The sequence below is a fragment of the Pelecanus crispus genome, chromosome 2, assembly GCF_030463565.1.
Source record: "Pelecanus crispus isolate bPelCri1 chromosome 2, bPelCri1.pri, whole genome shotgun sequence".
Lineage (NCBI taxonomy): Eukaryota > Metazoa > Chordata > Aves > Pelecaniformes > Pelecanidae > Pelecanus > Pelecanus crispus.
The window spans coordinates 120,749,012-120,820,840 of NC_134644.1; the positions used below are offsets into that span (position 1 = coordinate 120,749,012).

Below are 71,829 nucleotides of genomic sequence, written 5' to 3' on the forward strand. Positions count from 1 at the left end.
TTTTTGTTAAAAAAAGTTTTTACTCATGTAGGACTGATCTCTGGGCAGTTTCATAGATAACTGAACAAGCAGGAGACAAAGATGTTTATTTACATTTGGTCTTGCTACTAGAAGAAAGGCTTGGGGAAGGATGTGTACTGTCATGCACATGCACTAAATACATATACATATTACAAAATGCACAAACTATACTCCAGAAAGGAAAGCGTAACTCTTTTCTCAGTTAGCAACCTTAAAGTTAACAAAACCCACTACTTATTTTCAAGTAGTAGTATTTCAAGTTGTCAGTATGCTCTGCATTTGTGCTGTCATGCCATTCCATCTTCAAGTCCACTCTGGCTTGTTATTTTAACAGGTTAACTGTACTCATCTTACTAATATTCCTAGAAGAGCACAAATGATTTGATTATAAAGAAAAAAAGAAATGAAGTTGTTCCACAGTTGTCTTGTCACAGATGTTTGTAATGTGTAATATATTGCAAAGAGGAAGTGTAAGCAAAGCCTTTTTTAAGAAAATGCAAATATGTTTTTTAATTCTTTAATGTATTTGTGTCAATAAAACAAAGGAAGTTCATAAACATTTCCTTACACTTAAAGCCTGTTTCAGTGCTAAACACAGGAAGTACCCATCCTTTTAGAAGGCACCATACCAGAGCTTCAGAAATGCAAAATTTTCATCTTCACCTTTTTGGTAATTACAGACTTTCAGCCTTCTTTTTATAACTGCCTAGAATTCCGGTCAAGATTGACAATAGATCTTCAGACATAAATTCTTCATAGTCTCTGTCAATTTTCGCATTCTGTTCATCAAGATATTTCTAGATAAGAGTTACAGAAAGTTTGTTAGAACTATCATGGTCTCTACTGTACTGGTTCTGCTAAAACATTTTAAGCAGTCATTGCACAGGTTAAGTGATTTCAGTTAAACACTTCTCTGAAAGATGTCTACCAGACACAGATTAAACCTGACAGGATGTTACTGCTGAAATTTAATCATTAATTCTGATTATTTATACCAAAGGTTTTGTCAACAAGTTTATTTAACTAGAATCCACAGATTCAGTGCAGCAGCCCTAAATAACTGATACTTTATTGGAAAGAGTAAGTTCTAATTTAACTGTAGTTGCAAATGTCTCTAGAAAGATTTAATTCCAAATATCAAATTTTAGCTTACCTCTATAGATACTACATGAGTAGCTATCACTTCTAGAAGACGATTCAGGTTATCACCAGCTTTCCGGCTCTCTTCTGTTGTTGTTTGCATAACAACTTGATATCTAAAAAGTAAAGACACTCAAAGTCACATCTGTAATTATAAAATTCCTGACATCTAAACAAGTCTGATATATTGTCATGTTTAGCCATAATTTTTTCTATTAGTATTAACTTGAACCAAGTTAGATTTGTATATTAATACTCAAAAGGAAAAAGGACTGTATTGTGCTAACTAGTAAGAAACAAAGTACCTTCAGTCAGAATAGTCCTTCCAGACTTTAGGATGTAAAATGTAGTTGTCACATAAGTTTGGAAACAAACTAATTTCCTTACTACAACCGTCTACATGAAAAATTTTACATGGAAAACAGGAGTTCTGATACAGCAGACAAATATTTTGGCAAAATAAGTGTCAAGGAGAAACATCTTTCAATTGTGAATTTGTGAAATTAATATACCAAGACGGACACCCACTCAGCAAAGAATTTTACATTAGGATTCAAGAAAATGTCTTTATTCTTAACACACATAAACCCCAAAATAAACTACACAAACAACTTGAAGTTATGGGCCTTACTGTCGTTGAAGATCATGCAATTCATTTGTGGCTTCACTGAGACCTTCATTGACACCACTCTCAAGTAATTGCTTATGCTTCTCTAACAATTCCAGTTCATTTGCACATTTTTGCTCTTCTTCTTCTGCCTCCTGTAAAGATAAGCAAGGAGGAAAAAAATAAATAAATTGCATAACTCAGAAATAATTAGGATTTTTTTCCCTCCTTTATATTACCTGATTACATCCTGATACTTGAATTCAAAAAAATCACACAAGTCAGTCCAAACTCAGAACTAAAAAAACACAAGGACATCCCCCCTCAACCTAGTTTCAGGTATTTTCTGTATCATCATCCACCCAAAACTAGCCTAGCCTTCCCTTTATTTCTCTAACCATATTTCAAGGCCTGTGTTGCAGTTATTTTCCCTTCAAAGTTCATCTCAAAAAGTGTTATTTACATACTTTAAATAGCTTAGAAATGGAACATCACGAACAACTGTTTCTAGGTTAAAAAAATAAAATCACATTTGAGTAAGAAAATTGCTTTTCCTTTTTGTGTCTGAAAATTGAGTACAAAATGTAAGTAATCATCTCTCCAAGGAGAATGACACTGTTGACACTACACTTAGCACAATTAAATGCACAAAACCCAACTAAATTCTGCCATCAACTAAATATGCAATTCTGCTAAATTACTGAAACATCATCCTTCAAAACTATTTTTAGTACTGAAGTCTTATGGATAGCATTTTAAAAATTACACAAGAAATTACAAGACTATGTCTTACTATAACCATCCAGTTGCAACTGAGTATTTTATTAGCTCACCTTAAGAGAAAAGCATATGCAACAGCAGAGATGAAAAGCTAAGTTTCAGGTGGTTTTGAAAGCAATAAACTAAACGAATTGTCTTCAGCCACCTAAGCAGGTATTAGCAATGAAAGAACCATGTTTCATGGTTATAGCAGAGAAGTTTGGATTTGAAAGAGCAGATATGATAAACACTAGCTTAGTTCAAAGAGCATTTTTCTCCTGCACACCACAGCCCCACCAAAGCCATGCTGTTACAGAAGCTGGGAGGTACTGAAGCAGCCACTTAGTTGTTAACTGAGAGGGCTATGTTTTGTTGCTAAACTAGAAGTAAGGAAAAGTACAGGGACTGCTCCCCCACCGGGTACGAAAAACAAAGCAAGCAACAATTTTATTTCATTAAAACATTTAATGTGCTTTTAGTCAAATAATTTTTGCTTAGTTTTTAATAAAGTGTTTAAACATGTTTACTAAAAATTGTAAGTGTACTTATTACATACAATCCGAATAGACAAGGCAGATTCTGTTAACTCTAAAAATCTCCTTCAAGCACATGGTTTGAGACATCCTCAGGTCAGGAGATGATTGCCACTGCTTTTATTACTCGATGTAGTAGCTTATGATTTACAGGATCTGCTAAAGTATGATGCCAGATTCTCTTATAAGAAAGTGAAAACTGACTCACTTAAGGTAGCACTCAAATATTTCTGAAATGAGTGAGAGAATCCTGCAAGAGGAATGGAAGGAGACAAGGGAAAACATCCAAACAAAAGCACAAACCAAAAACTTATGTATGAATACAAAGAATAAGGATATCGTTAAGGACAAATTGTCATCAACATATAACAGATTCTACCTTAAGCTTCTGATGGTAAAGATCATCCAGCTTTTCAGCTTCTTCTTTCAGCATTTTCACACTGCTTTTCTTGTCCACTACCATTACATTCACCTAGAATGAAAACACGACCAAGGAAATGTCATTCAAAAAGAATTCCAACATATAAATCCATACCATCACACACAACACGTGGTAGCCCAGAAATAAACTGAGCCAGGCTGGGATGGCATTAACTTTCTTCACAGCAGCCTCTATGGTGCTTTGTTTTGGATAAACGTCTAAAACAGTGTTGGTAACACGCCAATATTTGACTGTTGCTGAATAGTGCTTGCACAGCATCAAGGCTTTCTCTCCCTCTCATGGCCCCTCAGTGAGTAGGGTAGGAATGGGCAAGAGGTTGGGAAGACACATAGCGAGGACAGCTGACCAAAATTGGCCAAAAGGATATTCCATACCATATACTGTCATGCTGAGCAATAAAAACTGAGGTAGGGGAAGAAGAATGGGGAAATAAAATTCTCCTTCTTCCAATCCATCCTGAACCCAATACTGCTAAAAATCTTTCTGATAACAACTTGTCAGTGATGGTAAGCCACACAACAGACTGGAATGGACAACTTATTAAAAACAAATCTTTTGAATGTTTATGGTCAAATATATGTAAGCTGCACAATCTTCAATGCAGGGAATACCCATTATTTCAACCAACAGGAGATCCTAATTCTCACAATAACTTTTAGGTTCCATTGTAATTAAAGCAATATTCTCACAGCTTTCCTCCCTGCCCACCCCCCCAAAAAACCCAACCCAACAAAAAAACCCCGACAAAACCAACCCAAACAAGAAATCAACCCACCACACTTCACGCATGCAAAAGGTCAAATGAGACCAGCAGATAACATTTGGTGTCTTAGTCCTAATCTTCATTAACCAACACACCTGTTCCAAAGTATCTTCCAAAGTCATCTTCCGTTGAGTGGCTTTCCTAATTTCTTCCTCAGTCTGGTTTATGATCTCCATAAGGGGAGCCTGTAATACACACCCAAGAAGATCTGGCTAATGCAATTTGTTAGTTTGAAATAAGATGTACCCCAGTACATCTTTTCCATCTCCTGTTTTTATTTAGGCTGCTGTACTCTCTAATAGCAAATTTTCTTCCTATACTTCAATAGTTATGGTAATGCATCACACAAGCTTCTCAGTGAAGTTTCATGGAGAGGTTAAGAGACACCTTTCCAACATTTCCAAAGAAACACATTTTTTGTAAGTAGTAACAGAAACATTCAGTGTTGACTCTACTTACCTTGATCTGAGTTCTGTATTTGACTAGGCAATTTGGTCCTGCCTCAGGATTAAACTGAATCTCAAAGTCGTGGCCTTTGGAATTCTCAGCACTTACTGGAATTAATTTCAGCTTTCGAGCCAGTTTATGATACTCTGCCAGTTGCATTTCAATCTGTTCAGAGGAGAAAAGAGCAAAAGTTGTAGTAGAAATACAAGTGAAAAGCTCTGCAAAAAGTATTCATATAGTACTTTAAATAGGTTTCTGAGTTGCTCTGTACAAACATGATTCCATGTTACGCCACAGTATAGAAGAGTTGGATGTATTGACAGTCCAGCAGTTTGCATTGTTTGGATTAAGTGTTGTTTTATGATTTTTTCAGACTTTGCTCTGCAGGGTTTCTCAGCATATTTGGGTGAGACTGAATGGTTTCACCTGTGGTTTTCCCTACTCATCTGCCATTTTTTTCCTGCCTCAACTTTTTGAGGATCAGTTGATAGAGAAGAAAAAACACGCTTGGAATTAACACTAGTAACTAAAATAATGATTGGTCATCATGTTGATATGCCTTCTCTCATTGGTTTTGACAGGAAGTGACACACAGCCACACATTCTAATAACAAACTTCAACTTGAGCATACCTCTAGACGAAGCTTATGAAATGCTCTATGTTCCAATTAATGAGTGCCATGCAAACACCAAACATAAGTATTTTTTTCCAGTTTTATGTGCTTCATTCTTGCACAGTATGAGGAATTTAAGTTAATACCAAGTGCTTGATAAAGGGTAACCCTGCCAAATGTGAAACATATTTGAAACTTTTTTAAATGCCACCACTTACAGGACTGCATCTTTTCATTCTGTTTGAGGGAACCGAATGTGGCCCTTAAAATGTTAGAACTGCCACATAAGGGACCAATCTAGCCCTAAATGCATGCAGAAATATTGATACAAAGCACTAGTGGTGCACTAATTCCTTGCTATGAAATCTTAACATTAGCCTGAAATTGCTTGTGTTATCAAAGGAATTTCAAGCTAGTGTTATCAAAGCTTTTGATGCTATAACAGTGAGAGCTGACAGTGGTGCATATTCTAGCTATGTCCCTTATGATGCAGGAAAAATTGAAAAGAATACATTTCCATCATTTCCATTATGCTCAAAACAGAAAAGGGGCAAAAAAAGAGAAACATTTTTCAGAGGGATTATAAACAGAAGCCATTCTTGTCACTTTAGCCTGTTAAGACATATCTATGCTGTTGTTAGGTTATTTAGGAAAGAAGTTCACAATAGTGTAAGTCCCAAGTTTAAGCTTGCATGGTGAGAACTGACAGCCACCTCCCAGTGTAGTAGGGTTTTCACATACCGCCTCTTTATTCCTAGCATATTTTAGTTCTTCATTCCATAGCTGATGTTCTTCTGCTTCCACTTCCTTAGTCAGCTTGTTAATGGTTTGCTGCAACTCATTTCTCTCATGATTTATTCTCTCAATGTCCGCAACTGAGTACTTTTGGTTATCAAAGATGTGCTGGAGCCGGGCATTTTCCTGCTTCATTGCTTCTACTTCCATTTCTAAGTTCACAAAACATTTGTGAAATGGATGTAAAATACCAGCCTATATAGTTAAACCTAATCTCTCTGTATTTTTATAACTAAATAGTAGCTGTATTTCATTACTCTAGTGTACTAACATCTATCAGCCAAAAAATCTCTTTACTAGCAATCCATTCTGGAAAATTATTTGTAGCGTCATCATACACCAAGTATCTCACTCTGTCCTGAGGCTGAGAATTACAATTATTTTAAACCTATTTCTAGCTTCACTATCCCGTTTGTGACCCAGGCCTTCTTACCCACTGTCTCAACTTCCTCATTAACACCTTCCAGTTTTTGATCAAGGATGGCTATATGAGATTCCAGATTAGCCAAATAAGCCTGGTATTTCTGGACATCTGCTTGAAGAGACGATTTCAGGTTTCGTAGGGATACTCTACGATCCTAGTAAACGGATGGAAAGAACAACCATTATTATATTAATCTAAAATAATGACCTTACTTTCCAGACAAGACAATAGAGTAGTTGGTCAACTTCAATAGTATAAATATAAAATTAAAAAACTTTAATAACAAAAAAGGATGAAAAGATGGTTTGTACCTTAATTCTTGCATTTTAGCATTTAGTCTTTGATTTGCATTGGGTATTGCATTAAGAAAGTTCTTACTACACGTAATTCACAAGTATAATAATACACAAAGGGCAGATAAAACTAAGGGCAAGGAAAGCTGGGAATACAAGCAGCACATTTTGCACAGTAGGCAGGAATCTCAATTTGCCAGCTGCACAGCTACTAAACCATTTTTAAACTCATGATGTACTAAAAGCAGAATCCATCTTTTCAAACAAAATATTTTCCCCAAAATATATTGTTACACCACTGAATCCCATGCTCTCATCCCCTAAGTAGTTCTCATACCAACACTGTTGGAAAAGATAATGTTGAAGTTCAGAGAAAAAAGTGGTTCAAGTGTTTTAATATTTCAGCTAACGCAAGATCTCTATACCTGAAAAGATCTGCACAATATCAAACAAATATCGACTGAAGACTCCACAATAAATGACTTTTACTATAATTGTATAGGGTCTGTAATAACCTCGCCTAATTAAAATCTCAGAGCACTGAAAATAATTTTTTATTTGTTGTAATGTATCATCAGTACCTTCATTTAATAATGAAAATAATGGCCAATAATAGAAAATTCAACTCCACCATATAAACAAGCATAGACATAATTTACTAACCGGCTCGCTTTCCTTTTCTTTTTCTAGTCTTGCAATCTCTTCATGAAGTCTTTTGTTGTCAGCTGCTAAACCTTCTATCTGGAATTCATCTATATTAAATAAATCCTCTGAGCAGGGGCGGGGAGAGGGGCAGAAAAAGGGGGTGGTGGTTACAAATTAATCTCACTGAATATCATCACCTAATCTGAATATCTGTACTTTAGCTTCAGCACAGTAAATACCCATTATCTGGAAAGTTATTTTAAACTAAAAAAACCAACCCAAAACAACCAAACGCACCCATCAAAAAAACCCTTTAATTACAAAGCAAATCAGCAAAACCCCCAAAACAAACACAAGAAGAAATAAGTTTTTCAGTCCTCATGTCATAACAGAGCTCAAAATCACTCCTGTGAGGTCAGAGTTTCCAAACTCTCATACAGCCCACACTATAGAATAGTGGTTCTTAGTTAAGTTTCATCTGTTCCAGCTTCACAAGGTAGTGTGATTTGTATACTCCTTTCTCATCCACATACTTCCTTGCCTCTCGAGACATCTTTTTCCCTTACTTCCCTCAGTCTTTGCCAAACAATAGTATGATTTCTTCTTCCTACTAATATCTAGTAACAGTCTGGTAGCTTATGTTTCCTCTCCAACTGATGGCTCCAGCTTGTAACAGAAATTTCCTTAGTCTGGTTTTTCACAGGAGGGCACAGAGATCCAAGAACTATTTTTCCTCCTTGTTCTTGTATTCTGCTTATACTTCTGTAGGCGATGAAATGAATGAGTCAAAAATTAATAATTTTCCATCTCCCTGAAGACAAACACAGGTGCATGCTGAATCATGTAAGGGAACCTTCACAACAGAGTTTGGAACTCTTGGAGAGCATTTTCAGAGCTTTTAGAAGTTGAACTTTTTTACTCATCAGATGTGCATCCTCTGGTAATATTTTTGGTTTTTTAGTTGTTAACTTTGTCAGACAGAAACAAGAATCATCTGCATAGATGGAATTTGCATCTGAACAACTGTATACTGCTTCTCTGTCACAAAGCCATTGAAAACAATAGGATTACACAGGTACAGCTGACAGCAGAGCATGACCCATCTGTCTGTAACTAACAATGCATAAAAAGAAGAGAATTAAGTCAAAGTAACTGAGAGGTACTTGGGAATTTCAGGCTCCCTTACCTCAGATTGCTTTCACTTGTAAACTGAGCAAAACTGATGCTAGGAGAAAAACAAACAGTTACACAATTAAATACTTAATTAAAACATGAAAACTTACTTAATTTTGACTGCACTTCTGCATCCAATTCTTCAAAAGTATCTCTGCCTTTCATGAAGAGCTCATAGCACTTCACAGAGTAGTCCATGAAAAGCTGAAAACAATTTAAAAAGTTTTCATTTCAATGATTCAAAAAAATTTCAAAAGATTTCATTTCAATGATTGTTAGGCGAATGGTTGGACTTGATGATCTTAAAGGTCTTTTCCAACCTAAACGATTCTATGATTCAAAGGGCTGTAAAATATCGAGATAGTCTAAATCTACTCAACCAATGAAAGTAAACAGACACCAAAAATATCCTTCACTGGTTTGACTGCACTTCTGTAAAAATGAACTGTTTTCTTCCCCTTAAAGATAGAATGTCAACAGATTATATCCAGGCAGAAGGAGGCATCTAGAATTCACATTAAGAAAGGCCTGGAAATACTGGATACATTTTTCCGAGATACCTAACAAGGATAGTAGATACAACATTTAAGAATTTATTATCTTGAAGCACATAGAATCATTTAGGTTAGAAAAGATCTTTAAGATCACTGAGTCCAACCATAAACCTGGCACTGCCAGGTCCACCACTAAACCGTGTCCCTCAGCACCACATCTACATGTCATTTAATACCTCCAGGGATGGTGACTCCACCACTTCCCTGGGCAGCCTGCACCAAAAGGGTTATCAAGCATTGGACAAGAAGTTTTTCCGAATACCCATTTTAAACCTCCCCTGGCACAACTCTAGGCTATTTCCTCTTGTCCTATCACTTGTTACTTGGGAGAGGAGACCAACACCCACCTCACTACAACCTCCTTTCAGGTAGCTGTAGAGAGCTATAAGGTCTCCCCTCAGCCTCCTCTTCTCCAGGCTAAACAACCCCAGTTCCCTCAGCCGCTCCTCATAAGGCCTGTGCTCCAGACCCTTCACCAGCTTTGTTGCCCTTCTCTGCACATGCTCCAGCACGTCAATGTCTTTCTTGTATTGAGGGGCCCAACACTGGACACAGTATTCCAGGTGCAGCCTCACCAGTGCCGAGTACAGGGGAACAATCACCTCCCTGCTCCTGCTGGCCACACTATTCCTGATACAAGCCAGGATGCTGTTGGCCTTCTTGGCCACCTGGGCACACTGCTGGCTCATGTTCAGCCGGCTCTTGACCAACACCCCCAGGTCCTTTTTGGCCAGGCAGCTCCCCAAGCCTGTAGCATAATATGATCTTCTCAGGCTAGTTTATGGAACCTGTAGGTCTGTTAACAGACCTCTTCAGTAAATATGACCACTATATTTCAGATGTGCAAATGTCAGAGAACTGATCTAGAATTAAAAAGAAGTTATCTAAAAAGAATTTACTGGAGACTTTAAATTACAGATCTTTCAGAAGCAATTACACCAGTATTGTAAATTTTGTTTCGACATACGTGCATATGTATCGGTGCACAAGCACGCATTTAATTTAAAAGTATTTTTACTTGTTAACTGTCAGGTTTGTAACCGCAGTCCAAAATTCTGATTTAATTTTATTTTTGGAATCTGATTTTGGAATTTGATTTTTGATGTTCTGGCACATACAACCCCTTCCAAACATCTGCTGTGAGTTAACACTGAGTTAAATCTGAATAGTACTAATAATTTATAATAAATTAGAAAGAAAGCAAGCTGCTGGATTTAAGTACCTGAATTACACTGCCACCCTATTCTGTGGCTAGGAAATTAAACATTATGACCAATTTTTAAAAGGTAAGCCGAGTCGATATCAGTAGGAGCAACCACATTTATAATTGAGTCACCATCTTTACACTCTTAACCTTAGAAGACTCCAGTGCTAAAGAGAAATATACCTGAGACCCTACTAAGACTATTAATAAACAGCATTCTCCACAAAGGAGAATAGAAACAGTAGCAGCTCAGAGAATAAGGCATTTCAATTTAATATCCAGTCTTCACCAATAGACTGGCCATGATGCCTGCTCAGGAAACTGGTTGATCAGGCTTCTTATATAATGTTACTATATTTCCTAGAGAACTATGTGAATATAAAACTGAACAGAATATATAAATACAGTTAAAATTGTTGTGTCATATTTTTAAATTGTGTTGTTACAGAATATGGCAAAATTCAGTCGAACAATTCTGATAATAATTTACTTTTCATGGTACCTTATTATGCACAATTCCATCATCTGTCTCTCCTCCCCAGTTCTGTCCATCATCAAATGATGGTGCATTTTCCCTCATGGCAGCATACAACTGAAAGGCACAGGTGTACATACAAAGAGTAAGTGTGAAGATCATTAGTTTTCATATTAGTTTCATGTTCATGACAAGAAGCAGAGTAACATTGGATTAGGATTTCAGCAAGCAGGGTGTAATGGTGCTGCTTCAGAATGTGATCAATCACATCAGAGTAATAAGCCTGTGTTCAATTGCCTAAAAGCAGAGATGAAGCACCATTAACTGAACATTCAACACTGCCAAACTGCCTTGCTAAGCCAAATGTGTCTTTTCAGCATGAAGGATGGGATTTTCATGCGAGCCCAATTCAGCAGTGGTGAACTTCTGTCAGATTCCAAATTTTGCTCAGACCTGAGCTGGCAGAAGAGTTACCACTATTAAAAAAAACAAACAAAACACCCTACTCAAACACAAAACACCCCACTCTATACAACAATCACAGGACACTTGAATAATTGCTATTGAACATTCCATCCTTAGGCTTCAAATTTAGGAGAAGATTGCAGATGTCACAAGAAGATCTGCATTGAAGATACATGATTATACCCATTAATGTTTCACATTTTTATGTGTAAGTCATCATTTTTCCAAATTTATCCAGTGTACACAGTAAAAAAAATTATCATAATATAACATTAAAAACTCAGTTTAAAATTTACTAAAAGTAAGGCTAAGGGCTAGCTCCCAGATGGCAGGTAAGAACACTTATCTTTTTCTTTACATAAATGTCAAATAAAGAGATTTTTAGAAAGCAGTTAAGATATCTGTATTGAAACTAACATTCCAGCCTGAAAAGTGGAAAAATTTGGCTTAAAGAAGACAAATGCTACCTTGACACAATCAATTAACCAAACCAAGGCTGTCACAATCTGAGGCCACGTGTGTGGTGCTCCCACTGTGTACATGGAACTTTTTGACAAAGGAAAAGGGTACCTACAATGCAAAAGAAAATACATTTTAACAGTTGTGGCAAACAGTGATGAAAACAAACCAGCACATTTTTACATGTAGATCAAGGCACTGAAGGAAGAACAAACTCAACTGTACATCAAAGGGAGATAGGCTGTGTTCTTACAGCACTGTTTTATTCAATTATCATGGCTTTCTCATTTTGCAGCTCATAGAATATCTCAAGTTGGAAGGCACCCATAAGGATCACAGAGTCCAACTCCCGGCTCCTCACAGGACTACCTCAAACTAAATCATATGACTAAGAGCATCATCTAGATGCTCCTTGAATTCCGACAGGCTTGGTGCCCTGACCACTTCCCTGGGGAGCCTGTTCCAGTGACCATCCACCCTCTCAGTGAACAGCCTTTTCCTAATGTCCAATCTGAACTTCCCCTGACACAGCTTCATTCCATTTTCTCATGTCACAGGATTGTTTAGGTTGGAAAAGACCTTTAAGATCATTAAATCCAACCATTAACCTAATACTGCCAAGTCCACCACTAAACCATGTCCCGAAGCACCACATCTACGTGTCTTAAATACCTCCAGGGATGCTGAAGTGTCATATCACTGGTCACCAGAGAGAGGAGATCACCACCTCCTCCTCTGCTGCTGCCCTTGAGGAAGGTGTAGACTCTGATGAGGTCATCCCTCAGACTTCTCTTCCCCAAGCTGAACATACCAAGTAACCTCACCCGCTCCTCAAAAGTCTTGCCCTTGAGGCCTTTCACCATCTTGGTCACCCTCCTCTGGATGCACTCTAATAGTTTGATGTCCTTCTTATACTGAGCTGCCCAAAACTGCACACAGTACTCAAGGTGGGGGCCGCACCAGTGCGGTGTAGAATGGGACAATCACCTCTCTTGACCAGCTAGCTATTGAAGAAATGGACTTTTTTTGCATACCCAAAGATTAAAAACAATTAAGGCCTCATACAAAAAAGTGTAAGCTATTCCTTCATATACTCCTTAGCCCCTTCCTGTTCAGCTTAGTGTGTTGCCTTGGTCTTGGTAGCGGCCAGATCCATCTTTCTCCTTCTGAAGCTACTATGGGAGAAGAGATGGGAACTGCAGTACTAAGGAAAAAGGAGTGGGTGCCCTGTGAACATGAGGTGATTCATGATGAGACAAAGACCTCAAAGGAAAGGCAACAAACGCAAAGGAGGGAGTAATAGTCCAATGGATGATGTTTAGACTTCCAAACTGGGTGTGCAAGCCTGAAAGATTTCCTAACATATGAAAACAAACTGATGCACAGGAGTCCTGTTCTTTGAGGGCAAGATTCTTGCTTCAAATGCACTTTGAAAACAGAAAAGCAGCTGACAATCAGCTTAATGTCATGCAATTACAGAAAATTATTTCAGAACAGCTGCATGTAAAGTATTAATATTACCTATAAATACAGAACACAGAAAGGCTATACTGCTGATTACAGATATCCTCTCAAAATCTTCTACAAAATCAAGGAACACAGAAGTGTAGATTTTATTCCATCTTTAGATGGACAGCTGCCCAAAGTTATTTTAAGAACCTAGGACAAGAAGCTACCGATAAACTGACAGTTCTAAATAAGCACTCATGAGCCATTCAGCCTGAATGAACCATTTTTTAAAATGAATTATTTAGGTCCATTTTCTAACTCTCAAGAGACAACTTAAAGCAAGTTCTCAAAATAAGTCTTTTTATCCAGGATTACACTCTTGGTGCAGCAAAGCCTCTTCAGAGCAACTGCCTTTTCAACATTTCAGCTAGGTCAGCAGTTTCAAATGCTACAGGTTAAAAGAAAATTTTATTAAAATACTGAGAAATGAACAGAACAGACTTATACCTACACCTAAGGAGCCCTGGCATTTGACACCATCATGGGCTCAAATCTACAGAAGTAAAATACACTTCACTTTTTTTTTTTTTTAAATGAGACTGAAATTTCACCATTATCAACAGGCAGAGGATTTTCTTTCTTGGAAAGTGTTGGTGCATTAATGATTCCAAACACTTACTGAACAAGATTAGAAATAAACCACACAGCTACTTGGTGGGGTTTTTTCACCTCAGCAGTCATTTTTATTATTTCCACCCCCTGCTTTGAAAGCAGAATGAGAGAAGTTACAGGAAAAATTATTTTTGACTAAATGAACCAGATCCAACATTCTGAAATTGTATTTCAGTTCTTGGATTTTAAACAGAATGAACCAGAAGAGTCTGTCAAAAACACTTGTGTCTGTCTTTCAAAGTTTAATACAAATAAAGATAATTAATTAGATTTTACATTACAAATCAAGCTTCCAAGAGCCTATAGTTCTGCAAGTTCAAATATAAAGTGTACAGCAGAGTCTGAGAATCAGAGAGTAAACTTAGAGCTAAACAAAAGTGAAACAAAATAATAACATTGTAGTTTCAGAGACTCATCTGAAAAAAGCAGCTTATCTGTTCTCCCCAGCTATCATGCAGAATTCTTAGCTTTTAACTTTCTAGCTGTATCTTATCTATTTAGCACAACACACTAAAAATAATGATCTTACCCAAGCTCTTTAAAAACTCTGGGAATTTCCTCTTCAAATTTTGAGTCAGGCAGTTCGTAAGAAGGGCAGAGGAATCCATAGATAAAAGTGAAGATTTTCAAAAAGTCCTTAACCGATGGAGACTGTAGTGATTTCACAGAAACATTATGGGCGTAACCATTCTCAACAAGAAACTGAGGAAGAGAAACATGGCATATTAGTCACTAAATAAAATCTAAAGTTGAAACCATGAAAAATAAATATTTTGATTAGTATCTTTTATGCCTAATAAAATACATTTAGAATAAGTTAATAAGCTACCTCACAAAGCTGCTTGATACATTGTTGGATGAATGCCTTGTCATGAAGCGGCCTGGGATCCTTGATCTTTTCTGTACCGAACACACCATACTGACTGTTGCGTGAACCTCCAGCTCCACTAGCTCTAAGAACAAAAAATAAATACAGTTCTTGTGACAATACATATAAAGAAGAACTCTCTTAATGTTGAAGTCATGACAATTGATACTTTTATGTTTCTTTTGCATTTGTTATGCAAAGGGATGCCTGAAGGTTTCTCTTTATCTAGGATGATTCGAAAAACAACATCAACCTGGAAGCCATGATGCACACATACAACAGATGCATCCTAGATGCATGTTTTCTTCAGTTTATTGAAAGAAATAAAGTTTTATGGAGCAGAAAAATACCCCAAAGACAAAGAAACAAAATGATGTAGGTGATTGAAAATAAAGGCTAAAATCTTTAAGGAGTATTTAAAAGGCATAGATCCCTGCGACAGTGCGGTCCTATGAAAGATGATAACTGCAAGACATCAGAACACAGAACTAAGCTGAAAGATTATAGAATTTTGGAAGGTTTGCATCTTAGAGAGAAGAAGAAACTAAGGCAGAGTGTACTGGAGATACCATTCTTCCTTAAATAGGCAAATGTATTGAGGAGCTCTTAAGGTCTGCAATGCATATCATTCCCAAGAGGAAGAATAGCTCTCAAAGCAATTCCTACTCCACAGCATTATTGTTTAGTGATCAAAGAGTGGAGGAAGGTAGACCTGAAGGTCTGCTGGCCTCAGATCCATTATTCCCTACAATGAAAATCTGTCAAGAGAAAAAAATTACAAAGTTATGTGGGACTTATTTTTTTAATTTACAGTACAGAGATCTAAAGCTATCAATACCTCTTCCCAAAGAAGCTGACTTTCCTTTCTGAAGTTCCAGGTGTAGGTTTGCTCATGCTCAGCTTACCAAACGTACCTCTGTCCTTCCTGAAGGATAGGGAGAAGGCTTAAAGTGATTATTTCTACCATTTCCTCTTTTGCTCATGTAAGAAAACTATGAACACATGCATATAAGCCTAAGCATCTTCAGCATAGCAGCATCTTAGAAAAGTCAACTGATTTTAATGCATTATTTGTCCATTATCAAAACTACTTCTGGAAGAAGATTTATAAGTATACGTTTTATACAGACACACACCCAGCCACCTTTTAAGAAATATGTAAGAAAAAGTGTTACAATTAGAAATGCATCACAGGTATACAAATAGATTAAAGAAAGGTTTTTTCAGAATTGGAGCACTTGTGCAAATATCCTTGGCTGCAGGGAGTTTTCACTGCTCCCTTTTTTTTATTCCTCCCCAGTTGCTACTTACACACTCAAGTACACTACAGTAAATCTCTTCAGAGTTAGTTTTAAATACCTATTCTTAGCAAGATGATAAGCAACACTTACATCTGAGGTGTTTGAAGACCCATTTTGTTGTTGTCCTGCACTCTCAGTGCCATCATAGATTGCCGACCACTGCTTCCGGCAATACTTGAGCTTCGTCTCATTGTGACTAAACTGTAAATCACAATCTGTCAGTATTGGAAAATCCAAGATCTAAAGGTATTTGCTTTTTTAAACACCACAATGTCTTTCTAAAGGGTCAGAATAAGCAAGTAGAACTGTACTTCAGACCAATCAGCATGACAAACCGTTTACAAAACTATTGGGTCCTCTTAAAAAAAAAAAAAAGTAATTCAGACTCCAGAACTACATAGCAGCAGCCACAGCCGTTCAAATTAACTATTTTATTAATGAAAGTGCCAGTGCTTGTTCCAAACCTACTATTTTGCCGTTATTTATATCTGGTCATTTCTAACCTACAGGTTCCAAAAGCAAAACAGCTTAAGAAGTTTTTCAGTCCAATCAGCTGGGAGGAAGGCCACACTAACATGACCATTGTTTCTAGCACTTCAGCCATCCATCTGTTCCTTAGCCACTAATTCTGAGCCTGCTTATTGATTTTGCAAATGATCTCACAGTATCATAGCACAATAACTGGAAAGCCTATTCTGGGATAATATTATGGCTATCTTCAACCTACAAACACAAAATATAAATCAAATTGGAAGTATTGAACTGTCCCCACAGTGGTATTAAGTGGGATTTTGAGGTAAAAAGAATTAACTCTGCAAAAAATGCCAACTTTTGCCCTCTACAAAGGATCTATTTTATTTGTGGTGTGGGCCCTAATAACTGAATTACAACCAATCAAAAAAACTTCATTATAAACATTATAAAACACATTATCAATATATATTGCATTTCACAATCACACTCCTAGTTCCACTTCTCCCAAACCACAACAGAAGTTTAGCTTAGGCCCACTTCATAGGGCATCTTATCCGTGACCTCATTTTCTCTGGGCAAGAAGCTGCATTCTTCTATGACTTTACCGGGGATCCACCGCAGACAGAGCAAAACGTTTTCATAAACATACCAAATGACTAGTTCAAGAGCACAGTGTGCTAGAGTCAACGCGCCGGCAGAAAAAAACAAAGGCAGGAGCCCGGCAGAACTGGGCACAGCTACATCTACTTACATTAACGGCGCGTTTAAACCCTACCAAAGGCAAACAGAGGAGCCAGCGGCACTTACATGCCAACACCAACAGCCCGACACTCCGCAGCACCGTCGGGCCGGGCCCGGGCCCAGCCCCCTCACAGCCCCGGTTTTGCCCCGGTGCGCGGCCAAGGGCTCCCCCGGGGGCGGGCGGGGCAGCGCCTGCCGCCCGCCTCGCAGACTCCAGCCCCGGGGCGGCTGCCGCCCGGCCCCGTCGGCGGAGAAGGCCCACGCCACGGAGAGACCCGTCCCAACAGCCCAGCCGTTACCGTTAACGGCGCCGACTCCTTCCTCTCAATTTCAAATCCGCCCGCCGACAACGTCACTGCGCGCCGCAGCGCGCTACGTCACGGGGGAGCGGCGAAGCAGCAGAATAAGGAGGGCAGGGACGCGGAGGGCGCGTCGTCACTTCCGCTTGCCTGGCTGCTCATCCACAAACTGCCTGATTCCCCCGGAAGCTCTTAGGAGAAAAGGTTGTGGCCCTACAACAAGATGGCGGCGCTCATGGGGGCCGGGGCAGCGGCGGTAAGTGTGTCAGGTGCTGCTGTGCTATGGCGAGCCCTGGCGCTGTTCTCTGTCCGCAGCGAGGGGCAGGGGCGGAGGGCAGCCCCCTCCCTATCCACCCCCCGTAACGGCTGGGAACGGCCGTGCCGAGCCCCGCGCCCAGGCTTCAGCAGCACCTCCGCTCCGGGTTTGTGCCCGCCGCGGCGGTGAGGAGGCCGCTGCGCCGTCAGGCCGCGCTTCCCGCCGAGCGGCGGTGGGACATGGCGGGGCGGGGGGGAGAAGTGGTTCTGGGGGAAAACCCGAGCTCCCAGGCCCTGTGTGCGGGCGCTGGGGCCTGGCCTCTGCTGCCCTGGTGCCGCGGCTGCCCCTGCGCCCCTGCGGCTGCTCCCGAGTGCTGTCATACGAAGTCTTGGTTTATATAATTGCTGTGTCATAATGCTATTTTCTAACTTATTAAAAGAGTCATCTTAGAGTAAATCTATACTGTAGAAAACTATAGGAACTTATTTAAAACTGGCTTTACTATAAAAAAAAGTGAAATAGGGATGAAACAGAAGTCACAATGGGGATACCGGCTGAAGTCAGAAGTTTCTACGGTGTGTCCCGTGTCCATGTGGAAATGTCTGTCAGAAGACAGGTGCTACTCTATTGTAATTCTGAAAAGTGAACTCTTAAAAAAATTCCCACAGGATGAGTTTGCTTCAGGAAGTGCGGATCGTTACCGGCTGCAGTTTCAGGGAGTTGATTTTTCTTCCTGAAAAGGGAAGCTGTGATGTCTGTGGTACATCAGCTGACAGCAGGGTGGCTTGTGGATCATCTTTCTTTCATCAACCAGTGTGGCTATGAGATCCGTGACTCCTTTGCATACCCTGGTAGTGTCACTCTCAATACTTCTGTCACTTCTACTGAAGATGTTCATGCTACTTCTAGCTTTGCTGCCACCTCCTCATCAGGAGATGGTCCTATTCCTGGTCCTGGAGATGCGGTAGAAACAGAAGGTAAAAGAGCAAAAACAAGATATGTGTTTCGCGAGGAGTTCTTTGACATTTGTGAGCCCCATATAGCTGCAGCTCCTGAAGAGCGGCTGTGGCAGGGATGCACTGAGGTGAGTCTCACAGAAATAAAGGCCAACAGCAATAGAGAGGAACACCAAGAAGGAACCAAGAGTGGCGTCGGAGATTCTGTTGCCAGTCCTAGGAAGGTATGTTTGCCGTAATACAGTAAACTGCAGTAATCCCCTGGTAAATAATTTACCACTAATGTTGTCTTGCATGTTTCAGTTTCCTGAGCTTATGTAGGAGAGCAGGGACTTTTCCACAAGATGCATGGAAAATGTAAGCACTCATGAGGATATTCTTGTGTCCTGACATAAAGTCAGTAATGTGCATCCTGTGACTCAAAAGCAGTGGATTCCTCACAAAATCTTCTGATATTGGTTGTGGTCAGGCACGTGAGCTGAAACTGTGGTAGCTGTCAAGATTGTGCAGATTAATGAGGAGGGAAGGACAGTATGAATTTACTTTTGATATGTAGATTGTTCAGTCCTGTTCCTTATAGACCAAAAAAATAAAGTTGCAGGTCTAAACCAACAAATGTAATCATGAAGACCTAGTTAATTTTCTGCCATTATTGGTAAACTGCACTTGGCAGCTGAACAAATACCTTCTAGTATGGCCCCAAAGGAGGCATGAACATGAACTGTGGCATGCACTAGGTACCTTCAGATCCCAGTGCCATAAGTAACATAACAGAGCTTTAAGTCTGTGTACCTTGAGAATGCCTACAGCAGCCTAGGTATTTTGAGATCATCTTTTTGCTTATTGGACTTATGATAAAAAAAGAAAGAGATGGAAGTTTCTTCTGCTTTTAAAAGAGCTAATTTGTAATTCGGGTATGTTTATTTATTTTTTCCTTTCATCACGGAGTAATATGAATTTTTTATTTCACTGCTCATTCTGCAGAAACGTAAAAGGAAATGTGTATTCAACCAAGGTGAACTGGATGCTTTAGAATACCATTCAAAGGTAAGTCTGAACAAAAGTATATTTTTGCAAGTACATGATACCTGACTTTGGGCGTGTATGGAGTGCAAGGCTTGGTTGCAAACAAGTTCTGTTTTTGTAGCTTGTTCCACTAATGGGAAGGTCATCTCTCCAGTCCTTAAATCAGTAAGTGCATACAGAGAATATCTTCTGTGTAGATATATATGAAACAAACTAGGCATGAAACTGCAGCTGGGACATTTTGAAGAGCTGGAAGCTGCATTCACAAAATATCTTTTACCGTTATGGATAACTGAGCATTATACAGTGATGAGTTGAAAATTAGTTGAACAGGAAGTGACTGATTTGAAGTAAACAGTGTCACCTGTTCTGAAGATCAACTCATCTTTAGTATATCAGGACACTGCACTGAAGTTATTCAAAGCTTCTCTGACCAAATGTACTCCAAGAGGTCTCACTTCTGCTAATGAGAAAGAATTATCTCTAACATTTTACATTGTCATACTAAAGCATCATAAATGAATTAGAATTCAAGTTTCTATTTAGGCTCATGTCAGTGAAATATTGGTGAAGTTACAGCTGAATTGCACTGAAGCATGTTAGTAAATCCTATAAATGTAGACTGTGGATAATGTTTGATATATTCTTACTGCTTTCCCAAATAGTGATGTGGCCCTGAACTAGGATCTACACTTGCTTTCTTTCCTCTAATGAAGGTGTTAGTCATATTGGGCTTTTTGTTTAATTCTGTTCCTCTTGGACTATATTTTAATGACTAAATTTTTCTTCTTTTGCATGGCAACAATTTAGTGGTAAACATGTACACTTTGCTATGATACAGTGTAGAGTTCCTGTAATTATTACTGTGTATAAGCTATGTATGTGCAGAATCGCCTTAAAGGAGAGAACCTTGAAATTCAATGTCAAACAGAGGTTTATGAGTATGAAAACCTCTCAGCTAAAATAGTCATTCAACAATAGGAATAAGGGAAGAAACGAAGAGGTTTGATGTCTTGGAGGTCTGTGTAACTTCAAACGATTTTCGGTGAACATGCAAAAAAGTTTTGAAAAATCTGTGATCCCAGTTGGCCTCTGATACCATTCACAGGTTAGAATGTATTGGTTTTTAGTGTATTTGTAGAGTTAAAGGTTGTAGCTCTGCAAGTCAATTCAGATTATTTTGGCACTTATTCATGTCTTTAGAATTGTTTTCAAAAAAAACCCCCAAATTTGTGTCTGCCAGTGAAAGTAGGCATTGAATCCATTTATGAGTTTTGGTCAGAGTCAACATAGGCAACAGTACAAAATATGCTAAATTCCTTCAGCAACCATTTGTTAAAACTGTTTAAATTGCTTGATAGTCGAGAGGCTTTGTCCACCTGTTACTTAACACGTGGATGTAAGAAGAAAAGCCATCTGCATTAATTCAGCTGTACAACTTACAGCATTTCTAAAGAGATATTTATTCTGTTAAAGCAGTATGAACTCTTACTATCACAAACCTAGGTACTAAAAAATTATGACTTTGTCCCCCCAGATATCTAGATGGTGGCGCTATTAAAGAAATTATAAAAAAAAAAAAAAATTGCTTCCCCCCATTAATTTGGAAATTGTAATAAAGAGTATTGTGTAAAAAGATCATGTAAAGTTGAGGATTCCATAATCAGGAGTTTTAGAAACCATAGTAAGTATCTGAAACCTTTGATAAAGCCACTGTAACTGGCCTTATTGCTATTCTAAATAAAAACAAATGCCTCCTTGATAATTAAAACTCATAAAGGCTTAAAGATTTGGGAATGAACTAGGTCTCTAAATTTTGCAAAGGGGGAATGCTGAAGTGAATGAGTGTGTATATAGATCCAAGAATTTTGTCTTCCTGGACTCACTGGCAGATTATTTGAGAGGTGTGTTCCTTAGAAAAGATGAAAAACAAATTCTAATAATTTAATTTGCTTTATTTATTGTACGTCCGTATTACTTTTAAAATGCATAAACTATTGTTTTTCAGAGTGAATTAAAATGTGGAAAAATACTGATTTTTAGATCCCAGTATACGTCTCAGTTAAAAATATGTTTATGGGCACAGTAACTTGGAATTAGATTAGAATTTTAACTTATACTTCAAATTATTGCTTTGAAATTTATGTTTGCTTGGAACAGTAATATTCCACTTCTATTGTCTGTGCAATGTTTTATTCAGTAGTCTCTCACTCTTTCTTTCTCCAGGCTTCTAATTGTAGTTGCTTTACCAAAATGGCAACAACAAAATTTACCATGCCCTTGTAGCTTTTGAGTCAATGATCTCAGTATTTGGCAAGGATCCTTTTCCCAGTCTGCAGATTGAAAATGTTTTGATTCCTGTTGCATTCCCTGATCAAGTAGATATTTGAAAGATAATTTATTTTTCCCTTGTTTCTTTATGACCATACAGGTCAGGAAGCTCATTTGGGAAGGCACTTTCCATTTAGTCCAAGAAGGGCTCAAAAGTGGTTTTCTTCATCATACTACTGCAGAACTCAGTTGCAGGAAGAATGTTGTACTTGAACACATTGGCTGTGGGTTGGCTGAATTATGTGAAATGGCAAAGCAGTTTCCAGCTGTGAATGAAAGTGACCATCAAGCTGTACATATGTTAGATGATGAAACCTCCATTCCAGAGCAGGACCTGCTTTCGTGTGTTACAGAAAACAGCTCAAACTGTGCAAAAATAGTTGTGTTAATGGGGCAGAAGTACTTGGTGCCACCAAAAAGCAGTTTCCTTTTATCTGATATTTCATGTTTACAGCCCCTGCTGAACTGTAAGTATCTTTAGGCATTAGAATTTACCACTTCTTTCCTGTCTAAGAAGGGCAGTTAATGTCAAGATGACTAAGGACTCGATGAACAGATTTTAATATGCAGCATCACACTGACAGGAAATGCTGCTGCAAAGCTTTCAAAGTGGTATTTCTAACTTTGTGCTAATAGGTGGGGGTTTTCAAAGGAATCTTGAGTGGTTAGGAGCATATGTCTAGGGGGGATTCTCTGTCTCCAGGAGGCTCCTTTAAAAATCTCAGCCACAGCATTTTACATGAAGCCCAAAATACAACAGTTTGTGAGCGTGTTCTGAGCCACTGTCAGTGTAGAAGTCATGTAAATGCTTTACATTGGGACTAGCTATGCTGCTGGGTCCCTAGCCCACAGGATGAGGCTTTAACATAGATAAGCCCATGCTGCTGCTGGGCTGGTGTTCCTGCTGTCTTGGTTTTTTAGCTAGATGAGATCATGGGAGAGGGATGAGATTATGCATCTTAAAGCAAGGGTTCCCTTAAAGATTCATCCTGTTCAGCAGCAGGGTCTATTTAGATTGGCATAAACTGATTGTGAAACCAATCTCAGTGTCCTCCAGAGAATAAATCAGTTTGAGAGGCTGCTGCACCCAGCTGGAGGTAAACACTTTAGCAAGACCATGAGTAGCAAATGTGAGTTGACTTCTCAGCTGCTACGTTTCACAGCTGAGAGTATTGGCTTAAGCCAAAATCAGTGGCAGGGAAGTGGTGGGATTTTAGAATTAATAACTCCTCTGTAAAAGTAAATCAAAAGCTATCCAAGCCAGGATCCTCACCCTTAACGGGCCATGCAGAAAGCTTTAAGCTGACAACATGCCTCAGTCTTCACTGTACATCACCATTCCATTAGTTTTCAATTTGACCTTCATTATTATTATTATTATTAGCAGCAGCTAAGCTTCATCAGACAGTCTTACAGGAAAGATGTCTGTGAGCTGGGGATTACTGCTCTACCCTCTAATCAGTAATTTTAGATTTGTTAGTTACATATATTTCCTGCCTTCTAATATGGAACTTAGATGTTCACTGTGGGTTTTTTTTTTTTTTTTTAATAAGAAGACATGCAGGAGGTGGAACCTTGTTATCCAAATAAAAATTTTATATTTGAAGTCCAGAATTTAGCCAGGTAGCTTTTTCAGCTGGATGAAAGAAGGAAGATCACTATCACTGTGCTATCATTATACACAGGTGTGCATATAGCAAGTTTGGATTCTCCCAGAGGACAGGGTGCAGTCCAAGAAAATTGAGAAATTGTTTTTGAAGTAACCAACAGTGAATGTTAATACAATGGCATGACTTCTGATTTTTTTTTTTTTTTTGAGGAAGTCTACTGTCCTTTTTAATTAGTATTTTTCTTCTTCCCCTTCACCTGCCAAAAAAGAAGTATTTCTTGCTGGTCAGCCCACTGTCAGGATAACACCTCCAATGTTAATAAGGGAATAAGAGGTAGAAAGCATATTTAATGGACATTAAATATTAAGCTGTTGTTCTTACTAGCTATTTAAGTAATTACTATCAGACTCAATGAAGGAACAAGTATGTTCTGTGGGAACAATAAAATTGGAGAGTCCTGTTTTTTCATGGATGTGTCCTGTATCTTCTATCCTCCAACTAAAGTAAACCCAGCTTCTCCCATGAAAACTCTTTCAGTTCTCTTCCTCTTGTCCATTGATTTCCATTTCATATACTGGGTCTAGCTGTCTGTCTCTCTTCACCTTCAGTAGTGCAAAACACAGTTTTTGAGGGCTGGTTCAGAGTTCTGTGTGTCCCAGCTGGCCTGCTAGAAAGATCAAACAGGACAGGAATCTTGTGTTCAGGGCTGCAGCCTTTCACTCACCTGGGTGCCTTATTACATAGTTTCTGTTAGGAAACTTGGAAGAATTTTCATCTTTGAGACTTGCGCTCTGCTATCAGGTTTTTTCTGAAGTCCCCAGGATGTTCAAAATTTCTTGGGGGGATCTGACACAGATCACATAAATGTCCTTTCCTTAGGTCATCAGCCTGAAAATCTCTGAAATCTATGATTATCTGAATTAAAACAAGCGTACTAGAAGCCTGTTAACTTCTTATTTGGACATAACAGAAGAAAGTTGCGGTTTTGCTGTATAGTTGGCTCTTTAAATGTTTTCTGTATGTGGGTAGCTAAGCCTTTATCAGTTTTAACTAGTAGATTTATTTTAAAACTAATTTACTGGTGCTTTTTTTTTTGTGTAATTTCACTTCCCAGACAAGAAAAAATATGATGTAATTGTGATTGATCCACCATGGGAGAACAAGTCCGTTAAAAGGAGTAACAGGTAAATTTTATAGTAAAATCAAACAAACTTTGTCATCTTAGCTTACAAAGGGTAATTACCTTTTTAATATACTGATGCAATCCAAGACTAATATAACTGTGAGACTGTAGCTTAAACTAGCAAATATTTTGGCGCATGCCTACCTTCAAGTCTATGAAATGTCTCGGAGATTTCACTGAAATGGCTTGGATACTTGGCATACAAAATATTTGCAAGAGTAGATCTTAAATTACCTAAATGGTGCGAGAATGCTAATCCTTGAGACTTGTACGGAAAGCCTGGAGTTAATTGTTTTGTAAGGCCCAGATCATACAGATATTAATTTGAAATTAATAGGTTTACTTTAGTGGGTATAAAGCTAGATAAATCTTTAAGTATTTCCAGGACTGAGATCCAGTTTAGACGTTTTAGTTTTTTAATTTTTTTTTTTTTTTTTAGTTAGAGCTGTAGTTTGAGCTTCAGTCTGATGGGTAGAAGAGAGAAAATGATAATGCAGCAGTAAAATCCCCAAGTGCAATAGGAACTTTGTGACTACTGTAGTTTATGAAGTCATTAACTTAAAATTTTATGGTCTTCCTTCTCCACTGAGTAACATTAGGCTTATGCCAGTGGAGCTCTCTTGATTACCATAGAATTGTATCCATGTGAAAGAAGGGCAGACAGGAAATACAGCCTTACAACTTCCTAGAATAATGTCTAATGTGGCTTTTGAAGCTTATTATGAAGATACAATTTGAAGATGCAGAGACTGATTAGTAGGTTTTACTTTGAAAGCCCTACAGAAACCTCTAGAAACCCAGAGTTAAACTCAATCAAGTGTCTTTATTATGTCTAACTATTAAGTTACTCAAAAGGAAACTGTAGTTATTCACAAGCATGAATTAGCCAGCAAGATCCTCTCTCCCTTACAAAATACAGGCAAAAGGTGGAACTATCACTGCTGTTAGTTACCTTGTTGATGGCTAATCTTTGTTAATCATTTCACATCTGGGTTGTGAATCTTGTTTTCTCTGGGCACTCTAGTCCAGGAGGTATTTTGGATTTTACCCTTCTTACCCATTTCTCACTGTTGCATTGTATAGGGATCCCAGGTACCCAGATGGTGGCTGTCGATTCCAGTAGGTAGAGTGCCAATGTTTTTGATGCCGCAACACATGAATTGCAATAGAGTAGAATAGCATCACGAGAAAAATGGTAGAACATGACAGAATCTGGAAAGCATACTGTATTCACTGATGTAGCATACAGTTAACTCAAAAATGTGCAGAACTGTTATGAATAACCTAGAGAACTTTTACCGGGAATGGTAATTTAAAAATAATGAATAACTTCTGCAAATAATTGGAGAAGTGATTACTCTTTTGTGACCTTTTAACTTGCCAGTCAAATTAGTGTTGCCCTTGCACTTGTAAATGACTCACTTGTCATTTTCATTCCGAAGAGAGATTGCTTATTATGAAAAGTGAATGATGTTACATTGACTGAAGAGCTACTTTTCACTAAATAGCTTTGTTCTGGTGTAAAGATGAGAGTATTGAACTACATATGATAGTTCGTAAATTAAGCATGGGCTTTTAGACTTCTTCAGAGTCACAGTTTGTAATACTTTATTTGGGGAATAGTAGAAATATGTAGTTAAAGGTTCTGCTCGGTAAAACTTAAGTACATACACTTTATATCAGAATCCTTCAGATCTGGCCACTGGGTGTCAGTCTTGATCCATTTTATGACTTGTCAGGTGATAATTCTTGAAACGTCTTGGCTGTGTAATTTCTTTATCCATTTGTGTTGCTTTGCAATTTTTTTATTCGGTGTATGCTAACTTGCTTTCTCACTGTATTGGCATATAGATACAGCTACTTGTCTTCATGGCAAATCAAGAAGATTCCTGTACCAGCACTAGCTGCTCCAAATTGTCTTCTAGTCACGTGGGTGACTAATAGACAGAAGCACTTACGTTTTGTTAAGGATGAACTTTATCCTCATTGGTCTGTGAAAACACTTGCTGAGTGGCACTGGGTAAAAGTAAGTTCTCAGGTTTTTTTGTTGCTTTCTTGGAGACTGAGAGGGCTTGCACTGTGACACTGTATTCTTACAATTTGTCTATTTACTGCCGTGTGCTTTTGTATTTGAAAGGTATGGTATTATCAGTATCTTTTTTTATCAAAGAAAATGCCCCCCCAAAAATGGATATGAAATCTTCCACTGTGTATTTTTAATTCCTTTGTGTCAGATTACAAGAGCTGGAGAATTTGTATTGCCTTTGGATTCTTTACACAAAAAGCCCTATGAAGTTCTTATATTGGGGCGAGTTCAAGGAGACGTAAAGGAAGCCTTAAGGTATGCCAGGATATTTATGGTAAATGTCTTTTTTGAGGCTGCTAGGATTCTCTTTGTATATATCACTTGTTCATAATACAATATAATGTGCCCAGATCTTCTCTTGGCATCATCTTTTGGCTGATTGTGGACCTAAAAATAGCCTTACTAGCTTTGGGATAAGAGAGTGCTTTAGTGAGATTAAAGGATGGAAACCTTTGTTTCTTATATCTGTTGCGGAACGAGCTCAGATAAAAGCCTTGTGGACAGGGCTTCCTTTGCTGACAGGTTCTCTTGGACCATGAGTCCTTGGCACAGGCTGATCCCATTTTGGGGATGCTGGTGTTTTTCTACACACGAAAACATACAGGACTATATTGTTCATTCTCAATGGGTTTGTATGGCTATTGTTAACCACATTTTGTCTAAAGCCTCAGTGATTTCATAAACTGCCCTTTCATATGTTATGGCTGAGCAACATTTAACTTCCCTTAGACTTACCTGAAGTTTGACTGTGAATGAACATTCTGTGTGTTAGCTCCCATCTGAGGTAGCTCTGAGAGCGCTGCAGCATCGCATTTGGTGGTATTCATTTTCACACTTCTTTTCATGTTCTGATTTATACGACAGGAAATCTGAAGATGTACTTCCAATTCCAGAACATAAGTTAATTGTCAGCATACCCTGCAGTCTGCATTCACATAAACCCCCTCTTACTGGTATGTTTTGTTTTGTTGCATAATGTTTCTGTAGGGCATTGGACTTGGATGTCTGAAATGATACACCTAGAATGAGATACCTCTTTCTTTATTATGTTATCCTGAAAGAAATGTTTTTATTTCTGCATGAGTTGCTTGTACACCTGCAGTACAGTTGTGCCTTTAAATCCAAAAATGTAAATATTTTAAAAATGTTAAGAATAGGCCACAAATAAGGCATGCCCTGCTTATTTCTTAGGAGCTGCATTTAATTTACTGAAATTGATGCAGTGACTCCAGCCAGCCTGTTAGTGTGGGTATGAATTCAACTTTTCAGAGTTTAGTCCAAAGTATTTGAAGATTTCTGTGTGATATGTTACCTTTTGCACATTGTTCTGGAGCACTCTTACTTTGACTAATTTCATCAGTAGAAAGTTGTACCTCTTTCATCATTATAGCACCTGAGTGCCTTACAGTGCTATGGTAAGAAGCATGTTTAATACCTCTTACAATAATGATTTCATCCTTCCCCAGGGGGGAAACTCATCACGAATCTGCAAATATTCTAGGTGCATGTGGTGCTATGTAATCACATCAGAAAAGGCAGGTAGAAGAAATGCATAATGCTGTTGGGGAGAAGAGGCATCACGGTTTGCTTCACTGACATGCTTTCCTTTTTCTGTTCCCAAGGAACAGAACAACTTCAGTTAGGAAGCTGAGCTGGACAGTTGTTATACATTCAGGGAGGCTCTAAAATTTGTATTTTGGCCTTGTATTTATTAAATTAACATATATATATATGCACCTGTTCAAAAACTAGTAGAAGACATACTTTGGTTAGCTAAAAATAATTTAAAAAAAAACAAAGCAGTTCTAGGGGGATCATTTTGCAGTTCTGAACTCATGTCTTTAAGAATTAGGGCTACAGCAATGAAGTATGTGTGTTGATTTAAGGTAATGAATGGTAAGGTAGTGATTTGTGAGGCAGCCACCTAGGGCCTCTTCAGAAAACCAGTACTTAGCAGCACACTCAGTTACAACATGAAACTTGTGAGGTATCCAAGGGTGCAAAACAGCAGTTTGTGTGTCTTATAGAGAATTCTAGTACCAGGGCAGTCCTTGGAACAATTCTTTTGTAGGGCAGAATCTAGAAACAGTATTGGGGAATCCTTTATAAATTTTGATCCTGAATGGGTTTTGAAAGAAATTATCCGTGCTAATTTATATATTTCTTGAGTCTTTACTTGAATGCTGGGATTTGATACCATTTGTATTTCTACCTGAAAAATGAATTTGCTGTTGAGCAATATCAGTGATTTACAAGGTTTTTATAAAAATCCATGTGTATATTACAGTTTTGGCAGTTCCATTCAGAACATGGTTATGGAATGAAAAGGCAGACCATGAGACAAAAGCTAATTGCTGATGCTTTGACTTCAGTGTTGTAAAACGGTATTGCTTCCATGACTGGACAATATTCTCAAGTGGCCAGTAGAGAGCAGCTGAGCTACATCCTAGAGTGGTTCAGAAGAAATTTGAACAGCAGAAATTTGGCAATGGGGGAGAAGGACACTTGATGAGTCACATGCATTCTTTATGCTTTTTTTAAGTAGTAACAAAGCCAAAAATATTAGTATTTATTGATACTGTCTGGCACTTTACTATTGTAAAGGCTGTATGTTGGTACATATGTAGCCACTTAATGACTGATTATAACAGTTTATCTCTCTGGGGGAAGAGAAAGATGTAAATTAAAGTAAGCCATCAAAAAGAGATGTTTGGGTTCCTACAGTGCATTTAACCATGAAATTGTGACTGTAGGGGTTTTTGGTGATGCATGTGCTGTGTTCAGTGCTTAGAGCTTTAATATGTCATTGTAAATGTACTTAAGCTTCTTTATGCAAATGTGTTAAAATGAAATTTTATTACTTCTGGTTTTGATTCAAATAGCTTTTTTTTCCTACTAATCCAATTCAGTGTTGCTCTTAGAAGACATAGAAGGTATTTTGTTACACAGATGGTGTGTAGTTATGGAGAACTTCAAACACTTTCCTTTTCCTGTTTTATAGGTTCTTGTTATAGCCATTTCTCCTCCAGTTTTTGAGTATGTACATTTATTATTAGAAAATAATATTGTCATATAGGAGTATGCCTAAAAACATTGGAATTAATTCTTGGCTATGTTCTAGCTGTTCTGCATATCTCCAGCAGAAAAGTACAATGGGAAATCTTGGGAAATCCCTCCTGTAGCAACCCTGGCTTGTTAGGCCATGTTATAAAAGCGTTCTTGGAAGTAAAAAGAAGTAAATACCTTTTGTTTCCTTATGTGCCTTGTGAGCCCTTGCTGTTAGACTAATTTATAGGTGCATCAACATCTAGGTTTCACTTGAAGCTCAGGAAAGATGCAGAGATGTAAAGCCATCTTTGTGATGAGTTTCAGATCCTTTTCTGGTCCTATTCTGTTCAGGGATTAGGCAGACTGGGCAATAAGGACCTTTACATTGCAAACTCTTTTGAAGGGTTACTATGAAATGAGTTCAATCATGCTTTGTGTGGCTCACAAATCAGTGAAAATCCGACAGTCATTTTCACTTTATGTATCCAATTTGCCATGCAGAACTTGGCATTTAGGTAATGGGAGCTCAAAAGGCAAGGGGAAACCATTGCTTGTTTCAAAAATGATTCTTCCTTTTGCTTATTTAAACATTTTTAGCAGCATGCATCTTCAATACGTGTTTGGGATTAAGAGTAGGCAAGTATGGCAGGTATCCTGCCTGACCACCAGATTGTGCTTCAGAAGGAAGTGGGTTTTCTGGAAGACCAGTATATCTACCAGCTGGCTTTGTGCTAGCTTCATGTGTCCTAGGGCATTAGATGCTCAAGTATAGGTGCCTGAGTTGCTGTCACAGTGTTTGACACCTGCGAGTGATAAAGAATAATCTAGTTATCGTCTATTTAAGCTGTTTATTGTCAGTGGTATCTGTAAGTGGATAGAAGTAATTGTGTGTTTGTTTGCTGGTGTTTGGTTTTTTTTTTTTAAATCTATTCCTATGGTAGAAACACTTAATATTTAATCTTTCTACTGATGTAGATCCTCTAACCTGTTTTCAGAGGAAAAAAAACTCCAGAGTTTGCTTAAGGGCTGCAAGTCAGATCCATGCGTGTTAGAATAGCCTTCTGGTGATATAAAAGCGTAACAAAGAAGCTATAATTTGTAACTTGAACACTGACTTTTCCTATTTTAAGGAAGCGAGTGTAATGAAATTTTATGCCAACAATACATAGCCACATTATTGCCCTCCTGATATGGTAATTTCCATTGCAGTGCAAGTCACTGCTTGATGTGATTATGTAGATACCTACAACCTAGCAATGAAAAATCATACTATAATGTGTTCTTCAATTATATGTAATCTGCCTCTTTTTTAAAAAAAAACTTGGGACTTCAGAAAAGACCCTCTCTCTGGCAACAGGAGAGGGGGAGATTCTTGGGACTTCTTTTTTAAATTCTATAACCAAATTGATCGAAAGATTGGCACAAGCTTTCTGCTTCTGCTTAACTGACCTGGTTTTTGGCTACCTCTTTTTTGCTTTCTGGGTAACCAGTCTTTGAGGTTGGTTAAATCTCCTAAGTGTGCTTTTAAAATTTGTTCTTTTAGGCATGGAAGTTTTTGGTGTTTAGTAAACCCACTTTTGATTACTGGACTTAGTGCTGTGATGATATTTTTAATCTATACATTTTAAGAACAAATGCCAACATTACTAATGTGCTCTTAATGAAATTTTGTCACCTAAATAATTGCTTCCTCTACTTAGAAGCCTTTATAAAGCATAAAATGGTTCTATTTTGTTTTTATATGGAGGGGGGAAAAAAGTCATATAAAGCCTGACTCTGCAGTAAGCTCTGCATGATCTTATGCCCGTTAGGTTCAAAAAGATATCCTACACGTGTCAGGATCTGCTCAAAGAGAGCTTATTGAAAACTTTGGAGCTTTGCTTTCCACAGTCTCTCCCTTCTCTTCTGTGGAAACAGTGCAACCCTTGCAACATGGGCTTTCTTAGATGATCAAGAGAATAGATTTTTGGAAGATCTTTGTTAAAGTCATAGAATCATAGAATGGTTTGGGTTGGAAGGGACCTTTAAAGTTAGTCATCTAGTCCAACCCCCCCTGTCATGAGCAGGGACATTTTCAACTAGATCAGGTCGCTCGGAGCCTCATGCAACCTGACCTTGAGCGCTTCCAGGGATAGGGCATCTACCACCTCTCTGGGCAACCTGTTCCAGTGTTTCACTACCCTCATTGTAAAAATTTTCTTCCTCGTATCTGGTCTAAATCCACCTTCTTTAAGTTTAAAGCCATTACCCCTTGTGTCACAATCCAAACTGGGCTGCCCAGAGAGGATCGTGGAGGTTCTGTGATTCCCTTGGGCTAAATTAAGGTGAAACGGCACCAAATGATCAATTAAACACTTTATTGATGGTAAACACCAACCTGAACTTGGAAAGCATAACGGTAGGCAACTCAAACCAGGAAAGCACAACAATAGGCAACGTGGGTTCTAATTCAAATACTTGTAGAATCATAGAATCGTTTAGGTTGGAAAAGACCTTTAAGATCATCCAGTCCAACCATTAACCTACACTACCAAGTCTGCTCTAAGCCAATCAAGGGTAGACTAGACTAAGCCATGTCCCGAAGTGCCACATCTACCCGTTTTTTGAACACTTCCAGGGATGGTGACTCCACCACCTCTCTGGGCAGCCTGTTCCAATTCTTGACCACCCTTTCCATAAAGAAATTTCTCCTAATATCCAATCTAAACCTCCCCTGGCGCAGCTTGAGCCCATTTCCTCTCATCCTATTGCTAACTACGTGGGAGAAGAGACCAACACCCCCCTCACTACAACCTCCTTCCAGGTAGTTGTAGAGAGCGATAAGGTCTCCCCTCAGCCTCCTCTTCTCCAGGCTAAACAACCCCAGTTCCCTCAGCCGCTCCTCATAAGGCCTGTGCTCCAGACCCTTCACCAGCCTTGTTGCCCTTCTCTGGACACGCTCCAGCACCTCAATGTCTTTCTTGTAGTGAGGGGCCCAAAACTGGACACAGTATTCCAGGTGCGGCCTCACCAGTGCCGAGTACAGGGGCACAATCACCTCCCTGCTCCTGCTGGCCACACTATTCCTGATACAGGCCAGGATGCTGTTGGCCTTCTTGGCCACCTGGGCACACTGTAAGAGGAAAGGAAAAGGAAGAAAGAGAGAGATGTCACCACCCTTGGATCTCATGATGTCAATGGTAAATGCAGCAGTCCTCCGCGGTGGGCGAGCTGCTCTCAGAGCCCAGGGCCTCCGGCTGTGCGGGTACCGGGTGGGGGAGGCCAGTCCGGAGCAGCAGCAACAGCAGCGTGGGGTCCTCCGGTGGTGGGTGGTGGGGGTGTGCATGTGGCTCCTCAGAGCTGTGTCTTTTGTAGGCCAGTCCCCGCCTCTAGTCTCACCCCCCTTGAGGCCTGTTCCAGAATGTTCTTCATCTTCTGCACAGGTGCCACTGTGGGGGGTGGTCACGAGGGTCTTTCGGGTGGTCGTGAGCCCCTTCCTCAAATAAGCTCTGCATGACCTTCAGCCTTCAGAAGGTGGAACTGCCATCCTCTGACACACCTCCCCGCTCCACACTAATGGCTTCTCACCTGTGGTGCTATGCAGACCTTAACTTGCCTCACCACAATGTTTGAGACATTAACTCTTTCAGTCTCTCACACCTTGCCCTGTCGCAACAGGTCCTGCTAAAATGTCCGTCCCCATCTTTCTTAGAAGCCCCCTTTAAGTACAGAAAGGCCACAATAAGGTCTCCCCGGAGCCTTCTTTTCTCCAGGCTAAACAACCCCAACTCTCTCAGCCCATCCTTGCAGGAGAGGTGTTCCATCCCTAGGATCATGTTGGCAGTAAATTGTGCACAAGAAATCTTTACCTAAATAGAGCATGGAAAAAGAACAATAAATTTTACCACTTTTTTTAATATGGAGGGTTTGCAAAATGGTATAAAAGCAGCTACTCATAAGTGTGTCTAATTAGATGAACTCCCATGACACCAAACAGCAATGTTCAGTGCAGCAAGTTTTCTGTCAGAATGTACGTTTTCCTCTAAACCTCCCAGGCTCTTCTCTGCAAATGTTAGATTTGTTTAAACATTTTAGCTTGCCCCTAAAAGAAGCAGGTTTTTAGAATAAGATTCCTGCTGGTAGCAGTATTTTTTAGATTAAAAGCTGCCGTTATGATAACCCATCTGAGACATTCATTTGACATTTGTTGAAGATTGGGGGAAGGAGAATAGATTTATATGCCATGCCAAAATACAAGAAAGTCTGGAAACACCCATTACAAAATACTTAGGGAAAAGTTTTGAATGGATTGAAACTTTGGAAGAGGTGATCATTTAGCTAGGAAATGCATCTGGGGTTGGTTAACACTCCCTAGAAAGTGAAGTGGATGCTCCTCTTTCTGCAACAGGAGCAATCCACAACAAGGTGAGCCGGGGTCTCACACAGGGAGTCTGTGACTGGCAAACTTGATGCAAAAAGTCAGAACTTGGATTGTACAAAAAAAACCCCACCCAGACCAAAAACATTCCATCTCCTACTTTGTTGTGTGCTGATTGGATGTATTTTTGCTTTCTGCAATGATCATATCTGAAGAGACTGAGTCAAGCAACATAATGTTGGATTTATGAGCTGTATTTTTAAGCTACAGAAATTCAGAAACCACTGGGAGATCTGATCAAAAATGACCAAGATATTCTTTGGAAAAGGAAATGGTTTCATAGTTTTTCTTCTTTTGTCCTCAGTAACAAAAATAAAAACCTAACGTAATTTTTAGTATAGCTATGTTTTTCAGTTTTTCTGCCTCCTTTGTGTTGGGTACTCCTTAAACCTTTGCTTTTCTCATGCATATTTTTATACATAATATCTTTGTAGCTATTTCATGAAACCTAGTTAAGAATTTGTTCAACCCAGCCACAAACTAAATGGCTCTGTATGACAAGTAACATGTTTAACAATAAACTGTTTGCAATAATACTTTTCAGGTGAAATGCAAGATCTTTTTCTATCACTGGTATTTTTCAATACCAGTCATAATCGGTGACACAATGTTAATGACAGGCACCTATTTATTTGGATTTAAGCAGTAAAAATGCCCAGCTGTAGAAGAAATTTGAGATTTATGTTACTGAATGAAAGAACACAGTTATATAAATGTTTCTTCACTTGCCAAGTTAGTATTGAGGAAAAATAAGTCCCTGCATTTTTATAGCCCTTTTAGTGTTATGCTTATTTAACTGGTGTTTCTTATTTTACCTTTGAACAGTTGTCATCAAGGAAATGCTTTTATCCCCTTTAAGATGCAGAGGAAAAGAGTGTGATCTTAATTAAGGAAAGGTTTTATTTATTTATTTACTTTTAGAAATGTTGCCCCTCTGTTATAGGAGCTAAGTGAGTCTTTAGGAGGTGTTTGGTTGATATTAGTGAGAAATTCAGAACTCACCTGTGTAGAGGCTTAAATAAATCCTCATTCCCTTTCTCTAAATGAAAACCAATAAATCAAGGCTATTGAAGGCCTTGACAGTATTGTTCAGAATCTCAAGGGCACTTATTTAAAATTACTTTCTCACTATAAATAGTCCAGCTGTTTGATGAAACCCCTGAAATTAATTTGCTGTCTCTCTCTTTTTTTAATGAAACATTCGTTTTTTATCCACTAGCAGCACAGGGGAAGTTTTATTTGTTTATTATTGTTATTTATACATTTGTCACTGTTGTTACCGTGTTTTTTTTCTCTTGCACAGAGGTTCTGGCAGAGTTTATGAAGCCAGATGTGGAATGCTTGGAGTTGTTTGCTCGCAACCTACAGCCTGGCTGGACCAGCTGGGGCAACGAGGTTTTGAAGTTTCAGCACATTGATTACTTCACTCTTCTGCAGAATGAAAACTGAGTTGGGTCTTGTAGCTTAATTCTGAAATTCCGCACCTTCCCAGCAGGCTCTTGAACTTGCCTTTATTACCGATGGTGCACTCGGAAGGTAACAGAAATAAAACCAATTGCAATTCAGTTAAAATTCTTGAAGTGACAGGATATCTTGTTTAATGGTATCTCCATTTGTACAAGCTGGTCCTTTATTTTGATGATCTTGAGATATTTAAATACTGATGTTAGAGTGTAAGTCCATCCCTGGCGTTTTCAAACCTCAAGAAAAGAAAGATATTTTAAAATATTCTCAAATCTGAGCACCATAAGTGCTACAGTGTTGCACTTGTAATGTATTATTTTTAAAGCATGATAGTGTATTATTTTTAAAGGGTGGCAATGGAAGTAAACAGTTCTGAATTACATACGTTTCCTTAAAAAAGATTGTTTGTGCAGAACAGTGGATTTTGAACTAACGTAATTATGAAGGCAGTGTATCCTCCTACATGTTTGTATCTGTCTGTCTACCTCAGAGAAAATAAAAGGAGCAGTGCTTGTGTTAATTGGCAAAGGAATTGTTGACTGACCACATTCTCTGTAAAATTACACTTTTAAAACAGTCAGCAATTCCATCTTTCTGTATGTGGTGTTAATTCTTTGAATACATTGTAAATGATCAGTCTCAACATCTTACAAATCTGCATATCAAGCTGTTAGATTTAACTGAAATTTTAACAGATTATAAGTATTTAAAAAATTATCTTTCCTTATGTTCTTGGAACATCAAAAAACCATGCCAGTGAGCTGTATTTTTCAGCTAGCACAAAAATGATCTTTTTTGTTAAGAATGGTACACCTTTGTGTCCTTTGCTGCCCTTAGATTTGCTTTGAAAAGTAAAAAAAGGAGACTTAATGAAGCCTTTGCCACTTGCTCATTTACAGCAGTAGATGCAGAGCTGCTGGACAAGCTGATTCTCCTGCTGGCCAGCTCCTGAGTTCTGACTGTTTATAATGGGGAACAAAATGCATTACATACCTTCTTTACATTCGTCTACCTTTTGGTAGTCTGATGAGCTGTGAAGGTTTTTAAATTAACCTTTAAATGTTAGCAGATTATTTTTTAATAATTTTGTAATAAAAATTAAAATAAAAACTTGTCAGTGTCTTATTTGCAGACCTGGTTTCTATATTACTGTTCAATTTCATGTTTTGCCTATTGGAGTAGTGGAGTTAACAAGGAAAATGCTTTTTTTTTTTTTTTCCCCCCTTTTTCCCTACTAACAGTTACATTATTTACTTATTTTGAGTATATGTTTAACAGTGAAAGTAGCTCGCAAGCAAAACACTTCTTGCTGCATGATTTTATTTAGCCTGCATTATTTACTTATTTTGAGTATATGTTTAACAGTGAAAGTAGCTCGCAAGCAAAACACTTCTTGCTGCATGATTTTATTTAGCCTGCATTTTAAACTGTTAGTACATAAGCAACCTTACCTACAGCTGTAAGGGATAAGAAGTGAACATCCCCCTGTACTCGGCACTGGTGAGGCCGCACCTGGAATACTGTGTCCAGTTTTGGGCCCCTCACTACAAGAAAGACATTGAGGTGCTGGAGCGTGTCCAGAGAAGGGCAACGAAGCTGGTGAAGGGTCTGGAGCACAGGCCTTATGAGGAGCGGCTGAGGGAACTGGGGTTGTTTAGCCTGGAGAAGAGGAGGCTGAGGGGAGACCTTATTGCTCTCTACAGCTACCTGAAAGGAGGTTGTAGTGAGGTGGGTGTCGGTCTCTTCTCCCACGTAGTTAGCGATAGGATGAGAGGAAATGGGCTTAAGCTGCGCCAGGGGAGGTTTAGATTGGATATTAGGAGAAATTTCTTTATGGAAAGGGTGGTCAAGAATTGGAACAGGCTGCCCAGAGAGGTGGTGGAGTCACCATCCCTGGAAGTGTTCAAAAAACGGGTAGATGTGGCACTCTGGGACATGGTTTAGTCTAGTCTACCCTTGATTGGCTTAGAGTAGACTTGGTAATGTTAGGTTAATGGTTGGACTGGATGATCTTAAAGGTCTTTTCCAACCTAAACGATTCTATGATTCTATTCTGTGATTCTAAGTCGCAGCCTTCTAGCCCTTCCTCTGTCTTCTGAGCTGCTGCGCTCAGAAGCTGAACAGCTGATTCCAGCTGCTGGGAATCCAACCTCCTGAATATGGTTTGTATGTAGAGGGTGCAGGCAGGCTGTAAGCTTCTCAGACTGGAAATCAAAAGTTGAAGATTGCAGTCTAAATACCTGATTCTGTCATAAATAGTTACAAAATTGTGCCTTGGACAGCTGTTTGCTCTGGTACTTTTCCAGTGCTCTGTCTATGAAGAAAACCTTGCGAATATGACAGAAGTGGTGTTCTACATCTGCAGCCACCCTGAAACTTCTGGGTTTTCTTAGGAGGAGGTTCAATATATCTCAGTTTGTTGCTAACTCAGAAATCTCATGGTGGTATTAGCAGTTGATAGTTTCAGGGTTGTCTTTAAAGCATAATTATTGGCCTGTTATGCTTAGTTCATAATTCAAATAGCCTCTTACGCTTTTCTAGCTGTCCAAAATCCCAGCTGTTCCCAACCAGCCATCAGATCTTTGAGGGCCAGTCAGATGATTCCTCTGAGGCAGAATCTGAAGCGTACTGAAAAATCAGTGATGAGTGAAGCCGGCTAATATAAAAGGACAATTTAAGATCCAATTTCCTTTTCTAAAAGAATAACATTATCTATATCAATTCCTCTATATTACTTTTGTGGTGGAAAGATACGCTCTGTTGTGTCAAGCTTTGTATAAAAAAAGGAAACCTGCTCTGAAGAGTTTACAAACTTGGTAAGAAATGAAAGAACAAGGGAGAAGATAAGGGTGGAAGAATGCAGGATAGTAATGAGACGTTGAGGTGAATATGGTAAGTAGCAGCCTAACTATTATGCACATCTTCAGTGTTCCTAAGGAAAGATAGGTTCTGTGCCCCATTTTTAAAGAGATTTTCTGCTTTTCTATTTTGATGTGTTAAAATTCACACATTCCAAGGAGAAGTAGGTGCAGTGTGTATTTTACTAATTACATTGACAAAAGAGAAGTGTTTTTAGTTCTAAATTCTTTGTGTGGCAGTTTGGTGAAATGAGAACTGTGATTGTTCAAGAATTTTCAGAAAGTACTTTATTTGGTACATCTGCTGTTATTTTAGCAGGACAATGATAAAAAAATTCTTTGGCTAGGTGTTCACTACTTCAGGCCTTTTAAAATTATGTCTTATTGCAAAAAAATCTCAGTTCATAAGGCAATAGGAAGTAATTTTAAGCTGCTCCTATATGTAGAATACGTCAAGTGTCATAATCAAACTTACTTTTATGAAGCTTCAGGTTTGAGTATGATTTTGAAATGTCAAATTAGCATATGACCTTTACTTGTATTTTTAAACTTTTATAAAGTAAAAAGAATTATACCAGTAAGATATGTTTTTGGAATAGTCATTGCTAGGCGTGAACTCCTGTGGAAACAGAAAAGTTTCTTTTGCAAGATTAAAGATTATTAAAAAAGTGAAGTAAGTGAGCAGGTCTTACCTCTTTATAAGATTCAGCTCAGGTAGGTGTCAGCAGCAGTAAAGGGCTGACTTTGAAAATCAATTTCTAAACTATATAGACAATGACAAAATAACAGGAGGAAAATGCTACTATGCCTCAAGAATTGTGTTCATTAACCGCAACATACCATTTAAGACTTACCTACTGCTAATTTTGGGTTGCACACAACAGTAAGGGAATAGAAGATGGCTAGAGAATAGCCAAGGAATGAGGTTTGTTAAAGTTGCTGAAAGAAGTCGTGTGGTGTCCCAGCTGGCAGGAATTTTCTGAATGGTCTGACAGTCTAGTGGAGCTTGCTTGACGTAATGACTTCTGTCACAGTAGCATGTTTGGGTTGTAATGACTAGGAGTGTCCTTGTGCGGCAGCACATTGCTATCCCATGCTCTTCAGCCCTTGCCTGGATGGGGATTGCTCTTTGCGGAAAACACAGACACGGAAAGGAGCTGCGGTTTCACAAAGCCAATGTCTAAACTGCAAGACCTGAAAAATGCTTCTCCAGTCTAGCTGGGTGCCCTGGTTACACCCTGACTCCATAGGAAGGACTCCCAGGATCAGGAGGAACCCCACTGTACTTTGGTCAGGGCTGGTATTGGTAGAAGAGGTGCATGCTGTGACCTAGTGTGAACCAAGGGCTCTGCTGTCGCAGGAAACACCACCGTATAATCCCTTCCCTAGAATGACGAGGTATTTTCCATTAGTGGTGGTATGTGAATGCTGATGTTATTTCAGGAATAGTGGGAAGTTAGAAAAAACAACCAGGAAGAGCAACTAGTGGGTGTAGATAAACCGCTACCCATACAACAGAGGCATGGCTAAGCCACTAACCATAACAAGTCTTGCTTATGGATAAAATCTGCTTTGTTGCATTGGCAAAGCTTGAGCCTGCAGTTGTTAAACAGTTAAAAATCACCATGCCAGGAGGGGTGAGTGGGGAGTTTGGTTGTCAGAAGCAACTTACATGGACCAGTCTAACTAGAGACCTTTGGGTAAAGATGCTCCTGCAGGATAGCCTTCCCAAATTGGGTCTTACAGGTTGTTCCCAAGGAGAGAAGAGACCTTCATACAGAACAGTACGATGGAAATCTCACCCAGTAAGCTGTTTCTATGGCTCAGACACAGGTGCTCTTTGCTGCTAGAGAAGGCATCTTGGGTAACCCAAACTAAATGGTGGTTGCCTGAGAAGAGAACAGGTACAATCCTGTTCGTGGCCTGGTGGCCAGATGTGGGAGGGCACGGCCACAAATGCTAAGTCTACAGCCTGGTTTGGGAGAAGAGCATTTGTAAGGCCACTGGGAGAGTGATTGGTCTGCCAGTATTTCATAGAATTGCATGTGTGTGTGTGTATTTGTGTGTACATGCAAAGCTGGTCTGTTAGAGTAGTGTGAATCAGGGATATACTGTCCTTTGAATAACAACTAGAGTTGCACATTGCTAGAAATTTAATGCCTTTGCATTTTTACTTGTCAGTGCCCTAATGTTACTAATTTATGGGGAAAAAGTACTTTTTATTTGGTGAGAGATGCTCCAATAATGCACATAGTTTAAAAGCTTGCCTGGGGACTGCATGATAGTTATCTTTTTGCTTGGTGTTTTTTTGGAGGCCTAACACTGACACTGATAAATGAACAGCAGAGCAGCTGCCAAGGTGGGTTCCCATGGCCCTGGCCACATGTTGACAGCGCAGGAAGCACACAGAGGGTTGTGCAGATGGGTGGTTTCGCTGGTCCTATGGCAGCTTTGATTTGCCTTAGCATTACCACAATGCCATCAAAGAAGCTCTAACTAGGCTGGGTCACCTTGCTGGGCCTAGCTATGAGAATTTTCATTGCTGCCATAAAGGAGGTGATGCTATCACCTCATTAGGGTTGTTTTTGGGTGGATTGAAAATTTTCTAAAAAAATTCAGTTTTCGCTTGCAAACATTTTTTATTAAACTTGTTGAACTCTGATGGTGTGCTGCAGAGCCTGGTCTTTCAGCTTTGGATCAGAGCCTGCCACATGGGCTGTCCTGGAATTAAAGAGTTATGGCCCTTGCTCTGTGGGAGAGAGACCCAGAATGCTCAAGGTTTCCAGGCATCCTCTCTTGGAAGCACTCTGGCTGCCAAACTGCATGTGGTCCCTCTCAGTGGTCTTCCCTTCTGGCTTTTTAGCTCCCTATCAGTCCTATAAGAAGAAGGGCTGGGATGCACTATTGACACTGGGGTCTTGGCACTGGAATCCCAGCGTTGTTTCCTTAAGGAATGTGGCATTTTCAGTCTTTTCCCGATGATAAGAAAATTTGAAATTTCTATTTTACTTGTTTCAGAACATTTATATATTTTAGTTAGTAGTTTGCCATTTACATAAGAGAAAATAAGTCTGACTTTCCATAAGCTCTGGTTATTACTGTTTGTTCTTCTTCATGTCTCCTTTTCCATCTTCTGTTTCTCAACTGATTTGCTTCAAATGTCCATTTACACATCAGTAACTTTATTTCATTACATCAGAGTCTCACTGGTGCTATTGGAATTGCCTTGGATTTCATGTAACTGTTGAGAAGGCTTGGCCATAAAATGGCACGGTTTAGGAAAACCCGATTTGAATTGATTTGTCACCTGTTCGCACAAACAACGGTACATAACAGTGTAGCATGGGGTTGGAAACAAGTAGCTGGAGGTGAGGGAAGAAAGAGGGGCTGCTTAGTAAACACAAGCAGCAGCAGCATTGAATGTGCACCTGCAGCAATCCTGAGGCACCTGGTGTACCTTGTGGCCACAGTCTTAGAGTTGAGGATTTGAAATTGTGGCAACAGCGAAATTGGCTGCTGTCACAAGTACATAAAGCAAGTGAGAGAAAGCTGTGATTTCTCCATTAATCCTTGTGTCACCTAATTTGTAGGAATGAGGATAGAAAAGAATCAGCAGTAAATAAGATAAACAGAACAACAGTACCGCAGCAGGATTGTTTTCCACAACTGGAATTTTATTTATCAGTTTTCTGGTGCTACCTATTTGATAACAGAAGAACAGTGAGGCCTCATTTGGTGATGATAGCCTGCCTCTGAATACAGGTGACTTTTTTCCGACCATCTAGGGAGATAGTATTCATCATTAACGTACTACTAATAAAATGCTGTGAAGGCAAATATTTGAGTAAGATTTTTTTCCCCTGACATTCAATATGCAGTGGCATGTCTTCTTTTTTCCCTTGTTAGTAAGTAAATTGTCTTAAAATAAAATAGCAGTATTGCTTATCCGTAGTTGGGATATTGGACGCCCTTATTCAGTTTTCCTTTTGTAAAAAACAACCAGCATCTTCTGCTGAGGAAAAGGGAGGTCAGACATTCTTGTTTTGTCTTGTAGCATTGCCCCTTGTTTGCCTCAGATTAAACATTGTGGAGCTGACAGTCCCATAAGCACCCAGAACCAATGGGATGTTCCTCACCTTGGCAAGTCTTAGACATCCTCTTTTTTCCATTCCCTTTCCCTCCTTAAACAGCATTTCTTTAACAGTTAATGTGTAAGAAAATGAGGGGCTGTAACGAGGAAGTAACAGACAAAGTGGAAACTGATACACAAAAGGCAGTGGAATAATGAGAAGAGAATTATACACTTTCGTAGTCTAGTCCACAGGGAGTGCCACTGTAACGCTCATGGCTCTCTAAGCCACTGTTGTGGACTAGTTCATTAAGATATCTGAGACTTTATAATCTGTAAAGATCCACCTCTTAGCCTCTTTGGAAATGGTAGTATTTTTCAACATGAAAGAGTGAGTGCAGTTCCCCTGGCCAGCATTGCTAGCACAGTGGACATTGCATACTGCTGGTTGCAGGTCAGTTGCAGAAAGTACAAAAATCTGACTTCAATTTCTCCCCTTTTTTTTCTTATCATATTTTCCTTTTTTAAAAAATATTTTGCTTAAAGAAGGATCCTGGTAAACAATTGCATTATTCATGCAAATTACAAGATGAGCATCAAAAAGAGAAAATAGTCATAGTTTTCTTGTCCACCTAAAGGAGGCAGAAATTATTATATGTAAGTTTGAAATTGAAAGAAATGCTAATAATGTAATAGGCTAAAAATATCAGCAATGCAGGTCATGATTTTACAGGATCATTAACTGAAGTTTGTAGCTAAATTTTACTGTTTTATTTACTAGTATTGTCTTGTAACAGTTATATGCTATTAATTCAGGAGACAGCTTATTGAAAATATTTTTATGACATTGTTACTGCCCTCAAACTGTACAGTGTGTGGTTTTAACTATGTGACCTTTGTATATTTCATTACTTTGTGCACTCCAAAACTTAGGCTGAGTTCAGAAAGGAAGTATGTGTCCTTTTCTGATGGTCATTGTTCATCTATTGGTTAACTTCAAAGAGACAGTTCTGACATAAAAATTACAGTTTCCCACATCAAAGTAACCCAGTCAAAACTTCCATCTAAAATTTTATGAGGCCTACAGCCTAACTCATTAAAAAACCCCAAGAGGGTTTAGATTACAAAGAGCTATTTCTGACCAACTGGCAGGCGAAATTACAAGGATTTCTAAATTTCTAATAAGGACAAGGAAGTGCAGATCATAAGCATCTAAATATTATTACAATTTTCACCGTGTGATGCAACTCATACACATATATATATATTTTTGGTCCTGTGATCTTCAAGGGTAATTGTGGTAACTCTCAAAGCAAAAAATGCCACAGGAATCAACAATATTAACATTCCTCCTAACATTATACGAGGAAACTTTCTGTTTTTATAGTGTTGAAAAGCCTCATTTACAGAGATTGGGAATGGTCTTACACAACAATTTAATTTTGTTGATATAATCATGGCTTTGTATAGCCATTTACATAATAACATTATAGGTCTGTAAGAGAAACAGGATTATATTATTCCATAACAAAGTTACTGAGGTTTTGGTATTATATTAAGACTGCTTTTACATATGATTTTCATGACAATGCTATTTAAAGGAAATGATTTACCCATTATCACACTGCTCTTTTTGAGGTCTTAAGTAGACCTCCAAAGCCTAGGCCTTTTGCTAACTGTCTGCTGGTGATAGATGGCAATTTCACTCCAAATCACTATGGTGAACAAACTCTTCTTTTAAATGAGTAGCTTGTCTATTCTTGTCCCCTGCATACACATATGAGAAGGTGAAGCACAATAGAACTGAATATCCGGCTTCACGTCACACGTGTTTCTTTACAGGAGGATTTGATTATTGTACAAAGCAGTGTGCAAAAGAAGAAGATATCCCACAAATTCAGAGAGGAATGATGGGCAGTGAATAGTGATCAGACAATGGGATTGGTCCTCTCCGTGGGGGATGCGCTTCCTTGCAGTTGATCCCTCTATAGTCGTGAGTACTCTGCTTGGAAAGGTTGCATCAATAACAGGGGATTCACTTAAAATGAAGACATTGCCTCTGAGTTTTTAATGCTCCGTCATAAATCTTTGCTGGAAATCTAAACAGCTCTCTGAGTTTTCCAGATCTGCTCATTATGCAAAGCCATTTTGTGTGACAGTAGTAGCAAAAGCAAGTGAAAATAAATCCAAATGCACTGATAGAGTTAAGACTCCCTTTGCAGCCCAAAGATGTGAGACGGTATGTGTTGTCTTCATAATTTTTACTGTCTAGCCATTTATGAAATGCTTACCCAGTGAAGATGTAATAGTTTTCATTTAAAATCTTGGTAGTAGATATTTAGTCTGAGACCAGCTGTGACACTTAAGTATTTCCTGCTTTGATGAACCAGATGATGAAATAATCTAATTATTCTCCTCATGAGAAGCAGTGAGAAGTATGATAGCTTTCCTATTTAAGAATCAATAAAATGGAAAGATGGTAAAATCTGTCAGGGAATCTGTTACATGAATGTTTTATTATGAAAAAATGGAAGCTTCATACAGATCTGATTACAGAGGATTACTTCTCTTCCTTTGCAATGGCCAGGGATTAGCGAACAGTCCTTATCCTTTTGCATACTCTATGTATTTGTGTGTTTTTGAGAGAAGGGAGTATGTGAGTAAGATTTACAGATTCAAGTACTTAGTTTTCTTTCTCCCAGTGGGTACTGTAGGTGATGACTTCATTTTTGCAAGACATTTATTCTTTCTCACCTGCATAGCACTTCTTGGAGGTATATGTGACAGTCCTCAGCTGGTATGAACTTGGGAAGTTTCACTGAAGTTGATGAAATTCATAGAATCATAGAATGCTTTGGGTTGGAAGGGACCTTTAGAGGTCATCTAGCCCAACCCCCCTGCAGTGAGCAGGGACAGCTTTAACTTGATCAGGTTGCTCAGAGCCCCGTCCAACCTGACCTTGAAGGTTTCTAGGGGTGGGGCCTCCACTACCTCTCTGGGCAACCTGTTCCAGTGCTTCACCACCCTCATTGTAAAAAATTTCTTCCTTATATCTAGTCTAAATCAACTCTTCTTCAATTTAAAACCATTACTCCTTGTCCTGTCACAACAGGCCTTGCTAAAAAGATTGTCCCCATCCTTCCTGTAGGCCCCCTTTAAGTACTGAAAGGCCGCAATAAGGTCTCCTCGCAGCCTTCTCTTCTCCAGGCTGAACAACCCCAACTCTCTCAGCCTTTCCTCATAGGAGAGGTGCTCCAGCCCTTGGATCATTTTTGTGGCCCTCCTCTGGACCCGCTCCAGCAGGTCCATGTCCTTCTTGTGCTGAGGGCCCCAGAGCTGGACGCAGTGCTCCAGGTGAGGTCTCACCAGAGCAGAGTGGAGAGGCAGAATCACCTCCCTTGACCTGCTGGCCATGCTTCTTTTGATGCAGCCCAGGACTCGGTTGGCTTTCTGGGCTGCAGGTGTACATTGTTGGCTCATGTCCAGCACCAGTACCCCCAAGTCCTTCTCCGCAGGGCTGCTCTCAATCTCTTCATCCCCCAACCTGTACTGATACCGGGGGTTGCCCCGTCCCAGGTGCAGGACCTTGCACTTGGCCTTGTTGAACCTCATGAGGTTCACAGAGGCCCACCTCTCCAGCTTGTCCAGGTCCCTTTGGATGACATCTTGTCCTCCTGGTGTGTCAACCACACCACTCAGCTTGGTGTCATCTGCAAACTTGCTGAGGGTGCACTCGATCCCACTGTCTATGTCATTGATGAAGATGTTAAACAGCACCGGTGCCAGTACGGATCCCTGAGGGACTCGTCACCGGTCTCCATGTGGACATCGAGCCGTTGACCACGACCCTCTGGATGTGACCATCCAACCAATTCCTTATCCATCGAACAGTCCACCCATCAAACCCATATCTCCCTGATTTAGAGAGAAGGATGTTGTGGGGGACTGTGTCGAACTCTTTACAGAAATCCAAGTAGATGACATCCGTTGCTTTTCCCTTGTCCACTGATGCAGTCACTCCTTCATGGAAAGCCACTAGGTTGGTCAGGCAGGACTTGCCCTTGGTGAAGCCATGTTGGCTGTCTCGAATCACCTCCCCGTCCTCCACATGCTTTAGCATAGCTTCTAGGAGGATCTGTTCCATGATCTTCCCAGGCATGAGGTGAAGCTGACAGGTCGATAGTTCCCAGGGTCCTCCTTTCTTCCCTTTTTAAAAATGGGCACAATGTTTCCCTTCTTCCAGTCAGCAGGGACTTCACCTGACTGCCATGACTTTTCAAATATTATGGAGAGTGTCTTAGCAACTACATCAGCCAATTCCCTCAGGACTCTGGGATGCATCTCATCAGGTCCCATAGACTTACATACATTCAGGTTCCTTAGGTGGTCTAGAACCTGATCTTCCCTTATAGCAGGAGGGGCTTTACCCCCCTGGTCCCCATCTTGTGGTCCATCTACTTGGGAGGGATGAGGAGAGAGGTTGCCGGTGAAGACTGAGGCAAAAAAGTTGTTGAGTACCTCAGCTTTCTCCTCATCTGTTGATACTAGGTCAGCATTCTTGTTCATCAGGGAGGGTGTGCTTTCTGTAACCTTCCTTTTTTGGTTGACACACCTGTAGAAGCCCTTCTTGTTATTCTTTACATCCCTTGCCAAAATCAGCTCCAGCTGTGCCTTGGCCTTCCTGACCCCATCCCTACACAAGCGGGCAGCTTCCTTGTACTCTTCCCAGGATACCTGTCCCTGCTTCCACTGCCTGTGCAGTTCCCTCTTCCTCTTTAATTTGACCAGCATGTCTCAACTCAGTCTAGCTAGTTTATTTTGCTATTTTTTTTTACTATTGCACTAGTTTTTTGTGTAATTTACAAAAAAATTGCACTAGTTTACATGAGCAAAGCTGTAGCCCTTTGCCTGACAGTTTCTGGTGTCCACTTTCCCCATCACAGATGATCCCTTCTGTGAATTCCTCAGCTTACTTGGACTGTAGAAAACAACAGACAGCTCCCTATAAGGCAGGCGTAGTATTTTCTAAACCATCTGTGACTATTTTTTGACTCATCTTTTTCCATGTGACCCCAGTCTTTTTGCTTGCTGCAAGTAGTTCCTTCCGTGTCTTGCAGGGGAATCAAACCAAATCATAATTACAGGCTGCATGTGTTTATACTTAATCCTTTGCCTTGAAGGAACTGAGCTACTGCTAGCAGTTAAGGGTATTTGGAATTCACCGTCTTATGAACGTTGCAGCCTCGTGTTATAATCTGCATTTGTATCCCACCTCCTGTAGAAATGAACTACAGCTGCTCTTGCTAGCTAACATTTTTAACATCTTTTATATCTTTTATTGGCCCTTAGAAACATCATAGACCACAGTTTTAGAAATACTGAGCTAAGTTTCTAGCAATTCTTGCTTCTAGGTCACACGGTGTGTTGGAGCAATGCTCTCTTTTTTATGGTAACACTTTCACCTGCAGACTTTCCCTTTTATCTTCTTGTCCTAGTATAGCTTCTTCATGTTGAGATATAAATCTGTTTAGATTGAAAAAGACCAAGTATTTCAGGAGGCTTTCTAAAAGCAGCTGAAGCTTTTATCTACTTTGGTTCAAATATTCCAGCTCTACCTAATAGAGCTCTATGTCTGGGGAGAGCTTAATACCATATACAGTTCTCCCACTGGATGGTTATCTTTAATATATCATTTGTGAGTAGTAACTTTCTTTTTTGACATTTACCATTGCTGTTGCCATTTCTTACCTTCTAACATTTCCAGGCAATGAGTCTTCCAGGAGGGCCTGAGCCATCTCAGGCTGAGGCTCACTTGTCTCCTCTGGGAAGTTGTTTTGTGGTTTTGAACACCTCAGCTAGTCATAAAAAGGCAATGCGACTTTGCTAGCCCTGAAGAGTACATCTGACTCACCACAGAGATGCTGAAAACAAATACACTTGCCAGTCACGATAGTGGTGCTTGGTTGGCTGGCTATTTCATGCAGTTCGAAGGACAAAAGTAAGCCTTCTCAGGAAGGACTATGTGCAGATGGGTCAGGATGGCAGAGGAACCCAGCAGGACAGCAGCTCAACGGGAGCAAGAGCTGGACTTCTGCATCACCTGGTTCATTAGAGGAGGAAGCACTTAACTGTCATGGGTGGTGTCAGACTGAATCTCTAGCACCTAGGAGAAGAAAGAGAATTGTTGCATATGACCAACAAGGAGTCTAGGAAGAGATGACTGGTTGCGTGCGATGAAGAAGCTTTTATGAGGAGCTCCAAGAGAAAAGTAAGAAGTCTATGCAAAGTCTGAATTCCAAAATAAAGGGTCAATATAAAGGTTAGGACTCTCAGTGAAAAATTATAATGCATGCCAAGCTTGTTTTAAAAAGAGAAGTCTCCACTACTAACCTTTAAAATATTTAATGAACCTTTCACTTATTTCTTGAAAATTTTACCTATGATAAAGATTCCATTTAGCTCGTGTGGTCTGAGCTCATTTCTGAGTTTTTTTCTCCTCCCAGTTTATGCTGGCAGTATGGTCAGCCATGCATGATGCAAAATGCTCAGCCATGTATAATGGCAAAGATCAGAAAGGCAACCATGGCCTTCAGCTGTTGTTTTTAAAGAACCGCCTTTCACATGCTCATTACCAGGTAAGAGGCTCAGGGTCATGTATGCTAAGTCACTTTTCTGGTTTCCTTACTCCATCTTTAGCAGCATGATTGTAGGTGAAGAATGAAAATGGAAGGTCCAGAACAAGATGAGAAAAAGCAGAAGTGATGGTTTCAAAACACTGCAGTGAAGGATAATGTCTAAAATAATGTAATTTAAAGGGTCAGCATTCTATTAGACAATGTTGTGGTACGTTGTAGTGGCCACAGCAATTGGTCTCATGTCATGCTAGACCTAGATTTGCTTGAGCTTTATTTATGCTTTCACGTGATTTTGAATGTCACAAAACATGGTCATCTGACTCTTGAAAATCCAGCTGAGACAAGAGCATTGTATTTATTTAGCTCTAAACAATAAAAATGCTTAGCAGGTTCAGTTGGTACTTCTGGTACTAATTAATAGAACAGAAAAATACTTATTTTGCTTGAGAACTTTATTTTGCTTAACAGGTAATATAGACATCAGTCACTTATTGCCAGCCTAAGCTTATACTTGCAGTGTGCACAGGCTTTTAAATGTGCTTAGTATCCGGGTGAGGTTTTGTCTTTCCAGACAACCAAGGTGGATGGACTGTCTATTACTGCTCAGCTCTAATCTGACTATTGCTTACAACACCACCACACAGAGAAAACGGTTCACTGTTGCATGGCAGAAGACATGCTGGTTACCGAATGAACTGAAAGCAGATCGAGTTGAGTATCCATGGTCTCCTGTTTTACCTAGTATGTTCTAAAAACCCTCTGTTGTGGCAAAGGTGGCTGTCAACTGAAGAAAAGCAGCAAATACTGAAAACCACTGATGGTGGCACTAGAGGCCTATCCCTTTATTCTCCTCCCCAGAAAGCTAATAAAGAACATAAAAAATAGATGTTATCAGGCCATCAAGAATTAACAACATGCAGCAGATGGTAACACCTACCCTTTGCTATATATCTAATTTTAGCCCAGACTATTTACCAGCAAGTTGTGGCAAAGGTTAAGGAATCCAGCGCTGAGGAATGGGAAGCAAGTAGAGGCAGGAGGGAGCGGAGAGGTTCTCTCTCACTTCTGGCCCTGGTTTAGGTTATTGTTTTAATTAGTGGCTTTGCACACTATGATTATTACTCTCAGTGAAATGAATGAAGGTGATTTTTTCAACCCCAAACTATCAACTGGTTGTCAGAAACTGCAGCCCTTGAAATCTATGACATGCCCAAGAAGCTGGAGCTGTATTTTATGGCTGAAACTGAACCATCTCCCTGAGAGTGTTATTGGGGAAATGCAATTACACTAGGCAGTGTACGTGTGGGGTATGCATATGGGCTTATGGACGTACGTGTGTATTTTCAGTCATCGTATTTTGTCCTTACCTGGTATTTTCTCTCTGTTTTATTCATTTTTCTTTCCTGACAGTGTGATTTAGGACAGTAAATGTGCATTGATGCATGTTGGATCTGCCACATGTGATGGATCATCTAGACTGAGAGCATGTCTTCACTGCAGGCTTAACTCAGGCTCCCGCCCACCTTTTAGTACAAATCTCTCTGTCAGCAGTGCACTTAAACTTTTCACCTGGGCTTATCTGAGCTCTGAACAGACGTCTGCTGGCCCAGCGAGGGGCACAGGCTAAAGCCAAGGTGCTGCTGAAAGGTGGCCTCTGAACATCCAACTTGGCAATGCATGCCGTGCCCAGCCCCGCACAGGGAATGGCTGCACAGTGCTGAGAGAATGAAAGACGTTGGGATTTCTCCCCCTCGGATGAAGGATGCTGCCGGCAGGGTCGGCAGACCCCCCAGCAGACGGGTTTGAGACCAGGTGCGCTGTTTTTTCAACCGGAGGAGAAGCTGGTGCCACTGCTGGTGGTGTCCACGCTGGAGACTGCAGCCGCCCAGCGAGTGACAGCTGGCATTTAGCAACCTCAGCTCTGCGCTCCCTCCCCGCTGCCGCCCACTGAGGCCAGACCATACTGGCTTTGCTATAGACTTAGCCCATGGGTGTGCATGCTCACATCCTGCAGTGCAAGACCATTGTCTTGATGCTAACCAAGGGACTGACTGGGTTCTCTGTCCTGACCTACACCCTTTTATGGGCCTTTTCTTGCCCAATTCCTGCTAGGTCTTTTGGTCATAGGCTTAAATTTGCCCATGAGTCCATACTGGGAAAGATGCAGGGAGGTCTACAGATAGGAGAGTTGAAAACTTCTGAAGGAGCATGTAAACAATGGGAGGATTTTCCCCAAAGCACTGGAAGACAAAACCTTCCTTTTCTCCTCCTTTGAGAGGGTCATGTGTACATTTAATTTCTTTTTTTTATTTAATTGCCATATCGCAAGCTGTGTTTCCTAATGGGAAATTCCATACACAAGATGTTTAAAATGTTTCTCTGCTGTGGATGCTTTGTGTGGACAGCACTTCAGTGAGAAACAAACTGCTCTGAGTTGTACAAGTGAATAAAAATGGCCTGAATCCCTGGTTCTGATACACTGACTAACTACTGTGAGTTTTCTGTATTTTGTGCCTGGTTTGAAGTGCCTGAAAGTTATTGGTTTTTATATTTATTATTTAACAGACTTCTCCTGGGAAGACAGCCCTGGCCTCTCTAGTTGGTTCAGCTATGTTTTTCAAGAATGAAAAGCTCACAAACCTGTTCATTTTGAAAGTTACATTAATGGAAAAAGGACTGTTGACTGTTTTAAGGTTCAGTTTTCACATTTACAGTTGTAAAGATCATTCATAAGGAATCATTTGAGGAGTTTTACCTTTTTCTTTATAGACAGACCTGCTGCAAATTTCACAGGTACATGTATTACATTTCTGTGCGTATTTCAGCACGAATATTTTTTGAGGGATGCAAATAGCCTTTTGTAAGTAGTCAGAATCTGAAATGCTTGTTGTATTAGTTAGGTAAAGCACAATTTGTTATCCCTGAGTGAATCTAGTAGAACTGGTGATTACAAAGTATGGAAGAAGCCCCAATGATGCCAGTAATTCTTGTGTGAGTAAGTGCTAACCCATGTAAGCATTTAATATGGACAGACAATAATTGAAGTAGCATAACTTTGTGTATCCCAGGATTCCCAGGGCTTCAATATCTCTTCAGGTTGTATTTGCATAACATTGAGTAAAAACAGTTGCTGGCAAATACTGCTGTTACAATGGAGCTTTTTGGGTTTTTTTCTTGCTACTTAGTTAATGCAAACAGTTGAGAAAACAAAGGAAAAAAATAACTTTAATGTTTCTTATTCCCGTGCCTCTTTAATTAACATCTCAAGAAGTGAATAACTTCTAATAAATTCTATAAAAAAATAGTGAACATCTGGCATTTGATTTCATAGCAAACATGGAAAACAAAATGAAGGATTTTTGCCTTTATCCAGCTGACTGCACCATCCTTGGGCAATGAGCAATGAGCCAGGGTCTGATCTGCTTCCTCAGCTGCCTTAAACTGCAACAGGCCTTAAAAAGAGACTTTCTAGCACTAATAGCATTGAAATTAAACTTTCAGAGGATTCATTCAAGTTGAAAATTTGAATATGTTGACGCACAAGAGGCAAATGCCCTTTCTCTAAAGGACTTTATTCTGCAGCATGCTCAGGAACTAGCAATAGCCTTGAGTTAATTGAGTGCTGTATACGAGAGAAGTATAACATAGCATCCAGATGTAATACAATATATTCAAGTATTTGTCCATATGCAAGTAGTTAATTGACTGTGTTGCTATGAAGCACAATTCAAGGTTATTTTATTATCTTCAGCAAAAAGCTGTACAATTACAAATTCATACAGGTTGCAAAATACATTTAAGGGCAAGGTAGGCTTAACTACAGCATTACGAATGACAATGAATTTTTTTGCTTGTTTCTATCTTACTGTACCCTTCATAGCTCAGGGACAGCATCTGGTGCTCAGTGAAATCCTCGTTCTATTTAGTTTTTCTGCTAGGAGGAATGACGGTAAAAGAAATTGTGTGTGGTTTCCAAGGGCATGCATTCATGCTAAAACTGGTTCACATTTAGAGTTCTGGTTCTTGACCAGTCCCAGCTGTTCATGTATTACGATTTAGGCCTCTCAAAAATATGGAGATGTTAAAAAAAGCATATGAAAAAATCCTATACAGGGGTTAGTTTCTTTGTCCTCTCTTCCTAAACATTTTAAACACTTTTTCTCCATGACCATGAAGTCTAGAAACTTATATAAAAGCTGAGATTCTCCCAGAAAACATTACTCAAAGGTCTGGGGAAGTGCTGAAATGTCAAGACTTTTAATGAAATTGTGAGAGCTAGATTCTCCTTTTTCTTCTACCCAAGCATCCATCTGGGCTGTATGAGGCTGTTGTGAGGACGATTTTGAAAGTAACACTCCATCTTACATTCCCTTTCTTTAGGGCAAATACATGAAACCAGAGGGGTACTCCTGGGCTAGAAAATTCTGCATTTTTGACTGGATTTCCTATTTTTTCTCTCCTGTCAGCCATCAGTGCAGCTGCAGCCACTGCTGCAGTAGATGAGGAGCAACCTGAGGCAGCAGGCGGAGGGCAGACAGGACCACAGGGTGTGTGGATACTGCACCAACCTATGTCACTCTTGGTGATGGTGAGGTGGTGAAAGTGGTGAGGAGGGGGTGAAAGGGTCAAAGGGAAGGCTTTTGTATGTTCAGGAAAAAGCTAAACCTCATTGAAGGCATACAGCATTTCTACTGGCCACGTGAATGGCACAAGCTTTCTTTACCCCCATTCCTGTGCAAGCACAGATACACTCCAAAATGTGTGATGTGTGTGTGTGTGTGTAGCTGGGGGTAATGACATAATGTAAAATTTGTAACTGTAGCTATAACTTCAAGTGATGAGGTAGCTACAAATGCCATTATACAGTATTTGGCATCTTAATTCCTTGCTATTTAAGGCAGACAAAAATGTTTGTGAAACATTTCAAAAAGCTGTTATTTTTAACAAGTGACAGGCTGATCTAGAACATAATGGCCAGGAGCTTTTAAGCAAATTAAATAGCATGATATTCTTAGGGTGAGTGTTAGATAGTAAAAACTTCCCAGGAATGAGCATTTGAGGGCTAAAACTGGGATTTCATTGGGGAAATAAAATTATTATAAATTATGAGTAGCTTTGGGAAAGGAATTTCCATGCAGAAGTGTTACCTTATCTATCTTATCGATACATTAGATGTAGTTTGTCTGTATCTAAGAGGATGAAAGCACGCCCTCTACATCTTCAGTTATAGTGTCTGTATCAGCTAATCTCCCTGCAACAGCCAATGTCATGCTTTCCTCTAATACATTAAAAAAGAAAATGGATTGCATATTACTGTATATGTTCTTGGATTTTTTCTTTGAATTTGATAGAAAGATATAAGAATTTTCACATTATTGTTGAGACCCTAAAGTACTGCACAGAAGCTAAGAAATGCATCTTACCTAATAAGAGGAAATTGAGGAGTTGAAAGAGAATGATAAAGGAAGAAAAACATTGATACCTGCATGATGCTGGAAAATGACTGTTATGTACTGTTACAGAAATTAAAATAACTTCAGCAAGGATTTATTACTGAAGAAAAGTAGATGTGGCACTAAAACCCAGAAAAAAAGCAAAACCAAAACACTGCAAACAAAAAGCCTTTGGCAGAGAGAAGACACTGATCAAGACACAAACTGAGTTTTTAAAGTGTTTCCAATTAAAATGTTTAATTTAAAATGAACAATAGTACAACAGAAGTATATTTGAAATTCAGATCAGGTTTATTACCTATAGCAGAGCTTCTAGATGCTAGTTAAGGAGTTAAGGATATCCAAAATTAACCCAGCTATAAAGACGTCTATCTGTTAATAGTTTTGCTAATGCATCTGCCATTTTGGTACTTAAGCAGCATTTGCTCTTTTTATCTGAGGTAAGAAAACAACAACCCAGAACCTGTGGAGAGTTCACATTTTTTAAGGGTGTTTTAGCCCAAACTATTTTGACACAGCCACCTGCAGTAGTTGCCCAGCTTGGCTATTCATTAACCATTTGTTGAATTTTGTTTCCATGACAACTTCCTATATTATAATATCTTATAAACTCAGTAGAATTCAGCCATCAACTTAACACACCTAAATGTTTCTCTGAGTTGCATCTCTTGTTTCCTTGGCAACTTTCTCTCAAGTCACCCTAGGATATTTCAAGGCACCCAAGACAAATTCCATCGCATTGATCTTTTTAATGAATTTACACTGACCTGCAGTATACACATTGTACCAAACTTAAAATATTAGATGACAGAATCTTTATTGATTTCATTCAAATGCTGCTTCTCAGCTGAAATCCAATTACTTTGCCCCAGTGCGTACATTCTCCCCGTTAAGGCTGCAAAAACAATGCTGTAAGGCGCTATCTATATGTATGCAGACCAATCTGAAGATTAAAAACAACTTTGCATACTAAATGCAATATTTCTGACAGAAACAAGGACATGTTTTTTGCCACTCCAGAGTAATGTATGATTATTAGGATAAATTCTGTTGAGAAAAGGTAAATGTGGAAGACACCGCAAGAAGCATTGACACTTGCCTTCTTTCTGGTACATTATAAATGCAGTAGTTAAAAGAAATCACAACAGAAGAAGAACATCCGAGATGCTAAATCCCCCCACCCCCCCGAAAAAAAAAAAAAGAAAAAAAGAAAAAAAGAAAAAAGAAAAAAAGAAAAAAGAAAAAAGAAAAAAGAAAAAAAGAAAAAAAGAAAAAAAGAAAAAGATGTAACACTGATTCTAGGCTGGTCACAAAATATGGCAAAAGTTGGTGACTGATTAGGTCTGTCCTAATTCTGCATATGCTTTAAATTGTGCTGTCTTGGAGCAGTGTAAGATGCTGAAACAAACCAGCTGAATCCTGTATCTTGGTTGCGCTTTCTTCTTCCAAGGTCCCTTAAGGAAATAGTGGCCGGTTCTGAGCCAGTATTTAGTCTATTGTGGGTAAAGACCATTTTCATCTCCCACTTTTCTCCTTTTGCGTAGACTGGTTCCACAGCGTAAAGAAGAGGTGGGACCTGGAGCTGTGATATTTGAGTGGAAAAGTAGAAAGTGGATCAGACCCTGAAAATTAGTCTCTTTTGGAGATAAGAAGGGGCTAAAAATGTAAGATCCACGCACCTGAGTCTTATGCCCATCTGCTTTATTTAATCCTGCCATACTCAGTTTTCCTAGCGTAAATATATATCCTATTACTTCCAAAACTGTCCTACCCTCTTACATTGGCATTTGTACTTTGCTGACCTCAACCCTGGTTTAGCATCTTCCTGTTTTTCTCATGGCTTCCTTTTATCAGGTTTATTGAGTATGATTCACTCTAAAATAAAACTAAAACCAAACCCAGACAACACAACGAGTGCACAGGCTGATTTAGCCTTTGTGCAGATGAATATGGGAATATATTTACAAAACCATTAAAATTAGCACCCGTAGTGCCCTTCGCTGATGTCTTTTGCAGATCTCTCCTGCAAGGGTAATTTGCTGCTTTCAGAGATGTTCTGGAAACTTTTGCATCTCCGCTTTGTCAATAGTTTGAATGTCTCTGGTTCGCTGTTATTCAGAGGAAGAGAGATCTGAAGTCGAGGAAGCACTCTGCTGCGCCCGGGCTTGCTGCTTTGCCAGCCTTTAGCAGCATCTGCGTCTGGAGCCAGAAGAAAATATATGTTCATGCTTATATCCATAGAGGCTCAAGGTTTAGGGACAGGTGTTGACTCTGGTAGGATATTTCAATCTCCTTGTTCTTAAAATTTCTTCAAAAGGGTGAAATAACCCTTCTTATATGCCAAGAAGAACTTCCTCTTCTGATTATGTGTGACTGAGATGAGCTGGCTCAGGGAAGAGCAATTTTCTGAGTATGTCTGAATCTGAAGTTTTAATCTGAACCAGTCAGCCTTACCAGGAAAAATGTCTGGGGTAGTCTCTTTTGGTGAATATCCTTTAAGTCTAGCTCCAATCTGGTGCACATGAGATCAAAAGGAAGGGAAGAAGCAGTGGAAGAGGAGAAAGGACCATATTTTTACTGCTGTGGGAACTGGCTGTCATGGTGTGAAGAAATACCAATATTTGTGTAAAAGAAATAGAATTGCTGCTGACAAAGAGATGAATGAAGGATGTTTTAAGAGGGAGAAGAGTGATTTTACTGATTTGAAGTTAGGCTCAGTGCTGAGGAGCAATCTGAGAGGAAATTAACTACTTTAAGATTTTAAAAAGCCTTTCAAACGAACAGACCTTAACAGAGCCTTGAATCACAGTAACACTAATTGACAGATGTACAACACTTGAAAAAATGATTTCAGATGTACAGTTATATATAAAAAATAAGTAACAAAGGGTTTGTAAGAGGTAACTGGAGATGATTAATTCATACCCTTAAAAAAAGAATTAGTGAGCTGTTTGTCTAAGCCAGAATGATCATTCCTCTACCTTGTGTCTGCTGCTTTCTTACTTTCGCCTGGCAGGAAATGATCCTTTGAAGACATAACGACTTGTCTAATTTTCTGCATGTTAGAAGTCTCATTAGGTATAATAAATTATTAATGCCAAAGAGATTATAGTGGAGAACATTTGTTGGATCAGAACTACAAGTGTTGAGCCCTTCTGGAAAAATCTGTGGCTTGTCTATGTCTGTATAGTAGCAGTTTACTGGGACCCCAAGCTTGATAGCCTGACAGCTTTGGGTAGGACAAATAATAACATTTATAAGGACCAGAATATATGATGAAAGTGTAATTTCAGGCAAACTTAAAATGTTGGGCAAGTCGAATGCTATTAAACTTCCTTGTCTCTTGAGCTAAATTACATATTTTTTTTAAAAGAATCACACATGCTCTTTCCAAATCTCAAACGCATTTCATAGTGTTTGGTAGATGACTTGCACTGCCAAGACTTGCTGTTATGCAGAATGCACTTTAATTAGGATTTTAATGGATTTCTTATGTCACCATTCAGGGTTATAATATGCCATTTTCTCTGGTGTTTTAGCCTACTGGTAAAATGTTAATATTAAATTTTTAGTAGAAACTGTTCTTTAAAAGTATTTTTTTGTTCTTGCTTTTCTCAGACTAATTGTTCTCTGATGCACAAATATTTCAATTTTATTTAGGTCAGTGTATCAATACATGAGAGACTGTGATTGCCGGAGTGGATTAAAGGACTAAGTTCAGGAAAGACTGTGAAAGTCTTTCCAATTACTTCGGTTGGCTTTGGATCATGCCGGAGCAAATACTTCAAGATACTTCTCTGCAGCTCCATATTGACACTAGTGTTATGGCAGGTTCTTAGTAAGCTAAGGTATTTTCTTTGTCAAAGTATATGATGCCAAGATGTATGACTAGAAAGAAGATTTCCTGAATGTGATCATCCATTTGTTTTAGTCATAGTGTAGCTCTGAGCAAGCAGTACAAATATATATGTATTTGAGATAAGGGGTGTTTGCTGTACGTATGGAATAATTTTTTTGAGACAATGTCTTACTACACCACTACTTTCCAATCACTAACAGAACTGTGGAATTTTTGAAGAGAAGGAATGATAGTAACAGCAGCTTTATTTACTCTGGAGACAGCTAAAAATCCCACAAGGTTAGAGAGAGGATGCTGGTCTGTGCTTGTACTTTTGGTGTGAAGGAGTGTAAAATATATGGCCCTTATTTGTTCTATTTAGTTTCATTCCTGACTTAAATTCAGGGGGATTGCCAGAAACAGCAAAATACTCGTGACATGGTGGTACCTCTTCTGCAGCTGGGCATGTGCCAATGGCCTGAGGGCTACATCTGCTTTGCATATGAATTTGCACAGTATATTCATCATAGCCTAATGTGCAGGGTTAGCCTTTATACATTTATATGAATTATAAAGCAACTGCATAAAATATGTTTCAAAGGCTGCAGGGGAAAAGGGTATAAAAAGGAAAACTGACACTTCTTGTGTCCACCCCTCTCTTCATGCATTATTTAACATACCTTCCACTGCCAATATCCATCAGGCTGAAATTCTTCAGGAAAAAAAAGCTAAAGCTTTGACTGGAAGACAAAGAACCTCACAAGTCAGATGATATTTGTCCTGAAGCTGAATGTTCACCCTCCTAGGTGCAAAGCAACATCAGAATAAAACAAGATTTCGGTGCCAACAGCATCCTCAAGAAGGAGTGCTTGGAATCTCTTCCAAAACTGCCCAGCCAGTTAAGTGCACCATTCACCTTCATTCTTTGTTTACATTTGATTTCCCTTGTTGAAGTCTTAAAGCAGTGAATACCTTGGAGTGCAGTTTTCAAATTATGATTGGCCTCAGAAGGCCTAAGGTTTGGCTTCTCTCATGACTGCAAAACCAGAAGGGCTTTCTACCAAGAAGTTCCTGGTGGGTGAGGATTCTCCTCCTTCTCTACCCCTTACTTTGGAGAGGGACAGCATGAGAAGGTATGTTGAGGAAGAAGTGCCTATGATCATTTCCAGTTGTGTTCTGGTCACTTGGGTCTTCTGCAAAAATTTATTAACAGAACATCCTTCTCCCTCATAGCATCTCTTGTTGTCCTTAGAATGGGCACTAGGGATACCTTAGGGAAAGTCCTTTCTTTGACCAGGAAGCTCAACAACATTAAATCACTTTAGAGAATTTCACTTCAGATACAGAAGATGTAGACATTTCCCTTTTGTGTGTTTTTTTGTTTTGTTTTGTTTCTCTTTATTTCTTTTAAAGAAAGCTTAAATCTGCCTCAGTTGGTGAGGTGTTCATAGAGTGAACCATGGGAAACAAATGAGGTATCTTCTAATAGCACATTTTAAGGCCAGCAACCAGACAGATCAAGGGCCGTGCAGCCTAACAACATATTAACAGAGAAGGACTGAATCTTTCATTGCACTGGTACAGTTGAGGTCAGCAGAAAGCAGTGCAGTGTCCTCACATATAATCTCCTTTGTTAAGAAATTGTAACTAAAGTAAGGTTGAAGTGTCAGATTCTGTGCTTGTGTCTGCCTTAGAGCCCCCCTTATCTTTGTCATGGACACCTGTGGGGTGTGTGAATGATCACACTTGGTTGTAAATCAGACCTCAGCCCCAGGTGAGACCTCAGCTTGAGACCAGCACCCCTAGCCCAGGCCCACTGTGCTTGTGAGGCCTGAAGAAATGGATAGATTTATTCATTACAATAGAGTCCTGCTGCTGCTAAGGCTGCACACAGTATTCATTTGGAGAGGTCTATCTGAGTCTATTATAACCTTGTCAAATATTTGCCTTCCACTTTGAAATAGTGCACGCCTGTTGTCAGTCAAGGCCACTTTTTTTTGTTAGGATGTTCGAGCTGTAGCAGATCTTTTCTGTGAAGAAAATGACGTCCCCCTAAACCACCCACATTATTGCAGTGCTAAAAGTAAAGCCTTAACAATTTAAACAGGAAAGTGCCTCATGATTTGGAACAGACACTGTAAATCTGATGGGAAGCCGGGGGCTTGGGTTACAGGTGTGTGACCCAATAGCCTGGTGAAAATCCATTTTGATTTGTCTACTGGTGAGGGCTTTTACATCACACTTTCAATGCAGATGTTCTTTTTTAGAAGATGGAAAACCTCTTTATCTTTTAAACCAGTGATGTACCAATATTGAACAAATGTGAGCTCTATATATGTTTGACTGAAGTGCTTTTGTCATGGTCTGATCAATTCTTCCTGAAGCTCACATGAGCCTTCCAGCTAGCTTTGCTGAACTTTGCACTGTCTTCAGTGTATTACTGTAGTTTGTAAGGGAAGGCTCCAGAAGGCTTTGCTTACCTTAGATATCATTCCCCCATTAGATACCCCAAGAATATCCACATGACTGTCATGTCATTTTTTTCAAATCCTTGCAAAGATTATTATTTATTATAGGTATGGCAATAGGACAATTTTTTTATATTATAACTAACAAAATTGTTGAAACTGAGTGCCTTATTTTTGCAAACACTCTTGACAGATACTGCTGTGCTTGCTATACTTTTTATTACACAAATTAACAGCATATAAAATGATTGAAGGTATAGTCTAGTGACTCCAAATGAATATTTGCTCAGTCAGAGACTGTAATCAATGTAAAACTCAGGAGTTTTTATTCTGAAAAGTTACAACTAACTTCTGATTTTTATCTGTTTCTATTCCATGATTGTATTTGAAAATTATCTATCAGTTATAGAACAATAATAACTACATAGTCATAAAATTCTGTTGTAACCTGCAGTGCTGCATCTACCTTCTCATGTGCCTAACAGCTCCATGTTTAACTCACAGCAGTATTTTTTCATTTGTGTGTCTGAGGCAGATCACAGAGTCATAGAATTATTTAAGTTGGAAAGACCTTTAAGATCATCGAGTCCAACTGTTAACCTAACACTGCCAACTCCACCACGAAACCATATGGCACATCTACGCATCTTTTAAATACCTTCAGGGATGGAGACTCCACCACTTCCCTGGGCAGCCTGTTCCAATGCTTGACAACCCTTTCAGTGAAGAAATTTTTCCTAATATCCAATCTAAACCTCCCTGGCGCAATTTGAGGCTATTTCCTCTTGTCCTACCACTTGTTACTTGGGAGAAGAGACCGACACCCACCTCACTACAATCAGGTAGCTATAGAGAGTGATAAGGTCTCCCCTCAGCCTCCTTTTCTCTAGGCTAAATAACCCCAGTTCCCTCAGCCGCTCCTCATAAGACTTGTGCTCTAGACCTTTCACCAGCTTTGTTGCCCTTCTCTGGACACGCTCCAGGAACTCAATGTTCTTCTTGTACTGAGGGGCCCAAAACTGAACACAGCATTCAAAGTGTGGCCTCACCAGTGCCGAGTACAGGGGGATATTCACTTCCCTCGTCCTGCTGGCCACAATATTTCTGATACAAGCCAGGATGCTGTTGGCCTTCTTGGCCACCTGGGCACACTGCTGGCTCATATTCGGGCATCTGTTGATCAACACTGCCAGGTCCTTTTCCGCCAGGCAGCTTTCCAGCCACTCTTCCCCAAGCCTGTAGCGTTGCATGGGGTTGTTGTGACACAAGTGCAGGACCTGGTACTTGGCCTTGTTGAACCTCATACAACTGGCCTTGGCCCATTGATCCAGCCTGTCCAGATCCCTCTGTAGAGCCTTCCTGCCCTCAAGCAGATCAACACTCCCACCCAATTTGGTGTTATCTGCAAACTTACTGAGGGTGCACTTGATCCCCTCATCCAGATTATTGATAAAGGTACTAAACAAAACTGTCCCTAATGCTGACCCCTGGGGAACACCACTTGTGATCAGACACCAACTGGATTTAACTCCATTCACCACAACTCTTTGGGCCCAGCCATCCAGCCAGTTTTTTACCCAACAAAGAGTACACCTGTCCAAGCCATGAACAGCCAGTTTCTCCAGGAGAGTGTTGTGGGAAATGGTGTCAAAGACTTTACTAAAGTCCAGGTAGACAACATCCACAGCCTTTCCCTCATCCACTAAGCGGGTCACCTTGTCATAGAAGGAGATCAGGTTAGTCAAACAGGACCTGCCTTTCATAAACCTATGCTGACTGGGCTGGATCCTCTGGTTGTCCTGTATGTGCTGCATGATGGCACTCAAGATGATCTGCTCCATAACCTTCCCTGGCACACAGGTCAGACTGACAGGCCTGTAGTTCCCTGGATCCTCCTTCTGGCCCTTCTTGTAGATGGGCATCACGTTTGCTAAACTTCAGTCAACTGGGACCTCCCCGGTTAGCCAGGACCGCTGATAAATGATGGAAAGTGGCTTGGTGAGCGCCAGCTCCCTCAGTACCCTTGGGTGGATCCCATCCAGCCCCATAGACCTGTGTGTGTCTAAGTGGTGTAGCACGTCGCTAACCATTTCCCCTTGGATTATGGGGGCTCCCTGTCACTGTCATCCAGCTCAGGGGGCTGGGTACCCCGAGAACAACTGGTCTGACTATTAAAGACTGAGGCAAAGAGGGCATTAAGTACCTCAGCCTTTTCCTCATCCTTTGTCACTACGTTTCCTCCCACATCCAATAAAAGTTGGAGATTCTCCTCAGCCCTCCTTTTGCTGCTAATGTCTTCATAGAAACATTTGTTATTGTCTTTTACAGCAGTAGCCAGATTAAGTTCCAGATGGGCTTTGGCCTTTCTCATTTTCTCCCTGCATAACCTCACAACATCCTTGTAGTCCTCCTGAGTGGCCTGCCCCTTCTTCCAAAGCCCATAAACTCTCCGTTTTTTCCCCCTGAGTTCCAGCCAAAGCTCTCTGTTCAGCCAGGCTGGTCTTCTTCCCCACCGGCTTGTCTTTCAGCACATGGGGATGGCCTGCCCCTGCCCCTTTAAGACTTCCTTCTTGAAGAATGTCCAGCCTTCCTGGACTCCTCTGCCCTTCAGGACTGCCTCCCAAGGGACTCCGTCAACCAGGCTCCTCAACAGGCCAAAGCCTGCCATCCAGAAGTCCAAGGTAGCAGTTCTGCTGACCCCCTGCCTTACTTCTCCATGAGTTGAAAACTCTATCATTTCATGATTGCTATGCCCAAGATGGCCTCCAACCATCACATCACCCACAAGTCCTTCTCCATGCACAAACAACAGGTCCAGCGGGGCGCCTTCCCTAGTTGTCTCACTCACCAGTTGTGTCAGGAAGTTCTCTTCCACACACTCCAGGACGTGTATGTAATCCAGATGTGGATGTGTAACTAATATCCCTGAAATATATGAATGCATTTCCATAATTAGTGTCTTGTGAGGATAGATTTGGATTTAATGGGTGATTCAAGTCTTAAGTGTCTTGCAAATTGCAGTATGCTGATTAATACTATCCTCTCAACCAGAACGTAGTCACAGCCACCTGTTTCCAAACAATCCAGAAATCCACAACTGGAGTAGCCTAGTGTTTAAATCAGAAAAATAAATGAAGTTAGATGGACACACTGCAATTAAACTATCCTTGTAAAAAAAAAATTATTGAACCGTGGTTGGTAAACATTTGGAAATAATTTTGAATACTTTTATGCAGGATGTATTCAGTAATTAGAATTGGCCCTCCAGGTAACCTTTCATACAGTAGTAATATTATTTCAAAGTGGAAAAGCTGAATTATTAAATGACTTAAGGGCACAATATTTACCAGATGTAATCAAACAGAGTTTGAGAGTAAGAACAACTTGGTTTTCTGTATGACTGCTTCCTGTAGTTATGATGCAAGCTTCTAAAACTGAAATCAGAGTACCTGTGCTGGGCAGGGGAAGGTTTGCTTCCATTGGTCCTCCTTAATTAAATTCTCCATGTATGCTACACTGAAACCATAGTCACCTGGAAGGAGCAAACCTAGACAAAAGGAAAGGGAGAATGCCGGGGAATTTAATATCACTCCTTCTGTTTCTATTGGGCCTGCCTTTTCACAGTGTGCTTGGAGCCCCATCTTATCTATTTCTTAGGGAGAATCCAGCAGCAATTATCAGAGGACTATCACTTCTGAAAAAGGTATGCAGGAGGAAGAAAAATGAATGTTAGTAGCCAGAGCTTGGTTTACTTTTTTTGCTGTGGGAATGTCATTCAAATGTTGGTAGCCTGTTACTCTGTAATGAAGCAGTTGACTACCTTTCTCACCATTGCTTTTGCTATGTATCTCTTTGTTTTGGTTTGCTTTTGGATTGAAGATTTTTCTCACCTGTTATTTCATGAGGTGAGAAGAAAGTCAGAAGAAAATAATTACAGAGATAGTGCTCTGCCAGGCAATATCTAGTTCATTTATTGATCAGGCTCGTGAGGGCTCCACTGGACCAGAAGTCCTCTGGTGCCTGAGTTTGCTGCCAGAGGACAGCATCTGGAACAACTTCTATCTGCAATAGAAGACATTACTTGTTTCTTTTAACAAAGTGCCTGCAACTCAAAGGGTCTGTGAAAGACATGTCTACAAAGTTTATCCCTGTCCTTGGACCAGCATTGTTTGGTCTAAACTGACTGAGTATGAATGACCAAGATTTCAGAAGTAGAAACATTAAGCACTTCCCTTCTTCTGTTTTGTTAAAAGCACACCAGAAAGAGGTCTGAAAACAAAGTTGTAGAATTTAATTTCAAAATACTTTCCTATCTAAGTAGGATAAAGGAGCAAGTGTGTGGTGTGTACAAAGTCTGCAGTAATTGGCTCAGACCAGTGACTCTCCTTAAGCAGTCACTGAATCCCCCTTTTGGGGACTGCAGAGCAGTGATTGCCTTGTCCTTGCAGACAACTGGTCTTCCACACTTTATCTGATTATCAGGAGAAAAATAAGAGGAGAAAGAATTGCAAGGGGAAACTAATATTTCTCAGATATAGAGATTTCTGTGTCCATTCATGCCCTGAACTTCATTTATCTTTATTGCTACACCATCTGTGGTCCTGTTGCTAGCTACTGCCCATCAAAGTTCGTGCATGGTCACAGCTCTCTCTGACTGACTGTCACCTTACACCGGGAAATGCCTTCTCCTGTTCTGCTATCAGCCAACTCTGACCTGTCATTGAAAATCATTCTTCAGCATCTTTGTGCTTTTTCCAGAGTTTAGAAGACAAATATCGGTGTCTTTCTGTGCATTTTGCAATTTGCACAGAAAACCACAGTTTTAGGTCTTTGTACCTGCAGCTCAGGCATCAAGGACATAGACAGCTATTGAAAAGTGTCTGAGGTAGTGTGGTAAGTATGCAATGGAAAAGATCCTTTGTTCCAACCACGAAGATCCTCCTGGTATTGTTACAGAGAAGATTAAACTAAACTGAATACATTGCCCAAGCTGCAGGCATTTGTGAATCTGCTTGGGCTTTAGCCTTACATGTGAAGGTGACACTGCTGGGGTTGTAGAGGTAGGGAAAAAAGAGAAACAGCACAGGACACTCCAGTCAGACCCTGCACAAACATTGGTACAGACCTGACACAAATGTGAAGAGAGGGCATACTTTTTGTTCAGACAGAGCTTGAAAGAATCTGGGAGCTTGTGGAGAAAAACTCTCCAGTCTGATTCTTCTTGCAGCTCAGGAACTAGGCTTTGTCCCCCTGTCACAGAGGAACAGCTCTGCATCGGTGAGACTGAACCCCATCCTAAGCTTCTTCTGGTGAAAAAGGAAAAGCTGTTCAACAGCTTCTTGGGTTTAAGTGGACAATATCACCTTTTTGCATGTATAGTCTTAAATATGTATGTGCAATTAAACTTATTTTTGGGTATATATTTTACAGTGATGCCAGAAGAGTCAGCCTCTGGCACTATGTGAATGCAATGGCAAAGAACTAAAGCCTATCTCCTAGTGTTGGGCAGGACTGCTATAAGCTAAAACTACCCTTGGCACTATCCTGCATTTCTCTACCTCATTGCTGAGTCTCAGCTCTGAACTTTGCCTTGACCCTTCCTATCTGATCCTCATACAAGTGTGAAGAAAAAGTACATACCCAGTTTTTCTCAGGAACGTATTGGGAATGTACTATTTTCAATTAAAAAATTATGGCCCCCACCCCTTGTATAAGACTGTTTTTTTGGCTTGCATATGATCAGCCAGTGGAACTTCATCCATAAGAAAATAATAAATCTGCCAGGCAAGCTCATTAGTTTAATTTATTCTGATTAAATACAAGGATTGTTCACTTCCCTGTTTCATCAAGGATTATAATCAAGATTTTAAATGTGGCCAGAAGGAACATCTCAGCTAGCGATTCAGTCTGTAAGACAGGAAGCAGGTTTTGTATAGGAAAACCTAGTTAAATATGCAAGCACAGTATGCCTGTGTGTGAATTTGAAATACAGTTGAATAAGGATCTCGACATTTAACACGAATATTTTCTAGGAGGTATTCATTTGGTGGTGGTGGGGGGGTTGAACACCATTATTTTTCTTCTCATTAGTATCGAGTTTAACATATAAGCTTTTAATATGAGAAAAACGAACTGTTAATTCTTTGTGATCCAGAACTGACTGGACAGAGAGCTGGGTTTTAGGTAAGCCTTTTTTCTGTGTATTTCTTGAATGAGCTAAAACATTTCCAAAAGCAAATTAATGTTTTGAGGGACCTTTCACATAGCAAATCAACTAGCAAACAATCCTCTCTCCTAAAATTACTGCTTATAGTGCCCGTGATTCAGCATGTGTTTTCTAGAAGTGACTTGTGAGAGAAATGCTCTATTGGCAGCTTAGACTAGCATCTTTCTTCCTTACACTGTCCTTATCCAACCCAATCCTGTGGGTTGAATTCACTCATGGTTTTGTCTTACCTTCCTCTTTTATCTCTTCCTCTTTTCCATAAACTTTCCCAAAGTAATTTCTAGTCCCCACCTCCCCTGTGGGTGGAAGCTATCAGTGAGGCAGCTGTATGCCAAGGACCAGTGTTTTACCAATTGCTTGTGCATTTCTGTAGAATAACAGAGGAAATACAGGAATTGCCAAAATGAATCAGACCTAATCTACCATCCTCTGACCTCAATATGTATTCCTCTGAACCATATAAATTCTCTATACTAGTTTTGTGTTTTCTCCTCCTTTTTAGAGGCCTGTTTTGCATAGTATGTGGAAGTATGGAAACAAAGATGTAGTAGCAAAATACAATAGGATTTCAGTAGAAGGAGAAACATATTTCTGGGCTCTTCCATCTTCATAAATAAATGTATGAAAAGGGATATCTGCTGAAGCCTGAACTGTATAATGAATAGTGAACAACTCCCCTTCCACTTATAAAGCTAGTTTGGGCACTTACCACCAGTGAGTGTATGAACACAAGGTCATTCAGAAAACACAAAGCAGAAGAAGCACAAAAAGCAACATTACTATGGGATTTGAGGCAAACACTTTGACCTGTAAAACTCAAAGCATGTTGCCAAGGTTGAAAATCAGATTTAACCATATTTAAATAAGAGGAAAATATGGTAGAGAAAAATTTAATTACTTGTTGAATGTCACTTAAGAGGACTTAAGACTGAAAATGAGCAAAATTTGAAGAAAATACCCATATGGAAAGAAGGGATATATTACATTTATTATCAAATGGAGCACGTTAAACATCATTTGCATTGTAGAGGAGAGCTGGCAGACCAAAATCCAAGAAAATAACAGTTCTGCTGGAAAATGCCAGTTTGTGAAAAGTAAAATTTGGAGGGGGTAACTTAAAGCCCTGCTTCATCAAAGCTGAAATTTTTGTTCTAGACTCAACCAATGTCCCCATATACCTACTAACTTGTTGATTAGGCTACCTTGTAACCGGACTTCAGGTGCAAATCCCTCTGCTGGCTACTTTGGGCTGGGAGCTTCAGCCCAAGTGTGTCACAGTCCAAGGAAACCATTTTCCATGGAGGTCTGGGACATGAATGAAGTGGCTGCTGCTGCAGAGATGACTTCTGGGCAGCCAAAAGCGGTGGGATTGCACTGGGTCCTTGTCTCACCAGCCACTTGTGCCCTGCAGCAGCATGTGGGGTGGCCTGCCATAGGGTACAGGGACATGCTGCCCATCCTTCCATGTGACCAGCTGTAATATATGTTTCTACTTGGACTATACAACTTCAGTAACAGGTCCTGTACTCAGCCATGTGTCCCAGGCCCTCAGGACCAGGAAATGTGGTTGCATTATTGTAGGCTTTTTATCACATGGAGCCAGGTGGCATACCTTCTACTGCCATTAAAATGCAATTCTCTTCAATGAATCCTTGAATGCATGCAGGGGCTGCCACACTAGATCATTTGCAAGTCCTGCCACCATCTGGGATTTATGTTGAGTGTTATTCAAATGATACACGGTGGAGCCTCAGGAAAAGTAATGGCAGTGAAGAGAATGTACATTGAATGCATTCATCGACCTTATTCCATCTGAAGAAATGCAGTCATTCCCAGACACAAGTTTTCTATTACCTAGGAGAAAAAAGATAATCCATTAAGACCCTTTTGATTACAGATTTTTTTAAAACAATGATTGTTAAAAATAATTGTGTACATTAAAGTTCATTTTACAAGAAAGAAAGAAAATATCCTGAATGCATTGGTGGATTATTTTCAGGTTTGGGCCCATGTATCTGACTGATTAAAGAAAGCTTGGGTTTTTCAGGCAGTCTCACATGTGATGAGGCGGTTGTTATGGCAACAATACATTTTTTATGAGTTATAATAATGACAGAGCAACATCTTTTAAATTATCAGATTTAAAGTTACAGCTGCTTTGTTTTGTTTTCCATACACCGCTTGAAAATATTGAAATATTTTCATGAGTTGTACCTTCTGTATGCTTTTCTTGAATATGTAAAAAAAAGGAGCTTTAAGAAGGAGCATGCATTAAGCCAACAACCACTTTCATTGTGCCTCACGAATATCCCTTTTTTCATCCCCTCTGTGATTACTTTTTACTATTTTTTTTAATCAGATATGTTCCTTACTTGCACTGTGATAATCATAAGTGTAGCCACAGTGCTGGAAGGATTGCTAGGTGTTCCCAAAATTAATATTGCTGCTACAGTAACTTTCAGTTAAGCTTGATGGTAGTAGTTTTTTTGGGATGCTTCTGGGAAGTTCAGGAAGCAATGCACTTCAGTGACCCTCATGACTCTCCTAGATATCCCTGCTGGAAAGATTTGACCCAAGGTGTGTTTCTCACTGCAGTGTCCCAGGATGTGGTCCTGCTCTGACCATGGCCACTGCTCTCACCAGAAGTCCTGATGGTACTGCAGGAGTGCAAAGACAGACTTTTTTCCAAGTGAAGAAGGATTTTCATCCTCTTCAACAGAGAGAGAACAGGAGTTACATTCACACATAATTTGTATTTGTCATTGCTCATGTATTAAGTAGAAATATCCAGATATTTCAGTCTTTAGGCTTCTTTTAGGTCCAGTTGTCCGCAACACATCCAAGTCATCCACTTGAACAGGCTACCTGCTGTTATTATTGACCAAGACAATTTTATTCCTATGGGTGAGCTAGATTCTGCTAAAGAGAAATCATAAGTATTAGCTTCAAATAAACTAACTATGGTTAGGATACTTCTGGAGTCTATTTTTGAGACTTTATTGTCTGTTCTGGAGTGTACTACATTCACACGCAGCAGCACATGTGTTTTCTCTGCACTGAATATAGGGCTCCTCTTCTTGCAGTCTGAGCAACAAATGTTTCAGCTCAGTACTTCTCCTTTCTACTGATGTTCTTAATACCAGAAAAAGGGGTTGTGGAGGAATAACACAAATGTGGGTTATCTGCAGAACTGTGTAGAAAAAATAGAAATGGAACCCAGGAAGAATTTATTCATCCCTCACTGTTAAGGAAGCCACACATTTGAATTATTAAAAAATACAGTGCATGGTTTCCTTTCTGTATGTGTCTTGTGTGTCTAAGAAAATATTTTGCTTATTCCTGAAAGTGTTTGAAATAATATTTTGTCCTCTATAACTGTTGAGCTTCTTTACGTTCTTGCTGAGATCTGCCTTAGGCCATTTGCTGACAAATATCCATGTATCATTGTTTCTAAACACCTAAGAGACCATTTAAAATATTAAAAAAGCCCTTGCCCTTCTGTCCTTTGAATACCTTTCAATAAAAAAAAGGGCATTTTCATGTGGATTTTGATGATAAGTAGATCATGCTTTGTCCAGCACTGATAATTAGCTTCCCCCCCCCCATTTAAAAGTGAGGTCGACCTCGGTATTCACAGTCCTCTTGGCATCTAAAAGAAAGCATCGCTCTTAACTTGAATGAGAGGTGTATGAAAAAGATTACTTTTACAACTTGAGACCAATCATCACATGAATGAAAAATGTCCATGACATGTTTTTACTATGGGATCTTTTTCTTTCCTTGTACTTTCAAACAGCTACTCCATCAACACATACGCTGCTTGAAAATAACAATTTTCTCCTTGGCTTCAAGGGAATGTCTGTCTGACTGAAAAATATCAGGAAAGACTTTTCTTTATATGTAGTTTGGGGGTGGAACAAAATATGTCTTTGCCTAGATAGCTCTGGTTTTAGATTAGTTCTCAGAACTGAGTCAGTAAGTATTGTTCTAGCATGCCTGAATATTTAATTTGGTAGACATATAAAAGTCATATTATACACACATGCAACGTCATCAGTTTGGGATTTTTTTCTCCTTCCCAGACTTTGTTGAAGGAGAATGACTGTTCAGAAGATGAGACTAAGATCTGGAAGGACTGCAAAGGTTTGCCTTTGGAAGAGCACTCCATAAAGTTAGGAGTTTACTAAATCTGGAGCTCCTAAGGATTGAAAACCTGTTGAAAGATAGGATTAGATTTTTTTTAACTCTTTTGCTCAAATGAGAGGAATGATTTAGAGAAAAACTGAAT

General features: G+C 39.6%; 2 protein-coding genes across 4 annotated transcripts; one reads left to right on the forward strand and one right to left on the reverse strand.

Annotated features, from left to right (window-relative positions):
- Positions 1-695: 695 nt before the first annotated feature.
- Positions 696-16,294, reverse strand: NDC80 (NDC80 kinetochore complex component). The gene is made up of 16 exons (XM_009480693.2): positions 16,194-16,294; positions 15,641-15,727; positions 14,764-14,887; positions 14,464-14,636; positions 11,822-11,924; positions 10,917-11,006; positions 8,767-8,860; positions 7,502-7,608; positions 6,555-6,699; positions 6,068-6,273; positions 4,725-4,877; positions 4,361-4,450; positions 3,440-3,532; positions 1,793-1,923; positions 1,175-1,277; positions 696-818 (listed from the first exon to the last, which is right to left on the reverse strand). Exons 1-16 carry the CDS (start codon positions 16,292-16,294, stop codon positions 696-698), a joined length of 1,923 nt encoding a protein of 640 aa, XP_009478968.1.
- A 1,510-nt stretch (positions 16,295-17,804) lies between these two features.
- On the forward strand, positions 17,805-44,775 carry METTL4 (methyltransferase 4, N6-adenosine). Of its 3 annotated transcripts, none has more exons than XM_075705123.1 (9): positions 17,805-17,873; positions 18,542-19,053; positions 19,814-19,876; positions 22,287-22,653; positions 24,911-24,980; positions 26,831-27,005; positions 27,214-27,320; positions 27,930-28,018; positions 35,834-37,041. In XM_075705123.1, exons 2-9 carry the CDS (start codon positions 18,625-18,627, stop codon positions 35,977-35,979), a joined length of 1,446 nt encoding a protein of 481 aa, XP_075561238.1. In that variant the 5' UTR covers positions 17,805-17,873; positions 18,542-18,624; the 3' UTR covers positions 35,980-37,041. The 3 variants fall into 3 exon arrangements, 2 of the variants coding, with proteins under 2 accessions (XP_075561238.1, XP_075561239.1); XR_012830833.1 differs by lacking the exon at positions 17,805-17,873 and adding an exon at positions 44,764-44,775 and having other exon boundaries at positions 18,620-19,053; positions 35,834-36,066; XM_075705124.1 differs by lacking the exon at positions 27,930-28,018 and having other exon boundaries at positions 35,834-35,996.
- The last annotated feature ends 27,054 nt before the right edge of the window (positions 44,776-71,829 follow it).

What these genes read in the sequence shown, in the direction of transcription:
- NDC80 (XM_009480693.2), bottom strand. Translation starts at nt 16,294, where the DNA reads ATGAGACGAAGCTCAAGTATTGCCGGAAGCAGTGGTCGGCAATCTATG. An exon ending in AAGAAAAGGAAAGCGAGCCG is followed by an intron (nt 6,700 to 7,501) that starts GTTAGTAAATTA and finishes TCCGTTTACTAG; the next exon opens with GATCGTAGAGTATCCCTACG. An exon ending in AATACAGAACTCAGATCAAG is followed by an intron (nt 4,451 to 4,724) that starts GTAAGTAGAGTC and finishes TGTGTATTACAG; the next exon opens with GCTCCCCTTATGGAGATCAT.
- METTL4 (XM_075705123.1), top strand. Translation starts at nt 18,625, where the DNA reads ATGTCTGTGGTACATCAGCTGACAGCAGGGTGGCTTGTGGATCATCTT. An exon ending in CTTTAGAATACCATTCAAAG is followed by an intron (nt 19,877 to 22,286) that starts GTAAGTCTGAAC and finishes ATGACCATACAG; the next exon opens with GTCAGGAAGCTCATTTGGGA. An exon ending in CTGAGTGGCACTGGGTAAAA is followed by an intron (nt 27,006 to 27,213) that starts GTAAGTTCTCAG and finishes CCTTTGTGTCAG; the next exon opens with ATTACAAGAGCTGGAGAATT.